Genomic DNA, 72,089 nt, shown 5'->3' with positions numbered 1-72,089 from the left:
CAACAGCTGGAGAGGTGACAGAAGTACCTCACGAAGAGGATCCTGGACATTAAACACATGTCCTACATGGACATACTCAAAAGATTCCAGCAATTCTCTGTCTCATATCGCCTACTTAGAGGTGATCTCTGCTTGACTTACCAAGCCATGTCTGACCCAGCTCTGTTAGAAATGCTACATCTACACCACACACTCCAGAGACTTCAACCTCATTACCACAATCAACAGAACATGCTGGATGGACAGGTTCCTCACCCCAAGACTGCCCAAACTCTGGAATAGATTTCCCATACATGTCAAGCAGAGCACCTCACTGTCCCTCTTTAAGGGAAATCTTGATGAGTGGATGGGTAATAGAAAGTTCACCCTGGAGATCACTCCAGTGGCTCTACTTGATAGAGGCACTGGGAAATAACATCAGGAGGCATGATGCCAGGGCACTTCTGTGGGCTAGGTTTGTAAAGGCTCTAAGGCCATTACCCTAGTACACACCTATGAACCTATGAATGAAGACACATAGACTGAAAACTCATTTAACTTGCATCACAGTTGAGACAAAACATTCTACACAACAAATACACTGCAAAGCATTTTTTTTTTCTTTGCAAGGAGGCAAGCCCCCTCATCTTCCCACACACCAGATTAATATACACTAACTTTGCCAACTCACAGCCATGGAGAAGAGAAAAAAAAACAATAACCATATACAGTGTATCAGTGCTGGCACACAAATATTAACATCAGCATTTCTGGGGTGGCCATTGCACATCCCCTCGTACTCTTCTAGACTCACCTCTCTTGTTGTATCCATTGGCTGTATCATAATTTTACACTTTCTATGTAAGATGATAAATACAACTTTTTTTTTTTTAAGTACAGAAGTACAATAATCTTATAGGAATATAAGGGAACAACCTAAATCAGCTGCTTCTTTTTTTCTACTGGAACATGATTATGGCATGCTTTTGGACAACTGGGTCTCAAGATTGTACTTTGTCTTTTTTAAGATTTGTCAGCTCCCTGCGCAAAAAAAAAAAAAAAGAAAAGAATTACTTCACTGCATACAATCTGCAGAGATTTTTTCCTTAAGCTACCACCCCTGCCACTGTTTAATTTAAATGTCTTCTGCACATTCTTTTATTAGCAGCAACTGTAGATGCACACTATAAATTCTAAGCTGCAGTAGAAATACAGCACAGCAGACATGACAGCATGAAGGATACTGATGTAGGGAACTGATAAGCCTATCTTCTCCATCAGCCAATTAGCAGTTGTAATAAGAACAAATTACTCACTGTAGTATTGTTTTCTCTCAGTGACCCAAGGCAATGTTAACAATCAGCATCTATCTAAGTGCACAGATAGGCCTTACAGCAATAAAAACTTATCCTAATAATGAGATTTAGAATTTTGTTTCAGCTTTAGTTTTTCTTCTTCTCTTCAGTAGCAGGATGCAATAGAAGTATTTCACAAAGACATCAGTTGCAGAGATCTCACTCTACATTTTCATTAAAGCCATTAACTATTAAACAAAATGTGTATGTGTGTGTGTGTGTGTGTGTGTGTGTGTGTGTGTGTGTGTGTGTGTGTGTGTGGGTACGTGCATGTGTGTGTGCATGCACAGTTCATTTCATGTAAATGACTTTTCAGTAAATCTCAAATCACTGAAAAGCGTCACCGAAACCACAATTCATCATTTTGGATGCATCGCAGTTCATATAAAATTGTATAAGGCTATAGGCAGTCAGTGCTTGGAAGGTTTAGGGTCACAGAAATTACAAGGCAAATTGGTTTAAAACACTATTTTTCCTTGTCAGTGCTGATTATTATGTTGTTTCTCCATCTCTAGACATCTGTGTTTGTGTTTTTGCATGAGTGGTAAGTCACTGTGTATGATGTTTTCTCTTTATTCACATTTATGTGACCATGAAGTTAATATACTTTAAGTAAAGAGGATGTGAGGGCAAAGGTGTATATGAAATTTTCTATGAAATGTGATTTAAAGTGTGATTTAGATGAAATCTGTTTTCAGTTTTTTTTTTCAATGATCTGTGATTAGATGAAAAGGTTAGTAAATAATGAATTGATAAGATAGGTAGTAGGTATGTGTACAAGTACAGACTCCTGTTATCTAGGCAGTAAAACAAAAGGATATACATATTGGACCTTTCACTGTCTCTCCTACCAGTTTTATTAAAGTACAAAGGTGGTTCTAAATAGCTTCTGTCTCTCTGTGTCCCTAGTGGAAGATGTCCAGGCTATTCAACTTATTTTGGAATGCTTTCTCCTTTGTGGCATCACACAATCCTGAATCATTCACTTTTCCAGTCGCAGCATCCTTCTGAATCGAGATGACCGCTATTCCGACTAACCTGGATATAGCCCACAGTTTTTATCCCATTTTAAGGAAATAATCCCTAATTTAAAGTAATTCTTATGGTAAAGATCATTAGTTAATAAAAATGTAGTAGGCTGTGTAAAGACACTGCAGTATCTGTGCTATTTATATAAACATCACTCTGTTTACAACAACTGCTATTTATACTTTTTGTATTTTTTAAAACATTTCGGCACATCATAGGGAAATAACCATGACAGTATAGTACATTTGACCTCTCAACTTTAAATCTTCAGATTCATTTACAATAGATGGGTTGTGATCACAGGGGCAGGTCAGCCGAATTGGTAGGTGGAACTTGATTGACGCTTTATTGTAAATTTTAATGGTTACAGAGACAACATCCAGCATCAAAGTTTTGCATCCCCATACAACTGATTATCTCACCATACTGGGGGCATGTCCAGTGGCCCATATAAGGTTATTTCCTAGAAAATAGTATTTTAACAAAAATAGTTCCCATTTTATCAGAAAGATATAATTTTTTAAATATTGAACAGTGTAAGAAACTTCTCTGTGTGGAAGATTTTCAGTCCAGATATCTCTAGTTGTTGTGTCTTTCAGCTTATCCCGGTTAGGGGTCGCCACAGCGGAAATCCAGTCCGCTAATGTTTGGTAGTGGATTTTTACGTGCCGAGTTTCCAGCCCTGATGCACAACCTTCAACGAAGGCATGCCCATTCACGTATTCCTCCACACAGAAGACGCTCAAGCTGAGAATCGAACGTAACAACGTCTTGCTGTGAGGCGAAGTTAATCACCGTATATTAATCAGATCAGACAATAGTAGCAGAAGTAGCGAAATTAAACTCATCTTAAGTAAAAAAATAATAAAAAATATATAATTTGAAATATTGTACAGAATTACTAAGTATTCGAAAGTAATCCAAACAAGGCAGGCAGTCTGTTTCCAGTCAAAAATCCTTTAATAACTACGCAGACAAGCGATCCAAGTAAAATAAGCTTTCTAAATATGTATGTATATATATATATATATATATATATATATATTTTTTTTTTTTTTTTTTTTTTTTATCAGACAAGGGAGTGGTTTATTGTGCTGTAAAACAAAGTGTTATTGGTACACATTAGATTCACATCCCTTCCCCCATCAGTGTGACATTCGAGCTGGTCCTGCCCTACTTAGTAGCTGTCATAATAATATAACCCTTATGTACTTTAAATAACATTTATAATGATGTGATACCTTTTATTTAACCAGATTATTAAGTAGATTATCAAGTCTGTGATTTTATCCAAGGCAATATGCTACATGGCTGGAAATATATCAACCATAGTCCATTTGGCAATCAAAAAATATATATAAATATACATATACACTCTTTGTATGTAAAAAAATCAATTGTAAAAATCATATTCTATTTTCATAACCAATTTTTAACAAAGATTGCTTTCATCCTTCTAGTCTTCTTCAGGTCTGTGTACAAGAACCCTAAAAACTGTCTATAAAAATATTGTATAATTAGTTAGTATTGTTATTACACATCATTTTGAATAAAGTGGAAATAAAGAGAACCAGAAAAAGAAAAAAACAATAAGAAAAAATGTATAATGGTGGAAACAAAATATACACTTAAATTACAACTAATTTAAAATGGTATTTAAAATCATCTGATAGAATAAAATAAAATAAAATAAAATTAGTCATCTAAATAATGTGGCAATTTTCTAAGTTCCAGTACACTTTTAATTGAACAGTAGTAGTTTAGTCCAGGCTTCCTAAAATAGTTCAGCTTTAATTGCCACATGAGTTCATGTTTCTCCAGAATATTCAGGATGTCTCCTTCAAGATCACACATGTCTATGCGATCCAGGATCTGGAACTTAAAACCTGTGTGTCTTTTATGAAGAGAAAGGTGTTTGCCTTGTGCATTATTTTTACATCCAGAGCGGATTTCTGACAGATGACATGAAACTCTATGCTTAAGTTTATTTAGAGTCTTGCCCAGATATAATGCATCACATTAATTGCACTGTGCCCTGTAAATTACTTTTGTAGTGTTACAGTCACCCCCTGCACTGGTCTTAATGATTTTCTTTAAATAAGGGCAATACAAACTATCACCTTGCTGTATAGATATACAAAATGTGCGATTAGTTTCACATTTTTTAGTATTTCTCTCATATGGTCTAGGTTTACATTCAACAAAGCTTCTAATGTTCCTGGCTTTTCTATAAACAACAGATGGGGCTTCCCCTAAGATGTTAATCAGAAAAGAGTTTACTGTGACAATGTCCCAGTTTTCTTCAATAACATTTTTGATACTGTGATAATCCAAAGTGTTTTGTTGAATTTAAATGTAGACCATATGAGAGAAACACTAAAAGATGTCAAGCTAATTGTACATTTTGTATATCTATACAGCAACATTGAAAGGTGGGAAGGGAACAATATATCACAACATTAAGGAGAGAATACTAAATAAGACATCTGACATTGAAAATGCGTCAGCTTTTAAAGGGGTTTGCCAGTATCTCTTTATCAGATTTAATGTTGAGAGTTATGTCTTCCCTAACATTCCACTTAGTTCCTCTATCTTAAAACAAGGGGGTACATGCCACATTCCAAGATGCTACTCAGCTACCTAAGATTGTTATGTACCCCATTCATTCCATCAGGCTTTGTGACTAACACTATGGCACCTTTCTATTCAATTCTTTCTCCCCTATCTCCATCCAGCTTATTTAATGTGTTTCTTCTTCCACAGCCCTGCAGTTTGACTCCAGTATTCTGTAAGGTGTTAACCTAAACTTTTATCCTGGAATGCGCTCAGAATCCTGTTCATTCATGTTTATTCTTCATGTAATTCTCAATGCACTTCCTTGCTTTGTAGCAGAAACTCTTTTTATTGCTTATTTCTGTGGTAAAGATAGCATGGTGTCCACCTGTACTACAGGCATAATTTTCATTTAATATCACTTTAATCAATTTCCACCATTACACTGTCTATAGAGGTCTGTACATCTTTCTGTGGTTTCAGAATGTTGATGTAACATATCTGTTATGGCTTCTGTTATGAGTCTCTCTAACTCTGTAATTCACATTATTTCATTTTTCCAGTATTTCAAAGTGATCCTGATATTTAGTAAAAAAAAAAAAAAAAAAAACAGCTGTCTCTGCAATGGATAGCAAAATTAATATCTGGCTTCTTCCATCACTGAAATCCCCTGTCCTTGCATGTGTATTATGTATTCCTTCTTATGAGGCCTGGGTTCCTTCCATGTGTTTCTATATGATGGGTATCATGACCTTTAGCCTGCCCTGCTAGTTGGTATTGAGTTCTGCAGCCCTTTTAAATGTTTTTTTTTCTTCTTTCCAAGTTTCTCTTTGCAATATTTGATAGTCCAGAAGGGAAGCTAACATATATCATCTAACAAGTGCAGAACACTGCCAAAGTTTGAGGTACTTCTGCAATGACAAACAAGAAACATGAGATTAATTAGTCCCATTTTTATCACCTTCCTCAATAAAATGTTCAACAAATGCATCTGTCTGGAGCTGGTATACTGACACTTTTAATTTCTTGATGTTCATAGGTTCATAGGTAAGTAATACGCCAGCTGCCCTAGCCAATTTTCCTTAGTGAAAATCAAACCCTTTACCTCTTGTCTGTGAGGTAAACACCTTATTCATTATACCATTCCCAAACTCACCTAAATAAGTACTAACAGACTGATTTTAGCCTAAACAATTTTTTTCCCAAAGGTGAGAAACATACACTGCACTTTGTATATGTGAGTCAAATACCTTAACCATTATATCAAACCCTAATCTGGTACAGCTGATGCATTATTCTGCACATAAAATGAGTCACCCAGGTCAGTGAAACTGTTCTTTAGTATCCCTAATCTGGAAAATAATAAGGCTAACTCCTTGCATAGGGAGTTCATCTCCAGGTAATTCATTGTACAGTATGATTGAAAACTACTGCAGGATTTTACAAAAGACCCAATAATATCTATTGCAATGCATTAAAATGTCAAATCTATGAAGGGTATTAGAATCAAATCATCAATGAGAGTCTATCTTCTGTCATTCAGTGTATCAAGCATACAGCTCATATCATCTTTCAGTTATACTGGCCAATAAAATTGTTAGGATCCATGCTAGAGTCTTATCTATGTTTGCGTTATCCTGATATGTGGCTATGTGCTAGCATAATCATTATCACTATAATTTTTATTGGAAGGTTTAAACACTGATAGCTGATATATGACTTTGCTTCCTTTTCTCACTCCTTGTAATTAATCATTTTGCAACTCAAAAGTATGAGGAGGAAGAGGTGGAACGTTTTCCTCAGCATCTTTCTTTACATCTCCAGTGATATTTTCCTTCGTCTGATTAAAGTGTCATCTTCCCATTTGACACTTTATAATTTTTTCAGCTGAGCTGTAGTGTAGCCAGCTCTGGAGTATCTGCAGTCTTAGCCAATTCTTATGTAGAAGGCTGTGCCTTTCCTTCTACCAACATGTGCTCTGGGGACTCGGTGTCTAACTCTTCTACTAACAAAAACAACTTATTCTTTAATGCCAGTCACTATTTTATGTTACTCATTTTTTCTTGTTCCTTTCATGAACTTAATGCTTAGAACCTCCCTTTTTGTCATTCCTGTATTTTCATTTAAAAGTTATATCACTGGGGTTCTGTACAGAATTATCAGTAGAAGTTATACTCTCCTTTTTCTTTCTTTAGGCTACATACCCCCTGTCTTGTCGTAAATGAACACCATCCTCTTAATTTATTTTTCTTCTCCTGGTTGTTCTTTGTCTGCAAAGAATTTATCTTCAGTTTTCATGTTTTACATATTTCTTTATTTATTGATACCTGTGGCCCAGAGCATACCCTTCTATGAGTTTTTTCTTACAGTGACAGAAATGGGTTTAGAACATTTAACCGCGTGTAGCTGCTTGCTGTGATTGTTCCTGTTTTTATGTGGATAAAACCACATGTCAGTTCAAGGAATGCATTTTGGAGTACATTGGCCATCTTCGTAATAATGTAACAGCTAACGCTTTAGCATGTCATGCTTCTGTTTGTATGGGTCATGCTAGGATTCACTTTAGACTTTTACAACTGGTTCCACCTAATATAAGGGGTAGTGATTTTAATAATTTAATAATTATGTTGAGAAGGTATAATTCAAATGGATTATAGCTTTGCAAGGACACAGGATGCCTGGTCTTAATTATAGCCTACCCCTGAACAAATTCTGAAGGGGATTTGACATTTTTCCTATTGTGTTCTATTGCTGTATTCCTACTATTGGTACATTTTTATTGGTTGCTACATGTTATATATCGAGTGTGTTTTTTATGTTTTTCATTTGGTTTGATGAAGCGCTAACCCTTACGATAGCACTCACCATTAAACTTTTATTATTTTTAAGCCTAGTTGCTGCTGTAGTGGTTGTTCTGCTTTTGTTTTTTTTTTTGTTTTGTTTTTTTTTTTTTGTTTGTTTTTTCTTATTGCTTAGTTGTGATGGACCAACTTTCAGCTGTGAGGTATTCAGCTTTTGTTTTTAAGAGGAAGAAGGGACAGATAGAGGGTTTTCTCTTCATATTTCTGATTTAGACTTAGAGGAGAGCTCAGTTACTGTTTCTCCCTGTGGGAGGTTCTCTTTCTTTGAGACTATTTCTAGAATGTACAAGTGTTTTCAGTGTCAGAAGACCAAGGTTTCTCAGTCCCTCAGAAAATCTTATCAGTTGTGACAGAATGAATTTACAGAAACTATAATCATTCCACCAATATCGCCTGTCTTACATGTGAGTGTTACTGCCTGCAATTTTCCTGACAATCTGCCAGCTGCTCCTAAAATGCAGATATGATAAATAAAGTTCTTCAGTCATGTAAGTTTGTAAACATTCTTCCCAAACTTGATAGAGCAGCTATAGCTTTAGTTAATCCTTCTGCTACAAATTTTGAATTGTCAGCCTCATACATCAAGGTTGTTCTGCCTAATGGTGAAAGTTTGAGGATTTTTTTTTTCTGTAGTTTCATCTTTTTAGAAAAATCTGATTTAAATTATTTAATTTCATCTGTTATTCAGCTCACTACTCATTATATACAGTATGTGTATGTCTTTGTTAAACAACATTGGTTACTGGTACAGTTTTGCAGAGGTCTGCATGGTTGCAATCTCAGAAATTTCCGGATGATGGTAAAATTCTCTTTTGGATACAGATTTTGTTAATGACAAGGGGATTCCAAGTAGAACTGTGGAAACTCTCAAAACCAAGGACAGTCCAATAAGGCAAAATGACTGTTTTAGAGACTTTGCCCTCCCCCTGACATACACTCACCCTGGCACTTTGTTTTATCTTGTAGAAAGTCTGAATCTCCACTTTTCTCTTTGGAAATAGATAGTTTCAGACAAATGAGTTTTGAAGATCATTCTTTATAGTTACAGATGGCAATGGTCTGAAATTCCTCCTTTCCAGGGGCTGATTCCTAATCCTCCAGACCAAATTCATTTATTTCCACATGCCCTTCATCACATGCTGCCCCAGAGAGTGATAGAACCATCCCCCCCTTTCACAAGTAGGAAATCCGTTTTATTCAAGGTTGTTTTTAGTGCCAAAAATATAGCCCACAATAGCAAACTCTTACACATTGCCAACTCATATGAATTTCAGGGATTGCAAGTAATATTTTGTAAATCCTATGAACTTCTTTCACTTTTCTACATCAGTTTAACGTATCTCAATTCTGGCTTTTTAGAATCATTTATTTAGCCAAATTCAGCTAAACTAGTTCCCCTCAGCAAAAGTTTTATCTGTGTCCTGGCAAACCTCCAATAAACCAAAGGCTGTCCGGTTGCCCTGCACTGTGAGACCCTGTGTCTGTGGAACACTAAAGTGCTTTCAGCTAAACTAGTTTCCCTCAGCAAATGTTTCATCTGTGCCCTGACCAACCTCCAATAAACCAAAGGCTGTCCAGTTGCTCTGCAATGTGAGACCCTGCATCAGAGGAATGCTAAAGTGCTTTCAGCTAAACTAGTGTACAGTAGAGTTCTATTTAATCTGTCCTCTAAACTGAAGACATTTTTTCTATAGCCTTTTACTATAAGCATGCACACTACTGCCCCCCCCTCCCCCATTTCCCTTTCTATTGTTGTCCTAGGTAAATTACTTAAAACTACTTTCTTTCTCTTGGAGAAGGTTTACCTATGTACCTACAGCCCATCCTTGTAATATTTTCGCTATATAAGTGGTGTTCCTTGTGACCATACTGTAATAGATTAGTAGCACAAAAATTCTAGTAATTAGGAAGATACCACGACACACTGACCTGGAACTGACTGAGATTGATTTTCCTGATTGTTTTCTTGGATGGCAGCCTGATCCAGTTTTCTGGTTTACAACCTTGTATTACTTTGTGTCTATCCCACTCCCTGCACTCCTCCATCCCACTCCTGCTCTCTTACAGAGGTATCAAAAAACCTGGTGTAGAAAGGCACAATTTTTGACTTAGCTTTCTTCCCCTTGCCTCATAGGACTCCCCTGTAGTGTGTTTGCATGTAAGTACTACCTGGTATTGTTTTTGTTTGCAATCCTTATTGCTATTTTGTGAAGTTTCTCACATGGTCTGTTTTTTTCATCCATATATTTAGTTGGTAACAGTCTACCACATGGACAAACTGCCTATACGGCCAATAAACTATGATTTCTGGGTGAGAAACCACTCCTCTTGTGGTAGTTAGGCTACCTAGTGCTTACCACTCCCACTGATAAGCTAGAGGGCTTCCCTCCAACACAGAAAGTCTTGGGAGGGAGGCTCAGAAGCTTAAAAACAGTCCTGGATATAGCAAATCTGTATCAGGACTAGACAAGTTACAGAAAAGGTGGGAAACAAGCTTAGAACAGTTTTTTTGTTTGTTTGTTTTTTTGTTTTTTACAAATGCAGTACAAGCTAGCACACTTGCGTGTATAGCAATATTAAAGCAAATACAGCTTAAATAAAGGCAATTAAATTTAAAAAAAATGACTAAAAACAAGTACAGAAAGCAGCAAATTAAGAAAAAAATCAAAATGGAGGCACTTAGAGTATCTCTTTCTGCAGGATGCAAAAACTGGATCTGTGGAGCTCAAACAAGTGCAAACCTATGCAAACGCTGGCTTTTAAACCAGAAAGGTGAAAGGGATGGAAAAACTGCCGAAAACGGCCAATGAACTACAATTTCAGGTCCAGAAACCACTCTTCGTGTGGTAGATAGGCTATCTAGTGCTTACCACTCCCACTAATAAGCTACAAGGCTTCCCTCCAACACAGAAAGGCTTGTGGGGCTCAGAAGTATACTAACTGTCCTGGATACAGCAAATCTATATCTGTACTATACTAGTTACAGGAAAGGAAGGAAACAAGTGCAAACAATGGCTTTTAAACCAGAAAGCTGAAAGGGATGGAAAAACTGCCCCAATGGCCAATGAACTACAATTTCTGGGCCAGAAACCACTCCTCTTGTGGTATATAAGCTACCTAGTACTTACCACTCCCACTGATAAGTTAGAAGGCTTCCTTCCAACACAGATTGTGTTCACTGATTTTTGTATTAAGTCAAATGACCATTCAGTCAAATTATAATACATGTATAATGAGTGTGCATGTATGTGTATGTATACATATATATATATATATATATATATATATGTGTGTGTGTGTGTGTGTGTGTGTGTGTGTGTGTGTGTGTGTGTGTGTGTGTGTGTGTGTGTGTGTGTGTGTGTGTGTGTGTGTGTGTGTGTGTACACACACACACACACACACACACACACACACACACACACACACACACACACACACACACACACACACACACACCCTGTGCCCTCTGCAATACCCACTCCTGCAATTAATATCCAATAGCATTTTACCTCAGAGGAATGGAGAATTCTCCATGGTGAAACTGTTTTGGATTTAGTTCATACTTGTCCCAATTACACTTAATTTCTCACCGTTTCAGGATTCACATTATGTGGTCTCAGGCACATAACAGAAATCTTTTGTACATATTTGTATGCCTGAGGAAACTGTATATGCATATGTGCATCTGTCTTTGCATATTTGACATTAGACATAAAATGAGAGAGAAAGAAAGAAATAGAGACATAGATGAAATTGTTAAACAATTGATGCTACTGAACTGCTATCTTATCTTTAAAAATACATTTTTGGCTTGATGTGTTTTAACTGCTAATTGCAAGGGGCTGGGATATGAATAGATCAAAATGATTAAATAAAATGACTATGATGGATAATAATATTGAGAAAAGCAGGCATTACCAAAATATTATTAAAACAATGGGCATAAAAAACTGATACAGGGAAGAGATGTAAAAAGGAGCAGCTAGAGCTAACCAGAAAAATAAGGAAGAAATATAAAATTATGTAAAATGAATCTGAGAGTATATAAACAGGCATTTTTTTTTAGTATGGTTTGTTTTCATGTTGCGACCATTAAGTGAAAATTGATAGATGAATGCCCCCGCCACATATCCCCGAACACATCCATACCACCTGGCCTCCACCTAGTATTTCCAAGGAGCAGGTCATAAAATACTCTCTCCAAAGTCAAAAACACAGCCTGTTTGGGACCTGATAATATCCCAGGCTGCATTCTAAATGGGTTAAAACAGGAACTAGCTGCACTCACTGCCTTGTACTCTTTTTAACCACAGTCTAAGCATTGGTTTTGTATCTGCTGAATGGAAAACAGATGCTGTCATCCCATTACATAAAGGAGGTGCCTCCACTGACCCTGGTAGCTATAGAACCATACGACTGACCAGCCTAATCTGGAAGGCTATGGAACGAATAATTGTGGACCTTATCAACAAAGATTTAGGAGACCTCCAAATGCTTGACCTGACCCAGTTTGGCTTTGTTAAAGGGAGATCCTGCCTCTTGAACTTGGTAGACTTCTTTTTGGCAGTCTCCAAAGTCCTGGGCAAAGACAAATCCATGCATATGGCCTACCTGAACCTGGCAAGGCTTTTGACACTATTCCCAACTTAGGCATCATTGATAAACTCACCCAGCTGGAGATTAACCTGTATATTGTCAGGTGGGTTGCAAAATGGCTCACTGACAGAATGCACAGAGTCAAAATAAGTGACCGTTCATCCACCACCAGACCCATAACCAGTGGTGTTCCATAGAAACCTGTGCTGGGGCCACTATTGTTTGGAATCTACTTCTGGAATGTACAGGCTAAAACAAAAGGCCTATTGCTGACAAAGTTTGTTGATGATTACAAACAAGGTGAAGTCATTGAGTCACCAAATGATGTCAGCATCCTACAAGAGAGACTAACCCAGAAAAATTACTGGTGTTAAAGTCATGAGCTAAAACTCAATGCAAAAAAATGCATTCCTTTTGGCAAAGGCAATGTCCCTGCAGATTATTAAATTAATAAAAACACTCTAAGCATGCAATTGGTGGTGATATATTTGAGCACACAGGTTGACAGCAAACTTTCCTTGTACCACCACATCTCCACAGTAGTAAGAAAGGATTTTTACATCATCCACCTCATAAGTATGGGCACTGCATCCAAAACAAATGAGGTCATAACCCCCTCCCCCCCCATACTCCCCACTCCTCAAGCTAATAATAAGGTACAGTGCTACCTTTGGTATATACCTTACCAGGCACCTGCAGCAACTGGAATGACTTCAAAGGTTTCTTACAAAGAAAATTCAGGGTCTTCAGCATATGTCATATGTCGACAGACTGAAATTACTGTCACTGTACTCTGAGTATTACAGACTACTCAGAGGTGACATCTGCCTTGCATATAAAGTAATCTCAGATCCTGTTGTAATGGAAATGCTGCACATTCATAAATCAAATGGAATAAGATGCACTTGCTCTAGGGAACTCATGCTAGTATGTGACATCAACAAGACTTGCTGGAGAGACAGATATGTCTCACTGAGGTTACCTCCCCTCTGGAACAAACTTCTAATTTAGGTGAAGCAGAGCCCCTTGCTGACTCTATTTAAGCATAATTTGGATGACTGGATCGGAAACCACAAATTCCCGGGAGTTTCACCTGTGTGCCTCTTGGATGGGGCAGTAGTTGTTGACTTAGTTGCAGTTAATACCTTGATATTCTTGGGAACAGGAGTTGTACTTGGCTAGACTTATAAGGGCCCTAGGGCTATTAGCCCAGTAACCTCTTATTATCCTATGATCCTATGAAAGGTGTATTTGCAAGCCTGGGGTATGGATTTAGGAACAAAATGTATGTTCAGAGGACTAATGACTTACAAAAAATAAACTGGCAGAATTCTCACAATGAAAGTGTGAATGCACTCATGCAACCATACATTGGAGAATTAAGGGGGGGGGTCTACTGCAAGACCTCACATGCTGTATGCTCAAGATATACTTGATTGTTGTCACTTGCTCAATTAGGCAAGTGCAAGAACTCCCTCTCACACAATCTCTCATAGCTACTTAGCTCCTGTTGCCATACTAGAACCATAACTGTAACCTTAAAACTCCATTCCTGCTCTCTAATCCTAGTACTCTCTTGCTGCTCCCTAAATGTAAAACTCCAACCCACCTCCCTAAACCTAAATCTCTCTTCCTACTCCCTAACCCTAACACTTCCTTCCCACTCCCCAACCCTAAAAGTCCACCCCAAACCAAAAATTCCTTTCCGTTCCAGTTCCCTAACCCTACACCCCCCTCCCCCCTTCACTGCCTAAACCTAAAAATCTCCCTTCTGTTTCCTAATCCTAAAAACCTTCTGGTTCTCTTCTCAGGACTGCTTATTCAAACTCATATGAGTTCATGCATAAGCTGCAAGTTACTCAAGGTCCTGACTTCAAAACAGTGATTTTTGAGCTCTGTGGACTCCATCACCTGTAGTAAACCTGGAATTAAGGAATCTATCACACACAAGCTTCTAATCAGAAAAAAAAATGTTTCTACACTCAGCAAGATACTGTCAGTATTATGGCAGTTTCTTGAGAAAAGGATAGAAAGTGTCGTGTGAAAAACATTTTAAATGGTCTCATGTGGATGGCATTTTCAGGTTAAACATATTCAAAATAAATGTCCAATTTCTGAAGAAATCATTTTCTTTCTTTGCATACACCAATTCTAATGTCATTATCATTTGAGCATAGAGCATTTTCTTACAGACAGTGCAGGTTCTTACAAACTGACATTATAAAAAACAGCAGGACATTTAAATCATGTTTTGTGGACTAAATAAAATTGTGACAGATTGACAGATTTATATATATATATATATATATATATATATATATATATATATATATATAGCGAGAGAGATAAAAAGGTCTTTTAAATGCAGTTGAAATACTGAAGATTAAACAAGAAAATGAAAAGACAATGTAGTGTTATTCCCTATTGTAATATGCTAATTAGAGAAGGCAACTGGGTCTAGAAAATCTAGCGAAATCGTATCATATTTACAAAACATTTATCCTGCTTTGTCACAAGTTGAACATTTTGTTGTATGCACTCTTTAGTTCTTTTATTAAAAATACAAAAGACACAGTAAAAGCATACATGAATAGTGATGGTTCCTAAGACAGCATAAAAGCATTCCAACTACAATTTAATCAGTAACAAAAGGTGCAAACTAAAACAAATGCATGCGAGAAATAAAGTCATAATTGTCTGCAAATGGCACTGACTGATATAGCTACTCTGTGAAACAAAGAAATGAAAGCATGGTTTCCCTCTTTCTTTCTATAAAGGAACTACTGGTGATCATCCTAGTCATGCATGTAAGTCAAAAAGTCAATCGATTCTTGATACCCCAGTCTAAAAATGTATTACAGAACTGAGTGTTCACGTGGTGGGAGTGGCAGCTCATTGATAAGGCTATTGATCCAGGCAATCCAAATCGACAGGTTGTAGTAATTTCCCTTCTTGTAACATTGTAGTTGTCCAAGAAAAAAAGCATCCCAAAAAACATTTTCCAGGGTCTACAGCTTATGTAACAATTTGTCTGTAATTACTTCATCAAGTACTAATGTAGATTCATTAATGAAAGCCAGAGCTCGTCTGCCACTAACTCCACTAAGAAGAATTACAAGTCTCGAGAGTATTTAATGAGCTACCTCTGACTTCCACCTTAGAAGAATGAAAAGAATCACTTAAAAAATTACATGTCCATGTAAGGACATTTTTATTCCAGCAAACTTTTTATCCTAAACTTAAATAAATAGTCATTACTACCCATATCTTTTTAAGGATAGCTTACACAACTGAAAGGAAAACTACACTGGGGAATTGAAAAGGACTGGACAATATTTGATATGTCCTTCTAAGGATGAACTTCATTAAGCAGGGACGAGCTTGGACACCACAGCTAGCCACGATTTACCGGTTCCCATGTTAGACTGGGATATCAAGAATCGATTGACTACTTGACTTAGTTTTATGACTCTGGTAACTCACAGGTTAGGGTACCCAAGGTTATCTATTCATTCGGACCTTTAACATCAAGGGCCCTCAAAGGTGATTGTCAAAATTGTAATTTACATTTCTGGGGTCACTAGATCTTCAAGGAGAATATAGAGGTTCATACCTAGGACCCAACAAGCCCACTAGGAGATGGAAAACTCCTGGTTCAATGACCTGCAGTAGTAAATAGTTTTACTGGTACTGAATTGCAGATAGGCAAACGCTCAGAGGAGCAGTGGATAAGCCAACAGTAAGAGTTTAGTACTGAAAGTATGGAAAAATAACAGAAGTTAATCTTACATCTGACAGGGTTGGATGATGTTAAGGTATTAATTCAAGGCCAGGGCTTACACAGTCAGTTAGAAAAAACACTACTGAATTTTACTAAAGTCCTGGAAACGGAAACACATAATAATTTCAGAGGCTACCTTCTAATAAAAATATATTTCATTACGGAACAGAAACCATCTTAAAGATATTTTTGTTGTAGTCGTTGTAGAAGTCCCAGAACAATATATCTGATTTTGTTAGTCTTATTCCTCAAAAACTAATGCTACAATGTTTATTTTCAAAGTGCGTTTTTAGTTGAAAAAAGAAATAAATGAATCATCGACTATTCATTATGGTCACAGCTGCTGTTCTTAACTGCACCATAATGTTGCATCTGTTATGTATCTGTTATGTATCTTAGTTTAATGACCTCCTCAGAAATACAATACTAAAAACTTGAACATTTTTACTGTTGTTAGCTGAAGTAAATAGTTACTTTTCTCATCATGAATACAGTGCCTTAACATGTGTACTGTAATTTACAGAGGCCCTTCAAGAAATACAAGGAATGACCTACAAAACGAGTGTCAGTTTAATCTGAACAGTGCACTTTATTCCTCCTCTCACTCACTCATTGACCTCTTCATTTCTTAATACTGTAAAATACGTAATAACACAATAAAACAGACAGCATGAATAGTCAGAACGCTCCCTTCACTGTGTGGAATGGTGATTTGACAGCAAAATGCTTGGAAAATTTGTCAAATGCACTTATGATCATGTGCACTTATAAAAGTGTCAAAGGGAGGAAAACAGTTGTGGAAGGTAAACTGCAGTTGGGATGCAAAGACAGAAAGTTTGAGACATACAGAAATATTTGGCATTAGGGAAAGTGTTTGTGAGTATTTGCAGTAGGGTTAGAGTGAAGGAAGGGGATCAAATTAGAGTTATGCCTGCTTGTTAGTGTGTGTGTGTGTGTGTGTGTGTGTGTGTGTGTGTGTGTGTGTGTGTGTGTGTGTGTGTGTGTGTGTGTGTGTGTGTGTGTGTGTGTGCGTGTGTGCGTGTGTGTGATGCATCTGTTTTGAGTAGTGGTAGTTACAGAAAGTTTTTTTTTCCCTAAAGTAATATGCGGGCTCAAGACTAGAGGCAGGGATAGGGTTAAGATTAGATTACATTAGTAATGTAATACTAAATGTAATACATTAGTAATGTAGTACTAAAGTAATTACTTATTAAGGCATTATCTACTGTACTCTCTAACAAGCTGGCATGCTGTAAAGTAGCTTGGCAGCAAGGAACCCCCCCCCCCCCCCCATTTCTTAATAGATTGCCTGTTTGTTTCAACAAACTTATGTCTATTACATGCTGGACTCATTAGCCTGTGCTAAGATATAGCCTTTTTTCAGTTATTTCTTACCTGATAGTACTACACAACAAAACCTCTTATTCTTACTATGAACAGTACATAGCCTGACATAGCTCTCAACCTTCCATCTACAAAATGAGGAACACTAGCCCTCATAATGTGGAACAAATGGGCAAAATGTGGAACACGTACTAATGGCTTACTAACAATTTCAACTAGGAAGGTCATGGGATGGCTAAAATAGGCTGGTTTTACTTATAAAGAAAATCTTTTAATGAATTAATGTGATTCGTTTCTATTTACCATGGATTTCACTTAAAAAAATTCCTAACACTGAATGTTTGACAGACTCTTTCAATGTGGAACTTTGAGGAACTTAGAGGAACATGAACTTTTTAAGACCCCAAATGAGGCACATTCCTCATAATGAGGTACACTTGAGAGGTATGTAGCCTGATTCTGTTAGAGTTTTTAGTGATTGTGCTTGACTCTGGGCTTGGCTCAACTCAATCCGTTCACCCTCGCTTTGCTCGGGCTCACTTCTCTCCTCTCCCACCCCCCCATATAATTTCCTTTATAGCTAACTACTTTGCACCTCCCACAACATACACCCACCCCATCCTGTCTTTCACTCCATAATAGGCTTTACCTCAACCCACTTGCTGCTACAACAAAATAGTCTAACTTCATCCCCCCCTACTGGTACTAGCTGATATACACTATTATCCACTATCTAACAGACCAAAAATCTGTACTCCTGTGCATTTTATTAACTAAAAACACCATACAATATGTACTCCTCCAAGAGTAAAATCTATGCATTTCTAACTACATCCATCCTATTACTGCCTCTCCTCCTCCACCTCCTTATACTCACATCACTTAGCATCCACTTACACCCCAAACATATCTCCCCTACATACCCAAATTGCTGTAGTCATATAAATAATCACAAAACCTTTGCCATTTTTCCATCTATCTTCTCATTAAATACCCCCTTACCAAAAATACACTTACCTAACAGCCAACTCACCCCTACCAAACACAAAACCAAATACTGCACCCCCACTGCTAATATGCTCAAACTCATATACCTCCACAAAAACATTCTCTTAGCTGGAGACATCCATCCTGACCTTGGTCCAACACACTCCATTGCTAACCTTCCTAATCCCAAAGTCAATAATCTCCCAAACAAACATCTTTACTTCTATTCAATAAACACAAGGAGTGTTCTGAACAAAGTAAGTGATTTACATGCTTGGATCTTCCACCATACTCCTGATATCCTTGTTCTGACTGAAACCTGGTTGAAATCCCAACACCAAGACATAGAGATCTTGCCCTCTGGCTATAGCATACACCATCTAGATCGACCAAAAAGGAAAGGTGGAGGCACTGCTATCCTACACTCTAACCAACTTACCATTTCTAACTCTGCTTTTACATCCCAAGCCTTCTCCCCAGCCGAAATTATCTGTAAACCTAAATATTAATAGCCATTCCACTATCACCATTGTAGCAATTTACATTCCACCAGGTGATAATATCCCCCTACTGTAATATATGCTTGCTCATATCTCCCAACACATTCCAAATGAAACTATCATTCTTGGGGATGTCAACATTGACTGGCTATCTCTCTCCTCTCAAAACTCCTCACAACAGCTTAATCTCTATGGCTTTACTCAGCTGATCTGTGATCCCACCTATTTCAATAACTCCCATTAAGCCTCATCTCTCCTTAACTGGATTCTTGTCTCTCAACCTTCCAAATACCATAACCATGAAATGCTACCAAATTCCCGAAGTGATCACTGTCCACTAAAAATACTAAGATACACATCCCATCAAGCTAAACCTCAAATGTTTATCAAACACTGACAGCTAACAATCTTTAATCCTGAAACTCTCAAATCTTTACTATCAAAAGTGAACTGGAATCCCTTAAAACTACTCCCTTTGGATGAAGCTGTCCACATTTTTAACTCCCGCCAACACCACAACAAGCAACAAGTTTGCTGGTGTTGGCGGTGGTTTTTGGATCAACTGTTTCACATTTTTAACTCCACTTTCCTTAGTATTTTAAATTCTGTGGCACCCCTTAGAACAGTCTGCATAAAGTCTAATATAGCCCATGGCTGACCGTAAACACACATGTACTACTAAAAAAAAAAGAGTATGGAAAATTTGGACTAAAACTAAACATCAACCAGACCTCCAGAAATATAAATAACTTAGAAATCTTGACAAAAGTCACATAAATAAAGATAAGAAAAACTTCTATAATAATCCATCTTCTACCTTTAAATCCAACCCTAAAAAGTTCTAGCACTCTGTAAATCAACTATACCCAGGTATGCAAGCCTCCCCTAACCCTCATTCTGCTAAAACACATGAAAAACTGCCTCCATATTTAACAACTACTTTATAGACTCAATATCCACATTACTAAATCAAGATGCAAACCATCCCACCAACAATAATAGACCTAATAGCTCAAACTCTTCTGTCAGGGTTGGGAGGGTGGCCTAATGGTTAAGGTGTTTGCCTTGCAAATATAAGGTGCAGGGTTTGAGTCTCACAAGGAATAATTGGCTAAGCTTAAAATGGCTCACATGGGCAGTTAGCTTAGTACTAGCCTATGAACCTATAAGTAGTAACCCTACCACTACTTTCTCCCTCAAACCTGTCTAGACTAACTATATTAAAACTCTACTATCAAAATTAAAACCTTGCTCCACATCCGTAGACAACATTCCTTCAGGCTGCTGCTGCTGTTCTTGCTTTCCCAGTTTATATTCTAATAAACCACTCTATTAAGGAATCCACAGTCTCTTCCATCTGGAAGCAATTTTAGACCCTTCCAATACACAAAGGAGGAAACTCCACAGATATAACTAGCTTTAGACCCATAGCCAAACTCTACTTCTGCAGTGGTGCGTGGTAGCGTTGTTGCCTCACAGCAAGAGATTCTTCCATTCGATTCTCGGCTTAGGTTGGGAGGGCCTTCTGTGTGGAGTCTGCATGTCCTCCACGTGGTCGAGTGGGCATTCGAAAGACATGCGTTGAATGGGGATGCCTTTGTTGAAGGTTGAGCATTGGGCTGGTAACTCAACACCATAAAAAAACAACTGCCAATTATTAGGGGACTGGAGTTCTGCTGTGTCGACCCCTAACCGGGAAAAGCCGAAAGGCCAACAACAACAAGACCCATAGCCATACTCGCACCACTCTCCAAGTTTCTGGAAAAATATATGCACAATCAAGTCTTACACTACCTTCTGCAAGAAAATCTACTCACACCTACCCAACATGGCTTTTGTCCCATGCACTGCACTACAACAGCTCTCCTGTCTTTCCTAAACTCTGTATCATGAGCTAGAGAAAGTAACAAACTTATTTCCTGTCTCTTCATTGTCCTCTCTAAAGCCTTTGATACAGTCTCTCATAAACTTCTTCTCCTTAAACTAGCAAACTTACACTTCTCTCTGTCCACTATATCTTGGTTTAATAGATTTCTCTCTGATAGACTCCAATCAGTCAAATGACTCTCAGCTTTCTCCCCTCATCTTCTTGTTAAAACGGGTGTTTCACAAGGCTCCATCCATGGACCACTTCTGTTTGACATCTTTACCAACCTTCTCTACTCTTCCTGTCCTGGATCCTCACTGATACAATACTCAGATGATTCTACACTTATCACTATTGCTGAATTAATAACTCAACTAAAATCAGACACACAGTCCTCTTTTAACTCTGTAGAAAACTGGTTATTTGAAAACCAACTTATCCTTAATCCAAAGAAAACCAAATTACTACTCTTTCTCCCTAAAAACATTAACTACATAAAGTCTTCCTTCTCCATACTGTCACAAAATAATACTCAAATACAGATGGACACCGGTACAAAACTCTTAGGTGTTATTATTGATGATAGACTAACCTTTGATTTACATGTCGATAATTGATGAATGTATTTTTATATGCATTTAATATGTAAAATTTCTATTTTCTGTGGAGCTTTTCTCCTTGGGCCTCCACTGAAAATGGGCATTTGTAGCCCAGTCGGACAAACCCAGTCAACAAATATTAAATACAAATAAATAAATAAAATGTGATGTGGGGGAGAGCTGACGGCAAGCAAGTTACAGGCTATCTGCCACTTAGGCTGAGAATATAAGAATTATGGCCAGTCTTATACCTAGGTAAACACTAGTATGTTACAGAGAGGTTGAGAATTAAGGAGTAAAAGGGTTAATGCTACTGAACCTTGTGTCAGTGATAGAAAGTTTAAGCCCCCCTCCCACCATTTTACTTAAATATTTTTTCAAAGACTTAGTAAAATGGAAGGACTATCTCTGGGGCCTACTGGTTCTGTAGAGAGTTAACTGTCTCCTTAAAAATCCTGTGCTTGAGAGCCAAGGGTACAGGGTTTGAATTTTTGTAAGTGGCTTTAGGCCATGCTATATGGAGTATTCTTGGTGTGTAATTTTCCCCCTTCCCCATATCTTCTGTGCTACAAAACTTTATTGAATTGCTTTCTCAGTGCCTTTATGGTATAATATAAAAAAGTATCCCCTGTATGCTTTGTTCCTTTTGCCCTTTGTCTTATGTGCTAGAAAGCACTGGTCATTTACTTTATAGCTGCTTTTATGACACAATATAAAGAGTTATCCCTGGTGTCTAGTGTCCTGACCCCCATTATTGTGAGATTTATCTTTAGTTTTGGGAAGTATGGAGGTATGTCAACCCCTCTACTCACACATGTACCTATACCCTAAATAACCAACCTGCTGTGACCTCCCAGGCAGACAGATACACACACACACACACACACACACACCTCCACACCATTACCTGTCTACTAAATTACCCAGCACTTACCACTAAAATGATTGAGTGAACACAAATGTTTGGTCATGCTCTTTAATATAAGTGAACAATTTAACTTACACCACTGGGCAATTCAGAGAATTACTAGACTGGGTAAATGCCTTACTTTAATTATTTCAGGCAGAGCATATGGCTAATTAGTTCTGGCTACTCCACTGAAATGCTTCCTTAACATTTGTAGTAGGCAGCAGAGACAGCCAATGGCAGTGTTCCACATCATTATGGTGTAGCACTGCAATAGGACTGTCTCTGAACTGGAAATGGTTATTCTGAGGTTTGTACCAGGCTTATACCTAACAATAACCATTTTCTATTTAGCTCACAATGTTCTGTGTCAAGTCTTCAAAATTTCAGACTAAGTACAATTAAAGTCATCTGTATGACCTTTTGAAATCTGTGTTATTCAAACAACATATTAAGTGTGAGAAAATGATAATTAAATTATTAATCCCTTTAGAAATTGTTGACCAAATGGACAAGCTTCTAACCCTGATGGATATTAATTCACAGATGAAGGCTATATATGAACAACTACTGCACCATCCTTCCAGGTTTATAGAAGTCACACCAGAATATGTATTCACTGGCCAATAATGCACAACAGCACATGAGAGAATCAGTAGTAGTATGACCAATATCCCCCACGTAATAGTGTGACAAATATCCTCCACAGTATTTTTAGATAAGGAGTAAGTATTACCTGACATGGATTCTTAAACTCCAAACTATCTTAGTGATTCAGTGATTCTTCATTTACTTCACATATTTATTATTAAATATGTTATAATTTGCTATGAATACCTTGATATATATATATATATATATATATATATATATATATATATATATATATATATATATATATATATATATTATATATATATAAGGCTACCATATCTAGCAATTACTGCACAACAAAATGTATTGTGAGTCAGAAGGATTCTGTTCACAAAGACCATTAAAAATACAACATTCGGTTTTATCTCTGTAGCCTAAGTCTTGTTGGTATACATTATTTTTAATGAATCGCATCATTCTGCATGACATAGTGAAATCAGGTGTATGCTTGTTTCCTGCTGGGCAGTATGGAAAATTAGACAAAATTGCATCAGGAAATAAAAGGAACAACCCACATGGTGGAATGTTCATTCTATCTCACAGAGTCCTGAAAAATCACAGCAGTAATTAAATGAAATGTCTCTGAAAGGGAGGATGTAGATTCACATAAACAGTATATCCTGATGTAGTGAACAGTAGCACTCATATCGCTCTGGTGTTTCCCCTTCACAAAATAAGAAAAGATGATGTGCATAATATGCAGTTGTCCATTATAAAAATTATCCTTATAATAAATGCTCTTCTCCTATGATATACTCCTAGAATACTCATTGTCCAGGACAACCTCTGCCTGCTAGGATTTTTATATTAATTTTCTTTGCTCTGGGTTGGTTTTCAAAGTATAGACAGAGTAATGCCAATTGCTAAGATCACAGTTTAAATAAACATTTGTGCTTATTGTCAAGCACACACAAGTGACAAAATAACTATGAATATTCATTTTCAGTTATATCCACATCCTGGTATCTACTGCACAGGAAGGGCTGCTAGCCCCATTTGTAATCTCTGTAATATGTTAAACGTGAATATGGCTTTCAAATACAAGTCATTATAACACTTATTAGCAGTGTTAGTGCCACAACTGGAAGTGCACTCAACTTTGGTGCAGAAAGCTGTTGGTTCTATTCCCACAGCAGGTAGATCAGTTGCTGACACTGCAGTACAGCTTAAAAGGGGAGAGTGATACACTCTTTGGTGTGCCACCCTTTGGAGATGTTAAACAAAGGTCCCATATGGCTGAGATGGTGATAGCTCAAGTTGATGTAAACGATCCCACAGCATCTATTGAAAAGACTAGGCGAATCTCTCCTGGCCAAACTTATCCTAGTAGCATAAATACCACCTCAGATCTGCCCTGAAAAGAGGCTATTAGCCTAGTCGGACTAACCTGAAAAACAAAGGATGAATAAAGTCATGATAATGCTTGACACAGGAACTACCTTGACCTGGCAAAGGCCTTCGACACAATACCCCACTCAGGTATCATCGAAAATCTCATCAGCTTGAATGTAAACCCATACATCACAAGATGGGTTGCAAACTGGCTAAGTGACAGAACCCACAGGGTCAGAGTTGCTGGAGCCATGTCAGACTCAAAGCCTGTCACAAGTGGTGTCCCACAGGGCTCAGTCCTGGGTCCACTCTTGTTCGGCATCTACTTTTCTGAAGTACAAGCAAACGCAGGAGGGTTATGGCTGACAAAGTTTGCAGATGACTGCAAACTGGCGCCATAGTCGAAAACACATCTGACACAGATATCCTTCAGAAGGGCCTCACAGAAACGGATAACTGGTGCCAGAGCCATGGCCTAAAGTTAAACGCCAAGAAATGCATAGTTATACCCTTCGGGAAAAACAAGGTTACCCCTAGCTACCATATAGGTGGCAATCCACTGAGCACAGAAGAAGTCATCAGGGATCTGGGGACCCAGGTTGACAGTAGCCTTTCGTTTGACACTCATGTTGCTAAAGTAGTTAGAAAAACCTTCTACATTGCCCACCTGATCATGAAGGGATTCACATCTAGATCAAGGGAGGTCATCGTCCCCTGTACTCATCACTCATTAGACCTATGATTGAGTACAATGCCCCATTCGGAATGTATCTGACCCGACACCTGCAGCAGCTGGAAAGGCCCCAAAAGTTCCTCACCAAAAGGATAAAGGGTCTCAAAAATATGTCTTATGCTGCCCGACTGAAAGAACTCCAGCTCTATTCAGTCTCATACCGCTTGCTCAGAGGTGACCTGTGCCTGACATATAAGGCCATGTCAAACCCAGATTTGATGAATATGCTTCACCTCAAAAAATCTAGATCCTTCAGAACCACAAGGGCGGGAGACTTAAACCTTGACACGGTTTTTAATAGAACGTGCTGGAGGGACAGATTCATCACCCAGAGACTCCTTATGCTGTGGAACAAAATCCCGGTACATGTGAGGCAGAGCACCTCGCTGGCCTTGTTCAAGAGGAATCTTGACCAATGGATGGGAGATCACACATATACCCCAGGGATTACTTCAGTGTCACTGCTTGACAGAGGCACAGCAAAATAATAGGCATAGTTTTATTCAAACTAAAGGGGTGGCGAAAGCCACATAACTATGGGCTAGGCTTATAAATGCCCTTGGGCAGATAGCCTAGTATGAACCTATGAACCTATGAACCTATAATAAAAGAAATACAGTTTAAATGCTAAGAGTTTTGAGTTGCAATTATTTTTACTGATATACAACTGAAATAATGTATCCCTCCTATTATAAAAAAAATCACTTTCATCAATGAATTATAAAAAAATTCCATTTTTAGTATTCATCTGAGAGAAAAGCAAGGATATTTATTTACTTTAAGAAAAGTCAAGGTGAGCTTTTCTTTGGTTTTGGCAAAGCAAACAATATTAAAGCTAATTGTTCAGGAGTTGTCAGAAATGTACTTCAATAGATTGCATATAAGACTAAAACTCAGAGTCCTTGAGCACTTTTGTGCTTAATATATGATAAATGCAAAGCTTCCATATTAAGAACGGTTTGAAACCTTCACTTTTAATCTAGTTCCTGTTTATCATGTCAGAAAATTAGCAGTGGTGAAGTATCTGATTTGCAAATAATGAATACTTCTAGTGGAAATTAATTACATGGGAACACAGTTAGATATTTAAAAATGCATATTCTAGCAACATTCTCAAGAGAAGGAGGTAAAAGAATTGGTGGTATGAACATATTTTACAATAAGATAGTGGTCTTTGCTTGCTCATCTAAAGGCCGGTGTCATTTTCTGATCTGGTGCTGCACAACTCTAAAGAATAAAATCCATTCCCCCATCTGGATTGTGCTCCTTGTTAGAGGAGCAAGCCAAGCAAAGACTGCTTCTAATTTTAAAACTATATCAAGCGTCTTGCTACAACTTATATCACACAAACAAGATTATGCCTTTGGAAATTTAAATGATTTTAAGATTACTTTTACAAAGCAATAATTACAATAGTGAATGAAAAGTCTTTAACATATTTTTATGAATACGTGTGGAAGATGAGTACATTTTTGAAACTTTTCTTCACATTCTGAGAACTGTACCTATTAGGGAAGGGTAAATGTGCAAGAACAGTTGAGTTGAGGGTAAATGGGCTGTTCCTCAGTTGCAAACAAAGCAAAACCATCATCATTGTGATAAAAGTGATTGTTTGGCGAACATCTTTCAAGAATTCAAAACATTAATGTCACAATGTTTGAATTACAAGGCACACAGAGACAATATTTGCAAGAAAAAAAGTGTATTAAAATCTGAAATGGCAACTTTGCAGCAAAGTGAATATCAAGTTATTAGCCTCACAAAAGGAGTAGAGACAAACTACAGGAACTCATTCTATCAGGAACAACCATAAAAGACTGGTAAAGCCTTGGCATGGGATAGACTGCTACTTGCTCAAAGAACAATTTAGAGGGTTTATACAGCTTTGAATGCATTTTCCTATAAAGAAGTTGGTGCACTCTGCTGAAAAACAAGTCTAAGCAAACAGTTTCTTTACCCACATTTATTTATTTTTTTTGTTGCCTGGGTTAGTCTCACTAAGCTAATAACCTCTTTTTATTCGAGACCTGACATGATATTTATACTATAGGGGAAATAGACTCTTTTCAGACAAGACCTGAATTGATATTTATACTATAGGAGAAATTTGGCCAAGGTATCAAGGAACTTTCCCTATTGTTTTTGACAGGTACCATGGGATGTTTTACATCCACCTAATTATCTCCCACTCAAGCAAATGGGATGTCAGTTTAACATCTTATCCAAAGGGTGACACACTCAGGAGTACACATCCCCTCCCCTTATGCTATACTGCAGTTTCAGTAATCAATCTACCTGGTATGTTAATAGAACTCACAGCCTCCTGCTACTTCTTGCATCACTGACACTACATGTGTTACTTTTACTCAGAAAAAACTAATAATGAAACATCTTAAATTAAACTCACATAAGACAATATGTATAATAGGTGTATATGTACCTCGAAATTTAAATAATATTAATACACGGAAAATATACTTAACTGGATAACTAGCAATGTAAAGCTGGAAGCCCTTCTTCTTGGTGACCTCAACAAAGACCGGTCTGATCAAGACAGTAACACATCCAACACAAACGTAACTCTATTTGGACCGACTCAGTTCATTAAAAGTATGATAAGATATGACAAAATCTCTGGCAAAACTAGCACCCTTGATTGCACCCACTACTCTGAAAAAATAACACAGGTCGGAATACTTCCTGATATATTAAGTGACCACCATCCATCTTATGCAATCACAGACTTCATAAAAATTGCCAAGAACCAGCACCTAAACTATGTAAAAAACTTACCGATTTCAGCAAAAACACTTCCATTGAGACTCTAAAACATTTCAGGTGAACCCAGTAAAAATACTCCCGCTAGATGATCCTACCTTATATTTTATGACCACTTTTCTGCAAATTTTAAATGAACAGGCACCTCTGTGATATAAGCAGTGATAATTGCACCCTGGCTAACATGAAAAACAAAACAATTAATGAAAACTAAGGATAATGTGTGTAGTGAATAATGCAAAGTCAAAAACCAAAATAATTACCAATAGTACTGACACCTAAGAAGTCTTACCAAACAATGTGCTCCTTTATACAAGAAAAAATATTGCACAACAGCACAGACAACATATGCAAATAATATATGTCTAAATACCAACCTGACATGGCAGACACACAGTGGCTACAGTAGCTAGATGGACAACCATGTGCAACAAAGCATGTGCCTTTATATGCACATTCACATGTAGACAAGGAATGAAAATGTACAGTGGCTGTGGAGCTGCAAAAGTCCTAATACTACTAACTTAGGCTGATTGTAATCACCAAGATGCCATTAAATCAGGATGTCATACTGAGACATTAATAAGTATAGGACTGGGAAACAAACATGGAAATGGCTACACAGCCAGGTACTATGGAATGTACAGCCGTACTCTATGAATTAAGTGTGGAAGTGACAATGAAGAACTGCTACTGGCAATGTGGCAGAGGTACCATATGAAAGTGTTCACATCCTTCAACCATGCAGTTGCACAGAATATGCATGATGTTCAATGTGTACAGAAACATCAAGCTGAGACATGAGAAAGCTGGATAACTATTATGGCAGTTATACAGTACAATGGATGTAAATGGCAAATGGGTGTGTAACACAAGCGATGCAGCATGGAAGTGTGGCAACAGATAACATGGAAGAATACTGAGGGTGATAAATGGCAATGAATACCAACACACACACACATGTGTGAGCGCGCATGCACATGTGGGTACAGAACATGTCTGTGTATAATAATAACTGTGGGATACCAGTGTCTGAGGTCTGCAGTCTGCTGGCACTGTGAATGGATATGTGGTACTCATATCTGGGATGTAGGACAGCACTCAGGACAGGTACAAGAAACAGACAGCAATGAGTGTAGGAAGTGAGGTAAAAATGTGCACGTAACCAATATATAAGACAAAAATGTTTTTTGCCATACAAAACATTTCAGGACAAGTGCGTGCAAGCAATATTAGAAATGAAACTTTATTAGGCAAGTTGTGTCATAAGAAACAATGAACTGAATTTACAAATGCAGGACTTTAGGACTAGACTCTTAGACAATCCTATATGAAATTACCCATATTATGGAACAAAGTCCTGCTGAGCATTAAGTTGTCTTTGCCCTGTATATTCAGTAGCCATTTGAAACCAAGGAAAATGTACACATATGTAACATTAAGAGTGGAGGACATGTTCTTTCTGTACCAGTGCACCACATCAGGGCAACTTCCACACAGTGATATTCACAAAATCATACCATACTGTGGCATGGCACTTTAAGCATTTGGGGAATTCCAAGCATAAGATGCATGCACAGCATACCACAAAGCATTCTATAGCTATGTCAAGAATCTCTATGGCAACACCCAGATCTGCTCTGAGTTAGAGCACAAATGCACAAAAATTACAGAACCAACTGATATTGCCAACATCCTGGCAGATAGGTTCAGTGCTAACTTTACCCCCCCACCCCACCCCCACCCCTAAAGGGCCCATATCTATACAGGAAGAATACAGAGTCCCTGTAATCACAACTATGCAGGTAAAAGCTGCATTCTCTAAATCCAAAAATACAGCATCCATGGGACCAGACAACATCCCAGGCTGCGTTTTACACGAACTTCAGAACGAACTGACTCCCCACTTAAGCACCATGTTCAATAATAGCCTCACATCAGGCTTTGTGCCCACTGAATGGTGCACAGCAACAGTTATCCCACTCCACAAAGGGGGAGCCACTACTCATCTTGGGAACTATCGACCTATTAGCCTGACAAGCCTGGTTTGCAAGGCCATGGAACGTATCATCATGGAACTCAAACAAAGAAATTGGTAATCTCCAAACTCTGGATCCCACCCAGTTCTGGTTTGTGAAAGGCAGATCATGCTTTCTGAACCTGATCAACTTCTTTGAGGCAGTCAGTAAAGCCATAGATGAGGGTAACGTGGTTCACACAGCCTATCCTAGGTCGCCAAGGTTTTCGACACTATCCCCCATTCTGGAATTATAGCCAAACTCACTAAACTAGATATAAATCCCGATGTCACAAGATGGGTTGCCAACTGGCTCACTGACAGAACCCACACTGTAAAAGTTGCAGACTTCAAATCTAACCTCAAAACAGTGACAAGTGGAGTACCACAGGGTTCCGTCCTGGGACCTCTCCTGTTTGGTATCTACTTCTCTGAAGTAGAGGCTAACACAGAAGGCCTCTGGCTAATGAACTTCACAGATGACTGCAAACTAAGAGCCATAGTCAAGTCCCGAAATGATGTGGACATCCTACAGATGGGCCTCGCTGAGACAGATGCCTGGTGTCAGAGCCATGGCCTCAAGCTTAATGCCAAAAAGTGCAGTGTCATCCCCTTTGGTAAAAACTCTATACCCATGAACTACCACATAGGCAGCAATCTAGTTAATACCAAATGTGTGATAAGAGACCTTGGGACCCAGGTGGACACTAGTCTTTCCTTTGATAGTCACATCGCTACAGTAGTCAGGAAGTCCTTCTACGTGGCACACCACATCATAAAAGAGTTCTCATCCAGGAAAAAAGAGGTCATTGTTCACCTCTACTCAACACTCATTAGACCCTTTATAAGAGTACAACGCCCCTTTTGTAATGTACATCATAAGACATCTGCAGCAGCTGGAAAGGCCATAGAAGTGCCTCACAAAGAGGATTACTGGCCTCAAACAAATGGCCTACACTGACTGCCTCAAAAAACTCCAGCTTTACTCCATAGCATATACCCTACTCCAAGGTGATCTCTGCCTAACATATAAAGCTATGTTAAACCCAGAGCTGTTGGATATGCTACACCTAAAGAAATCCCAATCCCTCTGAGATACATGCTCTAGGGACATAAACCTTGTCACCACAATAAACAGAAAATGCTGGAGGGATAGATTCCTGTCCCAGAGATTTCCCATATTCTGGAATAGGCTACCCATATATGTCAAGCAAAGTTCTTCATTAGCACTCTTCAAGAAAAATCTTGATGAGTGGATGGGAAACAGGAAATACACCCTGGGGATCACTTCTGTGTCTCTGCTCGACAGAAGCACAAGAAAATAACTTTCTTGGGTGGCGTAAGCCAGGGAACCGTGTTGGCTAGGCTTACATAGGCCCTTGAGCCGATAGCCTAGTACTAACCTATGAACCTAAGAACCTAAGCAAAACCATGAGTGGTCTGAACAGGCTCTAATGCAATGCTACTATATGACCTTAATAGTTATGTGAACAATACAGACAAGATACAACACCATGGGGACAGACCAGTCAACAGACTGCAACTGTCACCTAAGATGAAATGGGAAGCAATATGCCATTATGAACATATGGGCTATACTACTCAGACAAGCTCCTTGTGGTCCTGCAGAGTGGTCCTAGCTACAGAGAACTCAGAAAAGTGACTACTTTCTGGATTTAAGTATCTTTGCTGTTTTTTTACTTGAAATAGCTTCTCTAGCTTACCCTAAACAAGCTTAAACTGTTTTTTAGCTGTTTGCTGCATTATTTTAATATCTGCACTTAAAGTTACATTTTAGTCGAATTTGATTGAAAGTTTGTTTGTTTGTTTGTTTGTTTGTTTAATTTAACTGTTGAGGCTGCCCACTAAAGTGTGCTAGCCTGTGGAACTGATTTATTACTGTTTCTGCATTTTCTGTGTGTTTCTATTTAAAAACAAAAAAAAACCCAAAAAAATAATCCTTGTTTTCCTGCCTCTCCTCGACTAGTTTAGACCAGTTTACAGGCATTGCTGTATTCTGGGCTGTGGTGTAGTTCCTGTGTTGTCCATTACCTTACTTGGATAGAAGGAAGTTTCTTTGCTCACCAGTGGGAGTGGGGAGCCTTGAGCAGCCTACCTGTCCCTGTAGGAAGTGACCTCAGCACAAGAGCTGTAGTAATTGGTTGTTTTGGACCATTTCTAGCTCTTTTGAATTTCCCTGTTTAAAATCCACCTCTGGGCATTTTTTTCTGGCTATACTACTCAGACAAGCTCCTCGTGTTCCTGCAGAGTGGTCCTAGCTACAGAGAACTCAGAAAAGTGACTACTTTCTGGATTTAAGTATCTTTGCTGTTTTTTTTACTTGAAATAGCTTCTCTAGCTTAGCCTAAACAAGCTTAAACTGTTTTTTTAGCTGTTTGCTGCATTATTTTAATATCTGCACTTAAAGTTACATTTTAGTCGAATTTGATCGAAAGTTTGTTTGTTTGTTTGTTTAATTTAACTGTTGAGGCTGCCCACTAAAGTGTGCTAGCCTGTGTAACTGAGTTATTACTGTTTCTGCATTTTCTGTGTGTTTCTATCTAAAAATAAAAAAAACAAAAAATAATCCTTGTTTTCCCGCCTCTCCTTGACTAGTTTAGACCAGTTTACAGGCATTGCTGTATTCTGGGCTGTGGTGTAGTTCCTGTGTTGTCCATTACCTTACTTGGATAGAAGGAAGTTGCTTTGCTCACCAGTGGGAGTGGGGAACCTTGAGCAGCCTACCTGTCCCTGTAGGAAGTGACTTCAGCACAAGAGCTGTAGTAATTGGTTGTTTTAGACCATTTCTAGCTCTTTTGAAGTTCCCTGTTTAAAATCTGCCTCTGGGTGTTTTTTTCAGGCTATACTACTCAGACTAGCTCCTCGTGGTCCTGCAGAGTGGTCCTAGCTACAGAGAACTCAGAAAAGCGACTACTTTCTGGATTTAAGTATCTTTGCTGTTCTTTTACTTGAAATAGCTTCTCTAGCTTACCCTAAACAAGCTTAAACTGTTTTTTAGCTGTTTGCTGCATTATTTTAATATCTGCACTTAAAGTTACATTTTAGTCAAATTTGACCGAAAGTTTGTTTGTTTGTTTGTTTAATTTAACTGTTGAGGCTGCCCACTAAAGTGTGCTAGCCTGTGTAACTGATTTATTACTGTTTCTGCATTTTCTGTATGTTTCTATCTAAAAACAAAACAAAAAAAAATAAATAATCCTTGTTTTCCCACCTCTCCTCGACTAGTTTAGACCAGTTTACAGGCATTGCTGTATTCTGGGCTGTGGTGTAGTTCCTGTGTTGTCCATTACCTTACTTGGATAGAAGGAAGTTTCTTTGCTCACCAGTGGGAGTGGGGAGCCTTGAGCAGCCTACCTGTCCCTGTAGGAAGTGACGTCAGCACAAGAGCTGTAGTAATTGGTTGTTTTGGACCATTTCTAGCTCTTTTGAAATTCCCTGTTTAAAATCCACCTCTGGGCATTTTTTCTGGCTATACTACTCAGACAAGCTCCTCGTGGTCCTGCAGAGTGGTCCTAGCTACAGAGAACTCAGAAAAGTGACTACTTTCTGGATTTAAGTATATTTGCTGTTTTTTTACTTGAAATAGCTTCTCTAGCTTAGCCTAAACAAGCTTAAACTGTTTTTTTAGCTGTTTGTTGCATTATTTTAATATCTGTACTTAAAGTTACATTTTAGTCGAATTTGATTGAAAGTTTGTTTGTTTGTTTGTTTAATTTAACTGTTGAGGCTGCCCACTAAAGTGTGCTAGCCTGTGTAACTGTTTTATTACTGTTTCTGCATTTTCTGTGTGTTTTTATCTAAAAACAAAAAAAAAAAAAATAATCCTTGTTTTCCCGCCTCTCCTCGACTAGTTTAGACCAGTTTACAGGCATTGCTGTATTCTGGGCTGTGGTGTAGTTCCTGTGTTGTCCATTACCTTACTTGTATAGAAGGAAGTTTCTTTGCTCACCAGTGGGAGTGGGGAGCCTTGAGCAGCCTACCTGTCCCTGTAGGAAGTGACCTCAGCACAAGAGCTGTAGTAATTGGTTGTTTTGGACCATTTCTAGCTCTTTTGAAGTTCCCTGTTTAAAATCCACCTCTGGGCGTTTTTTCTGGCTATAATACTCAGACAAGCTCCTCGTGGTCCTGCAGAGTGGTCCTAGCTACAGAGAACTCAGAAAAGTGACTACTTTCTGGATTTAAGTATCTTTGCTGTTTTTTTACTTGAAATGGCTTCTCTAGCTTAGCCTAAACAAGCCTAAACTGTTTTTAGCTGTTTGCTGCATTATTTTAATATCTGCACATAAAGTTACATTTTAGTCGAATTTGATCGAAAGTTTGTTTGTTTGTTTGTTTAATTTAACTGTTGAGGCTGCCCACTAAAGTGTGCTAGCCTGTGTAACTGATTTATTACTGTTTCTGCATTTTCTGTGTGTTTCTATCTAAAAACAAAAAAATAATCCTTGTTTTCCCGCCTCTCCTCGACTAGTTTAGACCAGTTTACAGGCATTGCTGTATTCTGGGCTGTGGTGTAGTTCCTGTGTTGTCCATTACCTTAGTTGGATAGAAGGAAGTTTCTTTGCTCACCAGTGGAAGTGGGGAGCCTTGAGCAGCCTACCTGTCCCTGTAGGAAGTGACCTCAGCACAAGAGCTGTAGTAATTGGTTGTTTTGGACCATTTCTAGCTCTTTTGAAGTTCCCTGTTTAAAATCCACCTCTGGGCATTTTTTTCTGGCTATAATACTCAGACAAGCTCCTTGTGGTCCTGCAGAGTGGTCCTAGCTACAGATAACTCAGAAAAGTGACTACTTTCTGGATTTAAGTATCTTTGCTGTTTTTTTTACTTGAATTAGCGTCTCTAGCTTAGCCTAAACAAGCTTAAACTGTTTTTTTAGCTGTTTGCTGCATTATTTTAATATCTGCACTTAAAGTTACATTTTAGTCGAATTTGATCGAAAGTTTGTTTGTTTGTTTAATTTAACTGTTGAGGTTGCCCACTAAAGTGTGCTAGCCTGTGTAACTGAGTTATTATTGTTTCTGCATTTTCTGTGTGTTTCTATCTAAAAACAAAAAACACAAAAAAATAATCCTTGTTTTCCCGCCTCTCCTCGACTAGTTTAGACCAGTTTACAGGCATTGCTGTATTCTGGGCTGTGGTGTGGTTCCTGTGTTGCCCATTACCTTACTTGGATAGAAGGAAGTTTCTTTGCTCACCAGTGGAAGTGGGGAGCCTTGAGCAGCCTACCTGTCCCTGTAGGAAGTGACCTCAGCACAAGAGCTGTAGTAATTGGTTGTTTTGGACCATTTCTAGCTCTTCTGATGTTCCCTTTTTAAAATCCGCCTCTGGGCATTTTTTTCTGGCTATACTACTCAGACAGGCTCCTCGTGGTCCTGCAGAGTGGTCCTAGCTACAGAGAACTCAGAAAAGTGACTACTTTCTGGATTTAACTATCTTTGCTATTTTTTTACTTGAAATAGCTTCTCTAGCTTACCCTAAACAAGCTTAAACTGTTTTTTTAGCTGTTTGCTGCTTTATTTTAATATATGCGCTTAAAGTTACATTTTAGTTGAATTTGATGGAAAGTTTGTTTGTTTGTTTGTTTAATTTAACTGTTGAGGCTGCCTACTAAAGTGTGCTAGCCTGTGTAACTGATTTATTACTGTTTCTGCATTTTCTGTGTGTTTCTATCTAAAAACAAAAAAAAAAAAAAAAAATAATCCTTGTTTTCCCGCCTCTCCTCGACTAGTTTAGACCAGTTTACAGGCATTGCTGTATTCTGGGCTGTGGTGTAGTTCCTGTGTTTTCCATTACCTTACTTGGATAGAAGGAAGTTTCTTTGCTCACCAGTGAGAGTGGGGAGCCTTGAGCAGCCTACCTGTCCCTGTAGGAAATGACCTCAGCACAAGAGCTGTAGTAATTGGTTGTTTTGGACCATTTCTAGCTCTTTTGAAGTTCCCTGTTTAAAATCCACCTCTGGGCATTTTTTCTGGCTATACTACTCAGACAAGCTCCTTGTAGTCCTGCAGAGTGGTCCTAGCTACAGAGAACTCAGAAAAGTGACTACTTTCTGGATTTAAGTATCTTTGCTGTTTTTTTACTTGAAATAGCTTCTCTAGCTTAGCCTAAACAAGCTTAAACTGTTTTTTTTAGCTGTTTGCTGCTTTATTTTAATATATGCGCTTAAAGTTACATTTTAGTTGAATTTGATGGAAAGTTTGTTTGTTTGTTTGTTTGTTTAATTTAACTGTTGAGGCTGCCTACTAAAGTGTGCTAGCCTGTGTAACTGATTTATTACTGTTTCTGCATTTTCTGTGTGTTTCTATCTAAAAACAAAAAAAAATCCTTGTTTTCCCGCCTCTCCTCGACTAGTTTAGACCAGTTTACAGGCATTGCTGTATTCTGGGCTGTGGTGTAGTTCCTGTGTTTTCCCTTACCTTACTTGGATAGAAGGAAGTTTCTTTGCTCACCAGTGAGAGTGGGGAGCCTTGAGCAGCCTACCTGTCCCTGTAGGAAATGACCTCAGCACAAGAGCTGTAGTAATTGGTTGTTTTGGACCATTTCTAGCTCTTTTGAAGTTCCCTGTTTAAAATCCACCTCTGGGCGTTTTTTTCTGGCTATACTACTCAGACAAGCTCCTTGTAGTCCTGCAGAGTGGTCCTAGCTACAGAGAACTCAGAAAAGTGACTACTTTCTGGATTTAAGTATCTTTGCTGTTTTTTTACTTGAAATAGCTTCTCTAGCTTAGCCTAAACAAGCTTAAACTTTTTTTGCGGTTTGCTGCATTATTTTAATATCTGCACTTAAAGTTACATTTTAGTCGAATTTGATCGAAAGTTTGTTTGTTTGTTTAATTTAACTGTTGAGGCTGCCCACTAAAGTGTGCTAGCCTGTGTAACTGATTTATTACTGTTTCTGCATTTTCTGTGTGTTTCTATCTAAAAACAAAAAAATAATCCTTGTTTTCCCGCCTCTCCTCGACTAGTTTAGACCAGTTTACAGGCATTGCTGTATTCTGGGCTGTGGTGTAGTTCCTGTGTTGTCCATTACCTTACTTGGATAGAAGGAAGTTTCTTTGCTCACCAGTGGAAGTGGGGAGCCTTGAGCAGCCTACCTGTCCCTGTAGGAAGTGACCTCAGCACAAGAGCTGTAGTAATTGGTTGTTTTGGACCATTTCTAGCTCTTTTGAAGTTCCCTGTTTAAAATCCACCTCTGGGCGTTTTTTTCTGGCTATAATACTCAGACAAGCTCCTTGTGGTCCTGCAGAGTGGTCCTAGCTACAGAGAACTCAGAAAAGTGACTTCTTTCTGGATTTAAGTATCTTTGCTGTTTTTTACTTGAATTATCATCTCTAGCTTAGCCTAAACAAGCTTAAACTGTTTTTTTAGCTGTTTGCTGCATTATTTTAATATCTGCACTTAAAGTTACATTTTAGTCGAATTTGATCGAAAGTTTGTTTGTTTGTTTGTTTAATTTAACTGTTGAGGCTGCCCACTAAAGTGTGCTAGCCTGTGTAACTGATTTATTACTGTTTCTGCATTTTCTGTGTGTTTCTATCTAAAAACAAAAAAAAAAAATAATCCTTGTTTTCCCGCCTCTCCTCGACTAGTTTAGACCAGTTTACAGGCATTGCTGTATTATGGGCTGTGGTGTAGTTCCTGTGTTGCCCATTACCTTACTTGGATAGAAGGAAGTTTCTTTGCTCACCAGTGGGAGTGGGGAGCCTTGAGCAGCCTACCTGTCCCTGTAGGAAGTGATCTCAGCACAAGAGCTGTAGTAATTGGTTGTTGTGGACAATTTCTAGCTCTTCTGATGTTTCCTGTTTAAAATCCGCCTCTGGGCATTTTTTTCTGGCTATACTACTCAGACAAGCTCCTCGTGGTCCTGCAGAGTGGTCCTAGCTACAGAGAACTCAGAAAAGTGACTACTTTCTGGATTTAAGTATCTTTGCTATTTTTTTACTTGAAATAGCTTCTCTAGCTTACCCTAAACAAGCTTAAACTGTTTTTTTAGCTGTTTGCTGCATTATTTTAATATATGCGCTTAAAGTTACATTTTAGTCGAATTTGATCGAAAGTTTGTTTGTTTGTTTAATTTAACTGTTGAGGCTGCCTACTAAAGTGTGCTAGCCTGTGTAACTGATTTATTACTGTTTCTGCATTTTCTGTGTGTTTCTATCTAAAAACAAAAAAAACAAAAAAAAATCCTTGTTTTCCCGCCTCCTCGACTAGTTTAGACCAGTTTACAGGCATTGCTGTATTCTGGGCTGTGGTGTAGTTCCTGTGTTGTCAATTACCTTACTTGGATAGAAGGAAGTTTCTTTGCTCACCAGTGGGAGTGGGGAGCCTTGAGCAGCCTACCTGTCCCTGTAGGAAGTGACCTCAGCACAAGAGCTGTAGTAATTGGTTGTTTTGGACCATTTCTAGCTCTTTTGAAGTTCCCTGTTTAAAATCCACCTCTGGGCGTTTTTTTCTGGCTATACTACTCAGACAAGCTCCTCGTGGTCCTGCAGAGTGGTCCTAGCTACAGAGAACTCAGAAAAGTGACTACTTTCTGGATTTAAGTATCTTTGCTGTTTTTTCTTCACTTGAAATAGCTTTTCTAGCTTAGCCTAAACAAGCTTAAACTTTTTTTTAGCTGTTTGCTGCATTATTTTAATATCTGCACTTAAAGTTACATTTTAGTCGAATTTGATTGAAAGTTTGTTTGTTTGTTTGTTTAATTTAACTGTTGAGGCTGCCCACTAAAGTGTGCTAGCCTGTGTAACTGATTTATTACTGTTTCTGCATTTTCTGTGTGTTTCTATCTAAAAACAAAAAAATAATCCTTGTTTTCCTGCCTCTCCTCGACTAGTTTAGACCAGCTTACAGGTATTGCTATATTCTGGGTTGTGGTGTAGTTCCTGTGTTGTCCATTACCTTACTTGGATAGAAGGAAGTTTCTTTGCTCCCCAGTGGTAGTGGGGAGTCTTGAGCAGCCTTCCTGTCCCTGTAGGAAGTGACCTCGGCACAAGAGCTGTAGTAATTGGTTGTTTTGGACCATTTCTAGCTCTTTTGAAGTTCCCTGTTTAAAATCCACCTCTGGGCATTTTTTTCTGGCTTTAATACTCAGACAAGCTCCTCGTGGTCCTGCAGAGTGGTCCTAGCTACACAGAACTCAGAAAAGTGACTACTTTCTGGATTTAAGTATCTTTGTTATTTTTTTACTTGAAATAGCTTCTCTAGCTTACCCTAAACAAGCTTAAACTGTTTTTTTAGCTGTTTGCTGCTTTATTTTAATATATGCGCTTAAAGTTACATTTTAGTCGAATTTGATGGAAAGTTTGTTTGTTTGTTTGTTTAATTTAACTGTTGAGGCTGCCTACTAAAGTGTGCTAGCCTGTGTAACTGATTTATTACTGTTTCTGCATTTTCTGTGTGTTTCTATCTAAAAACAAAAAAAACCCAAAAAAAAAGTCCTTGTTTTCCCGCCTCTCCTCAACTAGTTTAGACCAGTTTACAGGCATTGCTGTATTCTGGGCTGTGGTGTAGTTCCTGTGTTGTCCCTTACCTTACTTGGATAGAAGGAAGTTTCTTTGCTCACCTGTGAGAGTGGGGAGCCTTGAGCAGCCTATCTGTCCCTGTAGGAAGTGACCTCAGCACAAGAGCTGTAGTAATTGGTTGTTTTGGACCATTTCTAGCTCTTTTGAAGTTCCCTGTTTAAAATCCACCTCTGGGCATTTTTTTCTGGCTATACTACTCAGACAAGCTTCTTGTGGTCCTGCAGAGTGGTCCTAGCTACAGAGAACTCAGAAAAGTGACTACGTTCTGGATTTAAGTATCTTTGCTGTTTTTTTACTTGAAATAGCTTCTCTAGCTTACCCTAAACAAGCTTAAACTGTTTTTTTAGCTGTTTGCTGCATTATTTTATTATATGCGCTTAAAGTTACATTTTAGTCGAATTTGATGGAAAGTTTGTTTGTTTGTTTGTTTGTTTAATTTAACTGTTGAGGCTGCCCACTAAAGTGTGCTAGTCTGTGTAACTGATTTATTACTGTTTCTGCATTTTCTGTGTGTTTCTATCTAAAAACAAAAAAAAAACAAAAAAAAAAAATCCTTGTTTTCCCGCCTCTCCTCGACTAGTTTAGACCAGTTTACAGGCATTGCTGTATTCTGGGCTGTGGTGTAGTTCCTGTGTTGTCCCTTACCTTACTTGGATAGAAGGAAGTTTCTTTGCTCACCTGTGAGTTGCAAACCAGTGAGAGTGGGGAGCCTTGAGCAGCCTACCTGTCCCTGTAGGAAGTGACCTCAGCACAAGAGCTGTAGTAATTGGTTGTTTTGGACCATTTCTAGCCCTTTTGAAGTTCCCTGTTTAAAATCCGCATTTGCACGGCTTTGCACGGTTGTGCGCATAGTGCAGCGCTGGTTAAACAAGGTTAAACTTCTTCTGGCTCTGCCAAGTCTGCTCTTTAAAGTTTCCCTTAAGGAAGTTCTACTCTTAGTATAATCAGACTACTCGCTATATTATAAGCCTAGCACTTGTTCTCAAAACGTCTCTACTAAGTAAGCACTCTCGTACTAATTAAACACTACATCCACCTACCACCTCTGTGAATATCCACTTCCCTTAAAGGCACAGCACTCCCTTATACTGTTCTAGCATGTCGAGTGGTAGATTACTGGCGTCCTCTCCAGTCCAGCTGGTTAATCTGGGTATCTTGAGACAATGCTACAATTGTCTCATGTACACAGACAACCCTCTCCTCCTCCCAAACACAAATACATGTGAGAGATGCAACTATATAGCCAAACTGGAGGCTGAACTCTCTCAACTCAGGGCTGGTATGACCAGACAGGAGGAGATGGTAACCACACACACAACAAACCCAGTCCCACATAGACCTACCACAACTGCAAACCAAACACATAAAAACACAAAGACATACTTGGAGGCTCTAATAAAAAACTTACCAAAACAACAGAGGCTCCCAAAGCAGACATCCAAAAATCCACCACCTCAAAACAAAACACATGCAACACATACTTCAATAAATCAGTGTGTCAATCAATCACAGCCCTTAAGGCCAAACACCATGCCTGATACACTAGTAATAAGTGACTCTATAGTCAGACACACTGATGTCCCGCTTACCAGGATGAACAAGGAGAGGGTGACTGTGAGCTGCCTATCTGGAGCTAGGATCTGCCACATAACACATGCACTCAGGTCACTCCAAAGCAAGTACAAATATGACTCCGTCATTGTCCATGCTGGCGTGAATGACCTGAGACGTACTTCCCTGGACTACATGAAAAGAGACATAGAGGAGCTCTGATTATGTAGCCCGGCTGGTATGACCCTGACCCTGAGCAGCATCTTGCCCTCACCAAGAATGATGCCACAATACAAAGACAAGATGATCAGCTTTAATAATTGGCTCAAGTACTGGTGTCATTCTAAGGGGATCCAGTGTCTGTCTGCCTGGGATGACATGTTGGACAAGCCACGCTGCTTTGCAAGGGACGGCTTGCACCTGTCACCACTGGGCTTCCGGATATTGGCTAAGGCTCTTGCCAACCCCATAGTGCCTTTTTTAGGCAAGGCTCAAAAGATAAACCCACCTCCTTAGAAAACAAAAATGGAAAAAAAACTAAGGCTAATGCTGCTCAATGCCAGAAGTCTAAATCTCAAGATGCAGGCACTCGATGCACTCCTCAGTATGGAGAACATCAACGTCTGTGCAGTAACTGAAACCTGGTTCAAGGCTCCTGAGAGCACCCCAGCACTACCAGGCTATACCTCGTATCATGCTTTTTGGCCCCAAAACCCAGGCCGAACCACAAAGGGAGGGGGAGTGTCCATATTCATCAAGGACACCCACACCTCCAGGTTAGCAGGAACACATGAAGCATCGGAGACCATACAGGTGCAACTAACCATAGGCAAAACTGCTATACAACTGGTAGCATGTTACAGACCACCCTCCCAATCTCAGAAACCCCAGTCAGCCTTCCTAAAGACATTGGAGGATATGAATGTATCACAAAATACCATCATACTGGGAGACTTCAACTACCCAAACATAGATTGGGTACATTATTCTAGCCCTAACACCCTAGCCCAAAGGTTCCTGGAATTCATAAATTCAAATGCACTAGAACAACTAGTCACCTCTCCCACTAGGGGAGATAATATACTAGACCTGATCATCACAAACATGGGGACAAAATGCTCCACACCGGAGGTATACCCCTCACTAGTGAGATCTGACCACAAACTAATCACCCTGGATATACATATCCCACCTCCACCCCAAGCACAAAAGACCACAGTGAAAAAATTCTCAAAAGCAGACTTCACTCTTCTTAAGACTGAGATGGTATCCTTTAAGCCCACTGGGCCAGTGGATACCACATCCCGCAATGCCGAATCCTTCACAAATGCTTTCTATGGACATCTCCAAGAATGCATGGATCATGCAATCCCAAATAAATCCAAGTCCCTCTCCATGAAAGGCAAGCGTCCTGTCTGGTGGACCACAGCCATTAACAAATTGCATAACAAAAGAAGGAAGCTACTGCACGACAGAGCAAAATCCCATAAAGGGAAGACATCTCTGATCAACACTAGCAGAAAACTACATTCTCTCATAAAAACATCCAAGGCCAACTTTGAGAGAAAAATCGCTAAGGACACTAAAGATAACCACAAAGCCTTCTTCAGCTATGTTCAGAGTTAGTTAACAACAACAAAAAATACACTGAACCCACAGATATTGCCAACATTCTGGCTGACAGGTTCAGTGCAAATTTCTCCCCTCCCTCACCCCCAAAAGAAGAAATACTTATCCCAGCTGAATGCAATCTCCCTGTCATCTCAGATGTCCAAATGAGAGCCGCCCTCAACAAAGCTAAAAACACAGCATCAATGGGACCTGACGGTATCCCGGGTTGCGTACTACGTGAACTCCAAGAAGAGCTAAACCCGCACATAAAAATGCTATTTAACCTTAGCCTTACTACAGGATATGTACCTGAACACTGGCGTACAGCAACAGTGGTCTCACTCCACAAAGGGGGTACCTCTACAGACCCTGGGAACTACCGCCCCATAAGCTTAACCAGCCTGGTCTGCAAAGCCATGGAAAGAATCATTATGGAACTCATAAACAGAGACATTGGGGACCTACAGACACTTGACCCCACCCAGTTTGGCTTTGTAAAGGGCAGATCCTGCCTTTTGAACCTGATTGACTTTTTCAAAACAGTCACTAGAGCCATTGATGAGGGCAAAGCAGTCCATACAGCCTACCTGGACTTGACTAAGGCCTTCGACCCAATACCCCCCTCAGGCATCATAGATAAGCTCAACAGCTTAAATGTAAACCCTTATGTCACTAGATGGGTTGCAAACTGGCTAAAGGACAGAACCCATAAAGTTAAAATCGCTGGAGCAATGTCAGACTCAAAGCCAGTCATAAGTGGTGTCCCACAGGGATCTGTCCTGGGACCCTCTTGTTCGGCATTTATTTCTCAGATGTTAAAGCAAACATGGGAGGGTTGTGGCTAACAAAGTTCACAGATGACTGCAAACTAGGTGCCATAGTCGATACACCAGCGGACACATACATCCTACAAAAAGGCCTCACAGAAACGGACAACTGGTGCCTGAGTCATGGCCTTAAACTAAATGCCAAAAAAATGTATAGTCATGCCCTTTGGGAAAAACAAAGTACCCACAAATTATCACATAGACAGCAACCCACTGAGTACGGAAAAAGTAATCAGAGACCTAGGGACCCAAGTCGACAGCGACCTTTCATTTGATACCCACGTTGCCAAAGTGGTTAGAAAAACATTCTACCTTGCACACCTTATCATGAAGGGATTCACATCCAGATCCAAGGCTGTCATTGTACCCCTATATTCCTCCCTCATCAGACCCATGATTGAGTACAATGCCCCATTTGGTATGTACCTCACCCGGCATTTGCAACAGCTGGAGAGACCACAAAAGTACCTCACCAAGAGGATCAAGGGTCTCCAACATATGTCTTATTCTGCCAGACTAAAGAAACTCCAGCTCTATTCAGTAGCATACTGCCTGCTCAGAGGTGATCTCTGCCTGACGTACAAGGCCATGTCCAATCAGGAACTGACGGACATGCTCCACCCCAAAAAATCCAAATCCATCAGGACCACGAGAGCTAAAGACTTAAACCTTGGCACAAGTATGAATAGGACATGCTGGAGGGATAGATTCATAACCCAGAGGCTTCCCATGCTCTGGAACAAGATCCCAGTTCATGTTTGGCAGAGCCTTTCACTGACCCTCTTCAAGAGAAATCTTGATGAGTGGATGGGAGATCGTAAGTTTACCCCAGGGATCACATCTGTGTCACTACTAGACAGAGGCACAGTATTCTAAATCTATTCTGTGCATTTTTGTGCCATTTCATGGGGTGGTGAAAGCCACATCACTATGGCTAGGCTTACAAATGCCCCAGGGCAGACAGCCTAGTACTAAACTATGAAACTATGAAACTATGAAACAATGATAATGTGCCCCCGGTTGACAGTAGACACAACAGAGAGGCAATAAATATCTACCATGCCGTGAAAAATAAGATTGTATCCACACAGTTCTGCCACATAGCATGCCAACCAGAAAATGAATGGACTCAAGAATGATAGAGTGTTGCCATCTTTGAAAGAGATATACATTAGCTATACACAATCCAATGTCACACAGCTAAATGCATACAGAGGTACTATATTAGACAGAAAGCTTTGTGTCAGTAGCAACAGTTGTTATACCTAGCTGAACATGTACTATTATGTAGGTAAGAGGTGGCCATAGAAATCAGCCACCTTGGTGTTAAAGTATATATGTTTGGATGTAAGCAACCAAATACCTGTAACATGTTACTGTATGTCAATATGTAAGAAACAAATGTATTTTGGCATTTTAAGACAAGTCCATACAAGCAATATTAGATATTAAACTCTATCAGGCAAGTTTTGCCATAAAAAACAAGGAAGTAAATTTACAAATGTAGGGCTTTAGTACTGGACTTAGCCATCATACATTAGACTGAGGTTACCCAAAGTATGGAACAAATTCCTGCCAAACATAAAGATGTATTTTTCCTAAAATTTATTAAAAAATAATCTTGTTAACTGGGATATGTTCCTAGATGGTCATTGATCCGAACAGTGTAGCCAAATTTATGAAAGATATGAAACTTATGAAGCATGTTAGATCATAAGGATCATGCAGGGAGATGTCCATATTAGACACTAGTGCCAAACTGGGTGTAAAGTCCACAACCATGTGGGCATGTCGCATTGCATGCCTGGAGGCCAAGCAAATTATGGAAGAAACACATGTCAAGGCTTTGTGTATGTAAATGTGCACACATTCTGAATATAAGATACTGCACCCATGACCAGAATCAATACAGCATGAAAGATAAGAGGCACTGGAAACTGATGCAAGAGGTTGTATATATGCATTTGACCTCTTCAGCAAAGTGAATATCAAGAAATAGTGAAGTATATGACAGGCATACAGTTCCAATACATACAGGACACCCATGAGGTGTGAAACATCTGATTGTAAGATATGCACTGATTTATGCATGTGTCCAGGGTGTCATATGTTATATGGAACAGCCAGGATGTGTCCAGGGTGTCATATGTTATATGGAACAGCCAGGATATAGCAATACAAACAGCTGTCTAGCAGCTTTTTGGATAACAGTGTGCAGGACCCCACAGAAACTTGTGTAAAACAGGAATGGAGCATGCCAAAACGTACATTACCATGTGTCTGTAATGCTTGACAACAGACTACTTGCATCTACAACAAGGAATATGAGAGGTATGTACTAAGAAACATATATAGACAAGCTGTCAGAGTAAGTCAACAGGTGAACATATGTATGTGGAGGTATGCAGTGTCAGCTATGTTATACAACATAGCACAGGTTGATACAAACTCAAAGAATAAAAAGTAACCAAATACTAATAAAAGTAAAAAGAATATAGGCCACCTTGTTGATGTAAAACAGTCTTTATAACAAAACAACAATTCCAAAAATGAGCGCATTCGTCTACAAGCTAGACTTCATCAGATAAGAAACATGCACATCTGCTACCCTTTACTTAAAAAACATTTCCCCTATATGTTAACCAATTAACATTTAAAAGGGAACACCTTTTAAAAATTCACTTTTTAAAAATTTCTTCTTTATACATTACCTAAAATACAATACCTAAGAAAACATTCTAAAATGTCTATGAATTAAATAATTTTATCAAGATAGGCAAAGAAAATACAAAGAAAAAATATCATACAACTACGAAATGTCTGTAACACTTACATGTACCAACCTCATACCCCAAATGATATAATATTATTATTATTGACATACATTTTATCAAAATGTTTGCAAAGGACATCCATACATCCCAAACATTTGTTTATAACAAACAAAAACTGAAAAAAATAAATAAAATAATTATTGAAAAAAATACATATTTCAAACAGGAAAAAAATAACTTTTTGTGTAGTGTGAAACTTGGACAAAACCTTTTAAATGTTTTCTGCCTTAGATATTAGAACAGGCTTGATGGTTACATATTCATTCAAACAAGGTGTAATAAAGGATTTTAATCTCAACTGCCATTTCAATTCTTTACCCAGAAAAGCATTATTTATGTCTCCCCCCTTGAGGTTGTTTTCTGTGATGGAATCAATAATACCAAATTTAAAACCATTATATGCTGGGCATACCAAAGAATGTTTATATAAGGCACTCATCTCTTTCCCTGTTCTTATATCGTACTGGTGCTCATACATTTTATCTTTTAGTGCCCTTTCAGTTTTTCCTATATAGAATGCATGGCATCCATCACATTTAGCCATATATACTATCATCCTGGTTTTACAATTTCCCTTACAAAATCTTACCACACTATTTAAACCATTGTTCAACCTGATCCATGTAGCTCTAAAAATCATATTACATGAATTACAGTTACCACAAGAAGTGGTAGCTTTAAAGATGCTTTTCTGTCTCTCACCTTGCTCAAATGTTCCTTTGAAATTTTTTCCAGTTCTGTATGTAAAAAGGGGTTTGAACCCAACTGCTTCATATACTTCCTTATTTATTTTCAGTGTATTCCAGTTGTTTCTGATTATGTTAGTAAATGATTCAGAAAACATATTATATTCTAAAACACAGGCCCCATAGAAATTTTTACCTGCCTTCCCTCTTTTTGTTGTTGCCTTAGGTAATGTTTTTTCCAAAAGTGCCACATATTTACTTCCCCAGCCTCCATATATTTCATCTAAAGTTTCAATGACCATATCCGCAGGGTACCCCCTTTCCAAGAATTTTTTACCCAAAAATATGAACTCATTTGTCAAGTCATTAAAGTCAGAAGTCATTCTGGCTATTCTGACAGCTTGACCTTTAATGAGGCTTCTCTTTTGCATTTGAGGGTGGTGACTAGTGTAGTGTAGATAACTGTTACACCAGGTGTTCTTGCAGTATATTTTAAATCTGAAACCGTTAGATGTTTTTATAATAGTAGTGTCCAAATAATTTATACTGTTTGTATTCCATGTGTGTGTAAAAATCAAAAATGAAGTACTCTTATTAATGTAATCCATAAATTGCCCTAAAATGTCCTGGGTACCATCCCACAATATAAAGATATCATCAAGGAACCTCAAATAAAGCCTTATATATTTATAGAAGTGACTGTGAAATATATGCCTATTTTCCCATTCAAGTAAAACTAAATTGGCATAAATGGGTGCGCAAGCTACCCCCATAGCCACACCACTCCTTTGTTGATAATATTCCCCTTGGAAGCTTATATAGTTATTATCTAAAATCACTTCCATAAGTTCCAAAGTTAACAATATCTTATCATTGGAAAGAGTGGAATACTTGTAAAGTCTTTCTCCAAAATATTTGTATCCTTCTAACCTAGGAATACTAGTAAAAAGGTCTTTAATATCTATGGTCAAGAAGCTGCAGCTCTCTGTCCATGTATCTTTGGTTAGTTTGCTTAGAAATTCCCACAAATCTTTTATGAGATGTGAAGTTTTATCCACTATTTCTTTTGTATAATTGTCCACTAACACTGCAAGGGGGTGAGTCTTAGAGATTTTTGCTGACACTATGGGTCTAAAAGGCAGTTCTCTAATAGATTTATGAACTTTTGGTACACCAAAAAAGCATGGTATAGCAGGATACTTCTGTCTTAAAAAATTACACGTTTTAGTATCTATCCTATTGTCATTCAAGTATTCCTCCAACAAGGAATCTATTCTCCTATATGCTATACTAATCTGATTTTTTGATACTGGTGAATATGTAGAAGTGTCTAACAATATATTCATGATTGCATTGTTGTATTCCTCTACACCAAACAATACAACCCCACCCCCCTTGTCCGGCTTCATAATGCGACAACTACTCTGGACTACCAATTCTTTTAATAAATTCATTTCATCAGTAGCCAACTTGGAGTGTCCTGCCTTCCACCTGTTACTAGCATATTCTTCATAAATCTCTTCTGTTACAATTTTTTCAAACATTAACAACACAGGGTTCAGGGGTGGATTGTATGTACTACTTCTCACTAATTTTGTAAACATAATATTATTGTCATCTTTTTTATAGTTATTAGTATTGTTATTAGTATTATCGTAGCTGTTGCTATAACTGTTACCCTTATTGTTAAACAAAATGTTTAAATTTAACTTTCTAAGGTATAACTTAAGATCTATAAGCAAATCAACTACATCACCATAATTTGATTTCAAAAATTTGAAACCTTTAGCAAAAAGTGTCAAATGTTCCTTAGTCAAAATAAGTGTAGTATAATTGAAAATTTTGAAACCCTTATACTCAATGAGGATACCTTCCGTACCATCTATCGTTGTTATTTCCCCTTCCTTGTTACCTTCTTCCACCCACAGTTCATCCCATTGGTGTCGGGTGTTTGACCTGTGTCCGAGGGGTACCTGATTTTGTTTGCCAACCGCTCTGACCTTCTTGGTACTAAAAAATGTTCACTATGTTCAGGGAAGGAATCTAACTCATCCAGGGGCCTGTGGATGTCTGTGCCTCCTGCTAAATCTCCATCATTCACAAATGTTCCATTTTCCACATATTGCTTCCCTCCAATATCCCTATTGTTGAAAACAGGATGTATTTTGCTACCAACTTTATTGAAGTTTTTATATGGACGAGGGTAAGCCTTACCCGTCTCATATTGCTGTTTGTCCCTTGCATATTTTTTCTGTTTTCTATTATAAATGTTTGAAGCCCTTTTGTCTATTTTAACTAACAACCTGTTATATAACTGTTCGTATTCTGAAAATAACAGGTCATTAATGATGTCAGCATTTAATCTATTCACTTCAACTGTTAATTTTGACAAAACTGCTTCATTACATTTAATCAATCTTGACACCAAACCCATACCACATTCATTGAAATAATCATGAAAATCATCAATAACTGCTTCTGTGTAGTTTATACCAAAGGGGTATTTAAACACTTTAAGTCCCTGTGGTATAATCTTGTGGTTCAAACAACATTTTAGATAACCATTGTCAATTTGCAAACATTTCAGTTTAAACAGTTTCTTTTCCAATAAAAAAAAATCATCTCTATCAGTGTTGACGCTTCTTTATAGCTTTCACCTTTAGAATTATCATTGTGATGAAAAAAACTACCATTTGAATTGATGTTAAAATCATATTTTCTATTCATCACTTCTTTAAAGCATGTAGAAGGTAAAAAACCTACACCGTGGTGCTTTCCATAAGTTTCCGTATTTCTAATTACATTAACTGAGTCATGGTGTTCTGAAACAGATTTTTGTGCTAGCAAAACAGTACCTCTTTTTTCAGGGATTGTTCGACCACAAGCCCGCCCATCTTTATCTGGACCAGTCCGAGAACAGGAATGGTGGCAATGTCCTATCAATAATGAACCCTGTTGAAGAAAAGTTTCTTTTGCAGCACCTGTGACCATCAAAAGTCCACCATTACTCACACACAGACCTTCCGAGCATGGGGATGACGTCAACATCGCTGCTGAAGGTTTTAAAACTGCCAAGGATGTAGATTCTTTGGTAACAGTGCCATCTCCTGGTTCGTTTTGGCTCAAAAGTTCAATGAGCCTAGTTAAATCACCTTTTAGTGAAGCCACTTCTTCCCAGACTTTCATTACTTCTCGCTCTGTTCTGACCACCCTGTCAGAATTGTAATTTTCTTCATTCAGTAAGGCAGTAGAATCAGAGGATAAATCATCCATACTGGGTAGCAACGATGAGGTAAATTATAATATTTTAACCTCTAAAGGCAGACAACTGGAAACTGCAGATGTGCATGTTTCTTATCTGATGAAGTCTAGCTTGTAGACGAAAGCGCTCATTTTTGGAATTGTCATTTTGTTATAAAGACTGTTTTACCTCAACGAGGTGGCCTGGATTCTTTTTACTTTTAATAGCACAGGTTGATGTAAAGTCCTGTGTTTAGACGCATGAGAAACACTAAAGGACCATAACTATCCCTCAGCAGGAAATGCTTGCAATGACAATGTAACCTGAACAAATTCATGGTGACACCAGTGTAATAGCAAACGTGTACATCAGGCATAGAAGGTAGTAGCTGGTGGGCCACCCATCTTAAGAACATGCTGCAAAGGCGACACAAGAAGAACAGAATGAAAAGATCACAGACTGAGGTCTTAACCACTATAAAATAATATGCGTCCCTGAAGAGAGTGGGTGCTGTGTCAATGAACTAACCATGTCTCTAATTTTATATGCTGCAGTGGCAAATGGACAGTCACTTCTCTCAGCCGTATAGGTGACAGGGTGGCTTGGCTTCTGTACAGCGTTAAAAACATACGGTGTGATACAGATATTATCTCCACGAGTAAATATGAGTGGACCACTGTCCTGCCTCAGCAATGTCTACATTGCTGTTTGCAATACTGACCGTGCAGAAATATGCATGTATGTGTAATGTAGTAGTATGTCTGTTAACTGCTGGGACTGAAATGTGAAGGTGTCTGTCAGGTGGAATTCCTACAGGTGGAGATCAGAGGACTGCATGAGCTACATACAAATTATCTAGTGTGACTATACTAATGGCAGCAGTCCATAAAGTGTTATGTCATTTGTTATGGAAAGGCAGTGCAATTTGTAAGAGAATACAAACAGGATACTAAGGACACCAACTTTTCTACTATGGGAAACTATGCCCAGTATTGTCAGCAATGGCAAAAGGCTGTCATATCATGTTTGCTATCATGCTGAACCTGTCCTAGGCCATGATGCACATCTGCTCCTGCAGTACCTAACAAACTACCTGGTGCATCACATCCTGAATGCCATATCCTAATCCATGTATATAGCAGCAGCACAGGCTGGAATGCTGTCCTGAAGTTTGGGTAGCTAAACTGCCTTGGACTTATTACTGTGTCTCTCCATGATCCATGGTGTGGCATGTCAGTATCTGGTTCATTTATCTGGTGGGTTGCCCTTTGCTGAGAAATCTATACATAGGCACATCCCATCAATATAAGACATGATGCCACCATAGGAAACATTACTATATCACAGTACAACTGCAGTACATCACAGGATCTTTACTACAGCATACAGAATCATGAAGATTTATATATATATATATATATATATATATATATATATATATATATATATATATATATATATATGCCAATAGATAACAGCTATCTAAATAATGACAGACATATATCTATCAGTGGCTTGTCATGTGCCAGTTTCCACAATGTAGCCCACAACATACCAGGAATGGCTGTACACACTACAACTTACAAGTTTTGGCACAATAACAACACAATCACAGCACCTGTTCAGGAAATATGAAGGAGATGGATATAATATCCATGTGTATAATACATGTAAGGATGACTCTACAGAATTTCACAATGTTTCCACAAAGAAGAACAATGTGAAATAAACAAGACACACCCCTTTGTAATGCGCTTTGCCTATGTACTACATAGATATGAAAAGTGCATTTGACATGTCAACTGCTTACAGCACAGTGCTCAGTGTATTGTAAGCATGTGCAACATGCAGTGTTCCACATGAGTGGATAGGTTAGAGCACCAAAGCTCAAGCTGTTTGCAGGTATATGTAAGCATGGATTGCATGGGTCCTGTCACATGATATGCATGCCCAATCAATGGCCACCCTATAAAAGTGGTCAGTATTCTATTTCCTGTTCAGTATGGAGAAGAACATATAGGCTGTTCCTAAGCCACTGCAGTAGCTTATCAACTAACATATGCGACGTGCGTGCAGTAGCATGCTTCAGGTGACCACCATCACACATGGCCATAGGAACACAAATGGATGGTGGGTGAGACAGTTGTTGAAGTGTTGATAAGTACCAGACAATTGACATGTACCAGTGTACCCATGCAATATTTATGTTACAGGTGGGCCATATAGACGTCAAAGAAATGAACATGTTACCTACAAAAAATACATAGATGTTACAACATCTCAGTGTGTTGCAGTACAGGGGCACATGCTGGCTATACCATGCAGACACACAGCTGCACAGCAGAGAAATGGAAATGGCAGTAGGATGTGCTATAGCACCATATTTGGCAGGCAGCAATGGCATATATATTCCACGTGTTAAAAAGCAATAGAAGCAGTCATGCAGCGTGCCATGGATCAAACAACTCACATATACCATTTGTACCATTTGGGCCCCTCCAAAATATACACATCAAGCTGTAGCTGTAGGAATATGGTGATAAAGACTGCATGTAATATTGGAATATGGATGCTGAGTGTCACCACTGTCACTATTGTGAAGTGTATGCTATTTCCTGTTAGTGTAATAGTGTTGTATGTGTCACAAAACAGGATCATGCATGGCTGTACACTGCTCCTATGTGGAGCACTGTATTCAAACAATCGCACAGCATATTATCATTGGGAGCAACACACTGTCACTTCACATATCAGCAAGCTAAATGCTCCTCACATCACACATACTGCATTTATTGTGCACACAGAATGGCTATTGATGAGCAGAACATACATATTATTGGGCTGTGCTGCAGTCATTTCTGCCTTGTACCTGACAAGTGTGCACCTGTATACTATTGACCCTGGGATAAAACGTGGAGCATGGCAGCTGTCAGATGCACATGTATGCAGTGTTGTCTGACACACAACTATATCTGTACAGTGTGGATGAAGCAGATGCATGCATGTCAGTAGCGAGCATGCCAATTGTGACCACATAGAAGTTCCCTGTGGAAGACTATTTACAGCCCAAATGCAGTCCACATACCCAAAGCATGTGTGTACCACATCTCTAAACTGTACATTCAATGAGGAATGTAGCTCACATTGCATGTTATGTATTCCATGGTCTATGTTGTTCCATATGGAAAGTTTCAGTCACAGTTGCTTTTTTCAAAACTTATCCTACAGATATTCTTTTTTTTTTTTTTTGTTAATATAGCTTTTTTATTAAATCACAACTAAAATAGTGACAGAGGTACATCTACATTTATGTAAAAGAAAACAAACCCTAGCAACATTGTTTCATGCACTATACACACATGTAAGTTTTTTAACATTGATTCAGTCTGACACATGCATTGTTCATTTCCTTCTTCCATTAAACCTCAATCCTCATACTAAATATTATTCTGTATGGATTTTCTCACAGATTCCATTTATGTCTAGCTAATTTGCTCCTGCCATTTCTTAAGGATTCTACCAACACTTCTTTTGTCTCCTTTTCAATATTTATTACTTAAATTATTGTTAATTTAGATGTTGATCTCCTTTTTCTAGTAACTGTTTTTTGTTTGCTTTGTTTTTTATTTTTTTGGCAACCAGTAGCATTAAACTTAATATGGCCTTACTATGTCTATGCAGTTCAGGACCTCTTTCCCAGCTCAAAAGAATCATTGCCTTATTTACAATGATTTGCTCCCCTAATATTTTTGACAAATCATGGTACGGTAGAAATAAACGAGAAGTGGGGAAACTCAACAGGAATTATTCAAAGAGACTGACAAAGATTAAAGTATGCAGAATTTCGGGAATCTCACAGAACAGGAATAGGAGCATCTGCAGAGTGTTAAAAGCAAAATGCAAGAGCATTTGGACAATATATATGAGTTTAGAAAGGCTGCTCTTAAGCATGTATTTTAGTAATAATTCCAGAGCACAAAATATTTAGCATAATGGGTTAGGACACAGAAAGTCGAAAAGGGTGTCACCAAACTTATGGAGCCTATTGAATACCACAGATGTTGTTGACATATGCAATTATGTCATAACACTCAATCATACATCAATACATGTAAAGTAACACATTTTAATGATGATCTAAGTGTTTTAATTCATGTTTGTTTGACATAAACAGCCTTTGGATGTAGATTTTGTCATATGTACTATTTCTTTTAAATATATATTTTTTCGCAGATGTATTTTGTGCTGTATATCACATGTATATGATGTCATCTTTATTAAATGTATAATCTCATTATCAACCATATTTGTGAATGCCAGTTATTTAAAAATAGTTTCTGTCTGATTAATAGGGGTTGCACTGTAAACGCTGTCATAGACAAAATTATGGTCTGCTGTGAACTTTTCCACTATTAAAGGAGTTTATTTGGATATTTGACAGTACTGGTCATAATCTGGATTGTATATATGTATTTTGGTAAACCTTAAAATTTGTTTCCTATGAACCTGTGATCTGGTTCTACCACTATTTCTTTTCCTTTTCTGACACTAATACTGATCATTTGGATGGTTCACCAATGCCAAAACTTGTTAATGCTGACTTACAATACCATTTATCAAAAATAGCAGGGAAGAAAGGAAACGTTGAACAAATAAAACATCAAATGCTGTTAAAGACCCCTACACGCGCGTGCGCGCACACACACGCACACACGCACGTATGCACACACACACACACACACACACACACGCACACACACACAGACACACACACACACACACACACACACAGTTGGACTATATTGATGTTAACGATCATGTAAATATTTCTTCTTATGATATGCAAATGAAACATAAATCTATGTTGAATAAAGGTTTAGCATTTATTCATTCTTATTATGTTCCTCCTTATAAGGTAGTGCTCCATTTAAAGCTTTTTCATGCCAACATAATTTAAAGTTTTGATTTTATACTTGTCCCCATATAGAACAACATGATACTCTTACTGTAGCTTTTTAAGCATAAGAAATCAGACTTAGCCTCTCCATACTATCTCTCTGTGAATTGTTTGATTGGTTAGTTTTCCATGATTCAGTAGTGCAATATGACATAATTGTTTATGAATTATTCACCCACTTTTAAATAAATCTGAGAAATGTACTCACAGAGTTAAGAAATAAGGAACATTTTGTTATCACTACAGCAAATGAGGGGTAGGTGTCAGTGCTATTGGGCAAGACTGAATATATTGCAGAGACAGAATCACAGCTTTCAGAGCATATATTTTTTCAGAAACTATGTTTAGATCTCGCTACATATTTAAGGAGCAGATTGTTAAGTTCTTTTGTCTTATTGGGTTGAGAAAACAGTTATATCTTGTAAATCACAATGGGAATTGAAAATGGAAGATCATTACAGATGTATTTGTATATAATGCCAAAAATAAAATAAATATAAGAAACCTACTCCATAGCATTAAAGATTGTTTTTTGAATTGTACTACTATCTACTTTTTTAACTGCATCTCCAGCCATTGTTTGAATAAATACCATCTAGAATTAGGTATTCAACACAATTTTGTTTTCAACTTATTGAATACAGGCACATTGAAAATGTGAAATATATGGTGTCTCTTGATGTAACCTCAATGTACACTAGAATTCCTCATCAGTCTGGGCTGGAAGCTGTAAAATATTGCTTAAATCATATCCAAATACATAGACCTAAATATTCCCAGTTTGTTTTAGAATTACAGGAAATTGTCTTTACAAAAAATGTGTTTTATTTTGGGCAAAAATGTTGTTTACAAACTAGAGGTATGGCCTTGGGGGCAACATTTGCTACGATATATGCAAATATTTTATTGGATATTTTGAGGCAGAACAGATGCAGGATGCATTTATTCAGAGAGGATATGATTCCACCTGGGTACAGAAATATTGGGGGAAGGTGAACAATATTACTCATAGTAATCGACTAAAATATGAGAATAAATGGGATAATGGACAGCAGCCAGTTTGATTATTATCTATGTCAATTTTCTTTTCAAATTAAAAAGATTTTAATTAGGCATTGGTCTATAATGTTCAAGAATTCCATCTTTGTTAATATAGTAGCAGAACATTATAGGATTACTTACAAACAAGGTAAAGCATAGGCACAATGTTTTTCAACTTTTAAGAAAGGATGTTATACAATTAAACATTCTCGATGTATTTTGAAAGGTAATTACCATTGTGGTAAGTGTACAACATGTAGAATAATATGTCAGACTAAATACTTTACAACTATTAATAACTCATGCACTTATGAGATTAGATTGCTCATTACTTGTACAACAGAATAGGTATTTTATACATATTGGTCTTCTTCTATGTGGGTCAACATTTACTTTAATTGTTATTGCTAACATTGGCAGTTTTGTCTTTTTGACAAAAACACGAAAATATAGAATGCTTGACAATAGGGAAAGAAGCTGAATTATTAATTTATGGGCTGTGAAATATCCAGGATTGAATTAAATAATATAAAAGATGTAGTGTAATTTGGCCATAGTATTTTATATTATTTTTCACCACTAAGGTGTAGTATGAGATTATGTAGATTTTATACCGAGTAGCGATTTTTTTATACATATTTGTGTAGCAAGTTTGGCTTCCAGAAAATTATTTTTTGGGTGATTAGGTGCCAGTGATGTATAGGGTCCTGGTATGAAGTGTGCATACTTAATTTTCAATTCTCTACTTGTATGTTTGACATAAATAGCATTTTGATGTTGATTTTTGTCATATGTACTATTGTTTTTTATATATATTTTTGTCTGCAGATGCATGTTGTACTGTATATTACATGTTTATGATGGTAACTTTGATACTTGTATAATCACATATGTGAACATCAGTTATTTAAAACTAGTATATATTTGATCAATGGAAATTTCACTGAAAAAAAGCTGCCACAGGTGAAACTATGGTCTGCTTTGAACATTTCCACTATTAAAGGCATTCATTTGTATGTTTGACAGTGATGGTTTTTGTCTGGAGTGCAGATGGATGTATTGTTGTGAGACAAAATGTTTTTTGTGGAAAGAAAGACCAATTGCATCTGCATTAAGAACTATTTTCCTGCTAAGTGAAGAATTTGCAAATCAAGAAGGTAGCACTTCAATTTGTTTTAATATCTCAGATTAAAGAAATTCCATCAATAGCTCTGTGGCAGAAAATAAAAGTTGTATACTGATCATATACATTACTGATGTTGCTTGGTAACCTGCAATAGCAGAAGCACAGATCAAATGATGGGTTATAATATTGTCAACCTGTCAGTATGAGACCTAATATAAACTTTCCAAGAGAGATAGTAATGGAAGCGGACTTTCAAAAATTCCATTACCTTAAATTTCAGATAAAGCATGGATTACTAGAATGACTTTATTGACAGGCATTTACTGGATATTTGTATTAAAACTAACATGATAGTACAAGTAAGTAAAACAGTTGGACCTGTCAAGAGTTCTGACTTTTGTTACAGAAGGCTAGTTATAAAAAGTAAATGAAAAAATGAAAATTTTCTACAACAAAAAATGAACGAGACCACTGAAAAATGAAAAAATATATGAAAACCACTTGAAATCCGAATAAAAACAGTTCCAAGCCACCAGTAGAGTCAAAAACTTTTATGTAAATCACAAATGAGCGCTTTCGTCTCCATGCAAGACTTCTTCAGATGAAACAATACAGGTGCTACACTTACTTTATATAATTGCCCTAATTACTAAATAATTAAAATTTAAAGCACCACATAAAAAATGGTTTAAAATATTGTATAATTCAATGACAAAAAAATTTTTATCACCACATTACTTAAAAATATAAATAGTGTTAATCTTTAATTTTGAATTTTGAATGGATACTTCTACCCCTTGCATAGAATCTGTTTAATTATGAACTGAATAACTCAAACTCAAGCTGCTTTTGCTGTCAATACAGGTTTAATACTCACATATTCATTTAGACCTGGGGGAATGTTGGCCTTCAACCTCAGTTACCATTTTAATTCCATATTCAGTAATATATTTTTCATATCCCTGCCCCTGATATTGTGTTTGACCACATCAATGATACCAAATTTGAAACCACTGAATGACAGACAGGAAACTGAATGTTTAAACAAAGCACTGGTGTCTTTCCCAATCTTAATGTCATGAAAGTGCTTGTACATTCTATCTTTCAAAGCTCTTTCGGTTTTTCTTATATAGAATGCCGAGCACTGCGTACATATTGCAAGGTAAACCAACATCTTAGTGTTGCAATTACCCTTACAAAATTTAACTACGCTATTAAGTCCGTTATTCAAATTTAGTGTCTCTTCCTTATAAATGTGTGGACATTGACTACACCTACCACAGGAACTAGTAGCTTTTTTAATTCTAACCTTATTTTCCACCCTTTCAAACAACCTTTTAAAATTTGTTTCTGTCTTAAAGATAAAATTGGGTTTAGTCCCCACAGCATCATACAGATCTTTGTTGGTCTTAAGTACACTCCAATTGGCTCTCACTATTTGTGTAAAAAAAATCTGTAAACATATTAAACTCAGTGACATAAGCCCCCTGAAAATTTTTAACTTCTGTGTTTTGTTCTACAGCTTTTATAAAAGGTTGTCCTAGCAACGCTTTGTACTTTGTACCCCAACCTTTGTACACTTCTTCCAAAATTTCGCCAACTAATTCTCTTGGGTAACCTCTTTCCACAAACTTTTTACCCAAGAAAATAAATTCTTCGAACAAATCGTGGAATTCTGAGGTCATCCTAGTTTTCTGACTGCTTGCCCTTTGATGAGACTTCTTTTTTGGAATAGTGGATGGTGACTTCCATAATGCAAATAACTATTGCACCATGTGTCCTTACGAAAAATCCTGGACTTGAATCCATTCAATGTTTTGTGAATAGTGATGTCGAGGTAATTTATGCAAGCTTCATTGACGGTATGTGTGAAGGAGAGGAAATCTGTACTGTTGTTCAAATATTGCATAAACAATTCTATACTATCCTTAGTACCCTCCCAGATCTGTTGTTCAAATATTGCATAAACAATTCTATACTATCCTTAGTACCCTCCCAGATCACAAAGATATCATCAAGGAATCTAAGATATGACTTGATGTTTTTTTGAAAAATGCTGTTAAACACATATCTGTTCTCCCATTCTAACATCACTAAGTTAGCATAAATGGGGGAACAAGCTGCCCCCATAGCTACCCCACTCACTTGTTGGAAATATTCGCCCTGGAAGCCTATGTAGTTGTTATCTAACATGACCTCCATGAGTTCCAGGATTAATACAATATGATCTTTATGTAAACAAGAGTATTTATTAACACTATCACCAAAACATTCATGTCCCTCACGACGAGGAATGCATGTAAATAAATCCTTAACATCGATTGTGAGAAAAACACAGTTTTCTATCCACAAATCATCAGTTAATTTACTAAGGAATTCCCAAGAATCCTTAATCAAATGTTCAGTTTTCACTACAATATCCTTGGTGAAGTGGTCGACATACACCGCTAAAGGATGTGTCTTAGAGTTTCTAGCTGATACAATAGGCCTAAAGGGAGGTTCTAGTATGGATTTATGTACTTTGGGGACCCCAAAAAATTGGGGAATAATAGGGTGGAATTGTCTCAAATATTGATATGTTTTGTTGTCAATTCTGTTTTCTACCAAGTACTCTTCTAAAAGGGAGTCAATTCTCCTGTAGGCTATTTGTATTTCATTAAATGAAACAGGGGAATATGTGTTGGTATCTAGTAAAATGTTAGTTAATGCATTGTTATATTCTTCAATACCGTACAACCCCCCCCCCCACCTTTGTCCGGCTTTATAATACGAAAGTCACCTTTCCATAACCTACATTCAGAATTCTTTTTTTTAAAACATGTACATTTGGTCAGCCAGAAGAATACTGTTTGATTCAAACATCTTACATAAATCAAAGTAGTAATCAAAAAACATAAACGTATCTACAAAATTATTGCTAGCCATGCTAACATATGTAACACAGGGTAATTTATAAATATTTACAAGTTTCTACAAAACCCCAGCCAGTCATGCTAGCACTGATAACAATATCTAATGTCCCCACAAAGAAAAAACAAAACTGTTACACTAACAAAAAGTCAGTAAATAGATATCTAATGACCTTGAAACTCTGCAACATAAACAGCATTGGCTTTATATATATATATACATATATATATATATATATATATATATATATATATATATATATATATATATATATAGATATAGGTTTACTATCAAAAGTATGAAAGTTACATTACCATCATTTGGATGATTGAGGATAGAGGTGCAAAAGTTTAAAATCCTGAGTGGAATTTTTGTTGCCTCTGAAACGTTGAGTCATAGCTTGCCTTCATGTTTTTGATTGACAATGTTTTTGAGCATTCCACTATAGTGGCGATTAGTACATTTACTCTTTTCCTCACTTTAGTGCGATCTTGTATTTAGAATATATAATAAACAGGGTGTGTGGGGACACAGCCCCCCAAATGGGGGGTGCAGGTGGCTTGCCCCCTACAAAACATTTGTAGGACATCTCTGGATGTCCATGTAAGTTGGGTAATGCGATAATGTCAATTTCAGCATTCTGACATTACCACATTTGTTGCTGAGAGGAAAAGGTCTGCACATTTTCATCCTTTTGGTTAAAGTAAGCCATTACTCACAAAACTGATTAGCAGAATTTTGATATTAAACACACACACACACACACACACACACACACACACACACACACACACACACACACACACGCGTGCGCGTGCATGCACATTGATTCACTTTAGAAGCTCAAAATACTGAAATAACAAAATTCAGTATTTCACGCCCATAAAGTGAAATCCTGAAAAGAACAAAAACTCAGAAGCGTGAAATTCAAAACCTCACATACCAGAGATTTTGATTTAGTGCTTCTGGTGTTTTGCTGTAGTTATGGGTTCTGGAAGTGTTTATGTGTTAAGGTTTTGAGTAGGGGCTGTGGTATGTGTTAGTGTGTTTTGTTGCTGTGATGTGTGTGTGCGAGGAGAATGTAGCTTGTGTGGTGTTGTTTTGTGTGTTTTTGTATGTAGTGCGACCTCAGAGTTAGAATATTTAAGTAGGGGGGGTGCATGGGGGCTTGCCCCCCTTCTTTTTTGTAGGACACAGCTTGTGTTTGTGTGTGGTGAGGAAGGTGTGTGTTTGTGTACAGCAGAAGTGGTAATTCAAAATCTTCAGTATGCGAGATTGTGAATTTCGTGCTTCTGAGTTTTCGTTCTTTTTAAGATTCCACTTTACGGGCTTGAAATACTGAATTTCGATATTTCAGTATCTCGAGCTTCTAAACTGAATATATATATATATATATATATATATATATATATATATATATATATGTATAGTATACCCAAAACATAAAGACAAATAGGGGCAGTTGAGAAGTGTCTTGCTTGGAAGATAAACAATCAAAGAAAGTGTAACTAGTTCTGTTAGATACTCAGTCATCTCACTGTCTGATTGCTGGTCTGCAGATATGTCTGCCGTCTTCTGCAGACCAGCAGATTGAATTGTGAGACATCTGTGCAGCTTCTCGGAAAATAACAGGAAACAGAGTAAAGAATGCAATCATTAGGGAGGGCACTGAAAAATGAGAAGAAAAGTATCTGTTTTCATTATACTTTAGTTGCAATTATTGCCAATTGGGATAGCAAGTGGAATATTGGTTGTGCTTCTTGACGTCAGTTATGTGTGGAATGAGATTAGGCAGACATTGGGGGGATTGACCAAATAACTTTAAATAAAGGAATGAAAAACTGGCTTGTTCGTATTTTTTTTCAAATGAGACCTTTTACTTTCTATACCATGAAGTTATAGATGCACAATCCTAGAATTTTGCGATCATGATCACACATCTCTAACTGCTTGCATGAAAAGAAAATACTTGATTTTAAAGCTGTGAGAACTCATGTGAGGATGAGGCAAGAAATTTATTTTTGGGGCCTGCACTGTTGGCCCAAATAGTCAGACAACATAAACAACACAATAGAACTTTAATGCCCATTTCATTCTGAGGTTTTTAGCATGCTGATGGACATGCTTTGTAAGGGTTTAGAGCCTAAAGAAAAAATTCTGTCCATGAAAATGGAATGAAAGAGAGAACTTGACAGACACACAAGAAAAAACTCAGTCTTCAATAAGGACAGAAAAAAAATAAACAAGAGAAACATTATGTGTGCTGTGCATTCTGTGCACAGGAATAAAGGAATAAAGGAGTTTCATACATTTTGCATGAGTTTTCTTCAAAGTGCAGTTCCAATTCTTAATGAACAATGATGATATTTTATTGACTGGCTTTTTCTTCCTTTACTCAAGGGTACTTTTTTTCAGGATCTGTTTATTTTTCTTAGTTCTTCAAACTTAGTGTTATATTTTATTTCCAATGATCTTATGGTTTAAGTTTCTACTTTTCCTAGTGTTTTTCTTTCTCTTTTTCCCTTTTTTTAAATTTTGCAAGCCATACTGTTAGGCATGTTGATGGTTTGTGACTACTGTGCTCTCGAACTGTTTTATAGGATGAATATCAAATGAAAGTCTGGCACACACAGTGAGGAGATAAATGAGATGTGCTGAGCTAGAGAAGAAAAACTAGACACAGATCAGAAATCTGTGGCAGATAAAAAAAGCCTTCTTTGGTGCATGGGCACCACTGGTACTGCAATTCCAGATATCCCGGAGAATAGGGCATGTAGCTAAGAGACAGCTGGATTGCAGTCTAAGCTGCTCATCATATTTGACATGATGATATTGCTTTGATTAAGGTGGTAGTATTCCATTTGAATTAGCAATAGTACTTTGTTTCATGAGTGCAGCAGAAAAGGTTGCAGCAACCATCTATGTGATATAGTCCTTACTTTCAAAATCACATTTTGTTTATACCATCAGAACTTCATCCCAACAAATAGTCATAATAGGCTTTCTTTTATTTGTACTGCTCCTGTGGTATTTACATATCCCTGACACAGTGATTAGTCTCTTAAAAGAAAGATGTAACTAATGAAAGCAAAAACCAAACTAACAAACTAAAGTAAAATAAAAAGCTGGAATAAAAAACACAAGCTCAACTTTTAATAAAGATAAAAGCATTCGACAGTAAGCTCTTTCATTTCTGAATATAAGACTTCATCAGACTGTGAAAATGCTTAAAAATACAACCTTTTAAATATTGATGCAATTAATCACATGACTAATAAATTAATGCTTAATGCCTTTCCTTTTAAGGAAGGCTACAAAATATTCTCTTTCATTAAGACCTGGTGGGTGGCAGGCATCCAGCCTTACTTGCCATGAATAGTCTAGCCACCCTAATTCATCTTCAGCATTAAACATACTATAAAAATGTTTAATCTCCCCTAATACTAAAAGTTTAAAATCTACCTTACATGAACTAACTTTCCCCCAGATTCACTAATCCTCCGTGTAAGACTTAATAAGTCTTACTTGGAGGCTGCAGTTGAACGGTTTGACATCAGCATGCCATGCATATTCATGAGGGCACGCTGACTCAACCATAACTCTTACACGGACTGAGTAGGAAAGCAGGGGGTGTGTCCGACTGCCGAGCAGTCTAAATGTGCACACCCCTGCAAGGATTTAAAAAGCATAATGTCAACACACTAGAGCGAGTTCGCTCAAATGTACTTGCACCCAACACTACACTCCCTGACACTGTAAACCCCCATCACACTTATATAAAGTAAATAATTATATATATATTTTTTAAATCCACGATATAGCTGCCCGTATTTGTGCGTGTGTGTGCGGGTGTTCCCATTGCTTAGCTAGAGTTAGCAATTGTGACATGGAAGAGCATAAGAAAGAATGTTTATGCAAATCACACCAAATTGCAATAATGTAATGGCAGAGCGTATGCACAAAGAAAAGGCATTCACGGTTCAAGTCCCACCACTCCCGTTCTTATTCATGTTTTAAATCAGTATTTGAAATAATACCAGACATATATGATTAAACTTTTATTAAAAGCAGTGACATGGCCAATGTATCAGTGAACAAAATATATATTTTTAAAGGACCCAGATATATAATAGCCTGCTGTTAAGCAACACTTTACACAGCTAAACACAGGTGCCCATAGTTTAATAGCACTTTACCCAGCTAAACAGAGGTGCCCATAGTTTAATAGCGCTTTACCCAGCGCAATAGATTTGCCCATAGTTTAATAGCGCTTTACCCAGCTAAACAGAGTTGCCCATAGTTTAATAGCACTTTACTCCGTGCAATAGCACTGCCCAAGGTTTAAAAGTGCTTTACCCAGCGCAATGTGTTTGCGCGGATGTGTGTGCCGTGCCAACCAGGGCACCATAGGGCACCGTGGAGCAATGTAGAGCTAAGTTGCTTAAATGCAGCCACACCCCCTAGCCTGTCTAGACAGTATTAAAATAAAAGAATGACAAGGTTCGAACCCAGGACCCTGTGCATCATAATAAAAGTACAGAACCACTAAGCCATGACAACATAGGGGAAGCAGCCACTAGTAACATTCATAAACTTACAAATGGTGGTTTAACCATTACTAAGCAGGTCTGCAGTCAGCTGAGAATTTTACAAAATGGCCAATCACAAAAAAGTGCGGGAAATGCAGCATATTTAAGCCCCATAGGGGGGGAATACTTGCCATAACTGATTGTAGCTCACATTTGCAGTCAGAATGGCAGGTGCAGGAGAAGGTTCATGCTTCCGAGCGCAACGTTGCGGCATCGAGGAGTCCAAATACATGGTTTGGCTCATTGTCCACCATCACGAGTCAAGACTCCTGCAGGGCCAGTTCCAAGGGACGGAGTACAAGGCAGAGGCTTGGAACTGGTTAGCTTGTGACCTCACCAGTGCCACAGGCATTCCTCGGACTGGTGAGCAGGTCCGTCACCACCATGCAGACCTGAAGAGATGAAAGCAGGACCACCTAAACTAGTGGATACAGGAGGCCTGTGGGATGCAGAATGCCCCACAACTGAGTATGTAGCCATGGAATGCAGTATGTAAGAATTGATAATGGAGTATGTATAACAGATAGGTATGTCTCAGTATCCCTTCATTTACTTTACAGCTGCAGGTGACCGTGCTACGAATCAGCAAGCCTATGCTGATAGGCTGCTAAGGCTGCACCACCAGGCAGGTTAGTGATTATTGTGCATGTATTGTTATATAAAATATGGGAGAGAGCATGAAAGAAAGTGTTGTAGTCCAATAAAACAGCCATAGAATTGCCTGAATAAGACCTCTGCATGTACTGTCAGATCAAAATGTCAGAGAGGCAGAAAAAGAGTGTAGTAACCCATTAAGAAAGGTAACATATGTCTGGAATAATATCTCTGCAGGCACTGTCATATAACATAAGTGATTGAACCTGAAAAAAGATTGTTCTAACCTATTAATAAAGGTATAATATGTCTTGAACATGTCTGCCATAAACACCATTAAAACAAATAAAGGAGTGAGCCTGTAGAAAAGTGTGCAAAGTCATTAATAAAGGTCTAAAACCCAGAGTGTGTCTGTGTCACAGAGTCTGAAATGTTGTTGTACCCTTGCATTATACAAACAGTACTGTTTGAAAATGTGCTGGCAACCCAGAGTTATGCAGCCCCATATAAAGTGGGTGATGGAAGTGCTAGTAGCTGTGAAACATATATACAGTCCACAATAGTCAGTTACTGACTGGCATGAATAAGTAAACCTGGCACACGTGTAGCATGTAATTATTCACCAGAAATGTGAGTATGTGTCAAGAAATGCAGGGTTCTGTACAAATTGAAGTGAAAATGTCATGTGAAAACATCCCAGATATGTAGATAAAGAAATATAAAAGCAAACAAGAAATATGTAGCAGTAACATCTGCATCCTGGACAGTTAGTATGTCAGATATAGGTCAGGCATATATTGAACTAGCCAAACCCATGACACAACCTAATGTATGGTGGTAAGTGTAATAATACAGGTAGGGGATATACACTTGCAGTCACTGGGAATGTAGTGTAGACTAAAAGGTCATTATAAGATGTTAACAGAGGTTTTTTCTACACCCTACCATATGTGCATAAACCATGCAATTCCACACCTCAATGGGTATGTGTAATCTTAAATATTTGTTGGGACATATGTCATATTGTTATATAAATATTTGCATTGATGTTGATGCATGTGCCCTGTTCAAACACCACGTTCATGGTGGCCTGTTGCTACCAAACATCCCTGCATGCTGTTGGAATACCCACTGTCGTTCAATATATGCATGTGTTATGCTTGCTGTTCAACTGTTGGAACCTTGGTGTGTTGGGTTAATGGGAATATTACATCATGCTGTTATAACTAATCTGGAATGCTGTTGTTTATGTTGTAATGAAACACACCTAATCACAGAACGTATGGGAAGTCCGGTCCCAGCGAACCCACCTGTCCCTCCTCAGTTGGCGAGTGCACCTGGCACCAGCGGCTCTGGTGCCCAGCCCAGGCTCCCCTCCTCCGTTGGTCCTGTGCCACCTTCGGGTGGAAGCACTGCAGGGGATGGGGCTCATCTCCCCCATGCAAGCGTGGGCGGAGGAGGGCCACCTGTCACCCTTGCTAGGGTCCGGGCTGTGGTACGTAGGGAGATCCAGCGTTCAGTCGCTGATCTCCTATGCCACCTCGAGGTGACAGTGGAGTATCTCTTGGGTGAGCCTGCCCGTCCTACACAGCCCTCAGCACAGCCACCCTTGGGGCTGTGAAGGTGCAGTGGTGACTGCCCATGGGTGGGGATCTCAGTTCCACTGCTACCATCTGTGGGCTCATGGGCTTGCGATTTCCAAACATCCTTCCCCATCAATTGTTTTCACCCACCCCATGTGTCAAACTGTGCCCCTGTATGCATCTTGTTTGTCTTGTCTGTTTACCTCCCCAACCTGCCTCCCCAAATATATCTAATTCCTCTACCTCACATTCCACTCTCACCTGAGAAAAAAAATAAAAAAGGGCAGTCTGTCCCCACAAAAAAATGATGCCCCATACATAGCTACCCAATTCACACACATGTCCATTGGACATGTAAACTGATAATTCTAATTGGCAGTACAACATATTTTGTTGTCCTCACCCCTCTCTCAGGGGTGGAAGGTTTCAAATTTCACACCAAATTTCAAACATATGCACAGCTGTTGCTGATAAAGAAATTGACATCTATGGACCTTCCCTACACCCATCCTGCACATCCTGAGTTGGTTTCCCTACTGTCTTTCCCTCTTTGTGCCCCCTTTTTCACCACTTTCCTATCTCCCCATTTTCTTTTCTTTAAAAGAAATTAGGGCGGGGGTTAGCGTGAGTAAGCACATTTAAGCAGTAGTTAGCGGGGGTGAGTGAGTGTGAGCTTGTGTGCTCTTAGCTAAGCTTCGTGCAAACGTGCAAACCCGCTTACAATTAATTAAAAGTGCCTTAGTCACTCTGTATGACAAGGCCCTTGTACTGCTCAGCAGCAAAATAAAATACCTTGTCAGTCTCGAACCCTGGACCTTGGACTCACCAGTCTGCATGAAGTACCAATACACCACAGTGGATATATAATAACTTGGTGCTGAAAGACATATAACATGAATTACAATGAGTGAATGTAAAGGGAAAATAGGAAAGCCATAGGAATACATTGCAATAACTGCTGTTGTATGCCAGTTAATTCTCTAATTCGAAAAGAAAGTACATACTCCCATGTATCCAGTGTTAGCATTAGGAGGTGTGAGTAAGCCTGCACATTGAGAAGAGTGTACTGGAAGAAGCAACAGTCAGGTTTCAGTACAACATGCATTTCACTGGCTACAACCCAACTTCAGATATGAGACATATACCAACCTTCTGACTGAGACAACAGTGTCCACAGCAAACAAGCATGGTCCCCACCTTGCAAAACTGAAAGGGCTACGCCTACCTAACCTATCATTTTATAGCAGTGTCCTGAAATCACAGTGAGAACTGCAATTAGCACACAGCAGGCTGCATGCAATTACTAAATGGTGGGCACCAATTGGTGCAGAGGCCATCACATGCACATGTGCAGATACCTAGAAAAGCAGCCTGTATCTGCTGTCCACACATGCAATAATATCATTGCAACAATTGGGAGAGAGAGAGAAAGCATGAGCGAGAGAGACAGACTGAGACAGGCAGACAAACAGGCAGAAGGAGACAGACACTGAAAACAAACAGCAACACACAGAGGAAACAAAACCAAAAAATAAATAAATAAAAACAAAAAAATAAAAAATAAAAAAACAGCACCTACAACAGACGGAGGTGAGGAATACAAAGGTAAGGTATGTAACAGATATGTATTTGCTGACATCCGAAAGATGTGTCTGAAGGGTACTCTACATACTGTGAATCATTCATATGTGGCAGCAGTCCATATCTATATGTACATGCACATTTGCATAGGGCAGGGGACATACTGCAACTGTTAGTGAAGGCTGGACATAAGTATGTTGTTGAAGGCTGCTATGTGCACATATGTATGTAGGTTGTAGTGTGTGGCATTGCAGAAAGCAAGCAGTGCTGATATATGTCTTGTGGTGTTAATCGCTGTGGGACTGAGCTACAGTCAGTGAGGCCTGCAACAGCTATACAGCCTGAGGACAGCAGAATACAATCTGCACAACATTGTGCAATAGTATTACATAACAGTATATCTCACAACTGTTGCATAATTGACATCCCCACCATGAAAGGTGGGTAGTATATGTGCCTATATGTGCAGCTATATGTACAGCAATGGATGTTAACATGTATGTGTATATATACATATATATAAATATATATATATATATATATATATATATATATATATATATATATATATATATACATATGTGTGTGTGTGTGTGTGTGTGTATATATATATATATATATATATATATATATATATATATATATGGATATATTTAGATATATATGGATATATATATGGATAAATATAGATATATATGGATATATATGGATATATATATAGATATATATATGGATATATATGGATATATGTAGATATATATAGATATATATAGATATGTATGGATATGTATGGATATGTATGGATATGGATAGATATGGATAGATATGTATATATGTATGTATGTGTATATATATATATATATATATATATATATATATATATATATATATATATATATAGATATATATCTATATATATATGAGAGAGAGTGAGGGAGACACGGGGTCATATGTACTGCAACAGGTGCCTGTTGTCCAAGGCATGGACTGAACACCAGTGTTGATACTGCAGTTCCATACCCCATTCCAAAACACCTTACGCAGTAACTGCCACATAGGTGGTAGCCTGCCTAACACTGATGGAGTCAGAAGGGTACACGGGACACAGGTGGACAGTAGGCTCCCCTTTGATAATCACAGTGCCACAGTAGTAATGTAATCTGTCTACGTGGTACGTGTCATCACAAAAGGTGTGTCATCTAGGGAAATATAGGTCGGTTTTCCCCTCTACTCATCACAATGCCCCATGTGGTATGTACCTCACATGACATCTACAACAAGTGGAAAGGCCACAGACATACCTAACAAAGAGTAATACTGCCCTCAAACATATGCCCTATGCAGACTGGCTCACAAACCACAGCTAGAGTGCGTTGCATACCGCCCACCCAGAGGTTTCCACTGCCGGACATACAGAGGTATGTCACACCCATAGCAGTCGGCCAACCACCATGACAACACCTCACAATCCCTGTGGGCTACATGACCTAGGGCCCGAATCCTTGTCACCTCACTAAACAGCACATGCTGGAGGTACAGGTTCCTATCCACAAATATGCCATACTCTGGACTAAACCACCCAGCATGAACAAACAAGGCTCCTCATTAGCAGATGTCATACATACCCCTGTTGATTGTTTTGGAGATAGGTAATATGCCCTGGGAGTCACCTCTGTGTATCCGGTTGACAGGAGCAAGTGAAATCACATTACATGTGTGTCAAAGGGCAGGGTAGCATATGGCTAGGCTGCTCTAGGCCCTAGGGCCAATAGCGTATTACCTACCTATGACACAATGCACACACACATGTAGTCAGTGCAATACCTGCTATGTGAGGTGGAATGAGTGTGACAGTGACTGTGTGCAAGGTTTGTAAAGGTGTGTTAGCTTAGTTTGAGGTTGTGTCTGTCATGGTAGTTTGTGTCCTAGGTGTGAGGCCGGAGAAAGATGTGTCAGTTATTGGGATGCAGACATTGTAGGATGGCATATGTTGTGATGTAGTTCCTTGTGTACGACTGTGGTGTCCCAATGTAGGCTGAAGCAATACATGTATGCTCAGTAAGTGGTACTGCTGGTAACTCCAGCTCACATATGAACTGTTGTACTACCTGAAGCTGTAGGCCTAAACAGCACAGTATGGTGTATGTTCACAGTCCCTGGTAACACTGTCTTGTGTGTTTCCTGTAGTCTGCACAGATTACATACCACAGGCATAGGAATCTGTAAGTAGGGGCACACAGTACTATAAGGTACACAGGTAATGCTCATCTGTGTCGGCATACATCTGTGTGTTGTATGTATGTCTGATGTGTGTTTAATGATGCCTGTACCATGCTTGCAATGATATGTGTGTTACAGGGTATGTGTGTGTACCTAGCAACATGTATACTCTGTTACAGCAGTATGCCAGCTATATTAACAACTGTGTGCATATGTTAGGTAGGGGTATGGCATCAAAGACTAGGGTGGTTTACCAGTAATAATGTAAATGTACATGACATTCATTGCATTGGATGACATATTTCTTCATGCATTAGCTTGATATATACCCCGGGCGAGGTTGTGCATTGTATCCCAAACAGTGTGCCGACTACTGGTGTATACTGGTGTGTTATATGGAGTGTTGCAGGCACTGTCAGCCAGTTATGGGCTGAGCACTGATATGTGGTATTGAATGTGTGTATCCTCTGATAGACAGATAGATGCTCTATATGGCAGTTAAGTGATATCTGTACTTCATAATGTTAAGTGTGCCACATGACATGCTCACACATATCGTTTAATTGTCTTCCAGGGTTATGGCTCATCAACGTAATCCATTGTATTCAGCTGCAGAGGAGCAGGAAATTCTGAACAGCCTAGTGCAGCACTATAACCTGCTTTTTTCCAGGGCCAGCCAGCACCAGCATGACCGTACTGCACTGTGGCAAGTCCTTGTTCGCCGGGTAAATGACATAGGCATGCATAACTGGACATATGAGCAGGTACGCCATCACTGCAGTGATTTAATTAGATATGTCCAGTGGCATGCGTCTGATATCCATAGGCAACAGCTTGCCACAGGTGGTGGGGTGGCCATACATCCCCCCCTCACCAGAGTGGAGGAGCTGCTCCTAAGCATGGTGGCTCCTGGCCTACAGCAGCAACAGCATCACACATGTGTCATCAGGTAGGCTGGAGCCACCCAGCAGGATGACAATGAGCGTGCAGGTAATACATCCTAGCTGTAGACTACCGTTACCTGTATTGTTAGAATATGCATATGTAAGATGTGTACTGTGTGTTTAGCAGTTGTGCTGCCTAACGTGTGCAATACTGATATTTGGAATAGTATCCATACACCTGTGACTGTTGACTGTTGTTTCACTGTCGTTTAGCACACTCACAGTAGCAATGCCACAGTTGTGGCCACTGACAAACTGTGTCATATTCTTCTAGGTCCCTCTGGTGTGACAGCAGGGCAGACAATACATGCTGATGAGTGTGTTAACACTTTAATATTGGAAATGAAATGTGCATGTCATAGGTGAGGTGTAGGCCATGTACAC

The sequence above is a fragment of the Protopterus annectens genome, chromosome 5.part0 (genome assembly GCF_019279795.1).
Source record: "Protopterus annectens isolate FY-2018-M chromosome 5.part0, PAN1.0, whole genome shotgun sequence".
Taxonomy (NCBI): Eukaryota; Metazoa; Chordata; order Ceratodontiformes; family Protopteridae; genus Protopterus; species Protopterus annectens.
Note: the sequence above shows the minus strand (reverse complement) of the source record.